The sequence below is a fragment of the Rhamphochromis sp. 'chilingali' genome, assembly GCF_963969265.1.
Source record: "Rhamphochromis sp. 'chilingali' genome assembly, chromosome: 15".
Lineage (NCBI taxonomy): Eukaryota > Metazoa > Chordata > Actinopteri > Cichliformes > Cichlidae > Rhamphochromis > Rhamphochromis sp. 'chilingali'.
The window spans coordinates 7,526,174-7,586,157 of record NC_137942.1 but is presented as its reverse complement, the minus strand read 5'-3'; the positions used below and the strand labels follow the sequence as shown (position 1 = coordinate 7,586,157).

Genomic DNA, 59,984 nt, shown 5'->3' with positions numbered 1-59,984 from the left:
GGATTGATATCTGGTGACTGTGGAGGCCATTTGAGTACAGTGATCTAATTTTCATGTTCAAGAAACCAGACTAAGATGATTTCAGCTTTGTGACATGACCACCATAATTTACATGGTGGTCATAAAGGAGTGGTCATGGCAGATCCATGTTTTCATGCTGTTTAGTATAAATTCTGATCCTATTTAAATGTTGGAGCAGAAACTCAAACTTAGACCAGGCCACATTTTGAAGTTTTCTGTTGTCCAGGTCTTGTGAGCTCGGCTGCTGTAGCCCACTGGCTTCAAGGTTCAGCGTGTTGTACATTCAGAGATGCTCTGCATTCTCTGTAAATCCTCGAGATGGCTGTTTGGGAAAATCCCAGCAGATCAGCAGTTTCTGAAATACTCAGACCAGCCAGACTGACACCAACAGCCATGCCATGTTCAAAATAACATATGACATTGTCTCCTCATTCCGATGCTCAGTTAGAACTTAAGCAGGCCTTGTTGACCATGCCTGATTGCTTCCATGTGATTGGCTGATAGATTAGATTTGCACTGATGAGTAGAAAACATGTTATTTTTATTGCACTATGACAGGCTTGCAAAACAGAAAGAAGTATAATTACTATAAGTCATTAATGGAGCAAAATCAACTGTGAGGACTATTTGTTGTTTGTGAAAAATGGATAGAATTTTCCCCAAAGCCCATATTTTCCCAAATCACGGTCAAAATACATATTTTTTTTTTACCCTTCTATTAAATTTAATAGGTAATAAAAATATATTTCCAAAACCGAATCTGTAAATCTTCCACCCCAGTGTGCCAACAAAAATGAAACGATGCCTTTGAAACTGGGTTTATCTAATATTGCCCATATAAGTGTTCCAGAGTGACACACATTTTATTTATAATGCCTCATTGCCATACTAAGGAAATACACTTGCAGTACAATAGCACATTCCACCCCCCACCCCCCCGTCCCCGCCCCCAATATATCTGAGACCCCACCAGCGTCTTCCGTTAATTGTGGATAAGCAGATTAAGAACATAAACTCATGGCAATACTAATTTGAATAAATAAATAAGTATTACCTCTAACATTCCCAGTGCTTTTTTATAAAAATATATTAAATGTTGTATTCAAATGATACCATAGCAGATAATTATCCTATTGATTATTCCATTATAAAACAGCAGAAATACGCCGAGCCTCTAACTGTGATATCTGAACGGCTGCACCACAAACAAAGACTACAAGTACAAACTGCCCTTTCCTTAGGCAGATGTTTATGGACCCGAGATGTGTGACCTGTCGGGTACGCGCACTACCAAAGACACGTACGCGCAACATCGCTGCTCCCCTCCTGCAAAGATGGGTCTCCAAGCTTACAGTCAGAGACTCCAGCTGTCACTCATCGATATCCGCGTTCAGCTAATGTCAGACTGCATGTGGAAAACGGCGAAGGCTCCGTTCCCGATAAATACGAGACAAGGACACCGCTGGATGGAGGTGGACCTCCAGTGATCAACAGATCAGCAACTCCACTGTTCACTCCCCCTGTGAGGACAAGAAGAGGAACCCGAAAGACAACGCTGGAGCCAAATGGCACATGTGAGCCGCTGACGTATTTATTAGCAAATTCTCGAGCCGGTCATAGTGATATGGACAAACTAGCGCTGAAGATTTGGTTTTAAAAAGCCGATACAGCTGTTATCAGAGCTGGTGTGGGTTCGGTTCTTGTCAAGATGACCAGACTATTGTTTAGCATCGCTGTAATGGAATGGGCCCGCAGGAATTTTGGCACCGGTTTTACGCAACAGACCACATAGTTGAATCGACGTAGCTCGACCGAAGACAGAATAGCGTGGCTGGCATGGACAAAGACTGCTTACACATCTCGTAGTGATGCTCTGAGACTAAATTGAAACCCAATAGTGAAACATCCTGCTGGTTCCTCCCGAGAAGTGGAGCTGATAATCAACGGCGGGATTCAAGTTTGGACCTCACCAAGTCCAAAACGACCTTTCCCTCCCAAAAAACGGATCATCTTATATCTTAAAGCATCCTCACAGACTCGCATAGCGGTAAGAATACGCCTGTCAATTGCTGTAATAGTGTTACAGTGTCCCTCCTTTGTTCCTAAAGGGGCTAATTTAACCCAGCGGGCACCCTGCTAAGGTTGCTTGGGGGGTCATAGACGCACCATTTGGCACCATAACGCACAGAAGACGGTTTCAGCTTTTCGTTTCATTTCTGTTGGACCGAATCTCCTCTGTTGTTTGGCATGTGTAACAGAGTGGTCAAGGCCAAGCTGTGAGCAACAAGAAATCAACTTCTTTGTACAAGTGTGCTTTGGGGAAGGAGCTGCAAACGACACGTCTAATTAATATAAACTGTCAATTCAGAGACACATATCCGCACAACAGAAAACAAATATAGGTTAAAAATCCACGCTGTGTATGCTTTGAGAAACAAAACCAAACCCATTTATTCTCAAATCATATCAGCATGTAGATGATGTAGAGGGCGGTGCAGGGATTCTCCTCAGGGTTTCGTTAAATCCCGCAGGAGCTTTTGAGATTAGTTGAATCGCATGCAGATTCTATAATGGCATTATTGGTAAAATCTTTGTTTTGTATAATTAATGAATTGATTTCACAAGTATTGGACGTATATGTATAGCTTTTAGGAGGTTTGCATTGATTTAAATTTATGAATAGAATTTTGGCAACATTTGAATTATTTAAATTAGACCAAAAATGTTATCTGCATCAGTAAAGCTCATTATAATTCAGGTTTATTTCTTATGAAATGTGCTTAAACTAAAAGAATATAACAATAAGGTTGTTCATACCATTCCAGATGTAAATAACTGTGTATTTAAAAAATATATATTTTAATATAAAAAAAATCAATTCAAATCAGAATATAAAGACAGCAAATTAAAAAATAAATAAATACCTAAAAGCACTCCCCAGGTTTTTGTGAGTGTCTTTATCCGTGGTGCTCCATACCTACATATATTCGCTGATTCAGGGATTATTTCATAAATCCAGAAGTCAATATATCAAAAGTAACATTCCCACCACTTAAAGCTGAGAAGCAGCCAGCACCCAGCATTATTCACCATGATGAGAAACCCTTTCATTGTGCTGGACGTCTTTGAATTATGCCACATTGGCTTCTCTGTCGAGCATTTGTCAATGCCATACGAGCAGTGTCTCACATATGAGCCTCCATAATGAGTTTCTCCCCCTGTGCTTCAGAAAAATCCTCGCTATATGTGCAGCTATTGTGATGGATTTGGGATATGGCCAGTGAAAGAGCTTAGGGCTAGTGAGTGATGCTTACTTTGCACATAACATATGGATGCTATGTATTTATTTTGAATTTATTCCTTGGTAGGATTCTAAGAGCAACATGTCAACCTCCATTTGCCCTCCATTCTTTGTTCTATATTTCCATCAAGTAAATGCAGTTTTGGCATTTCACAGCCTTGCAAACTATAGATTTAATTAACATTTTCTGCATGTGAAACTACTCTGCAAGGCAGTCCATCTGTGCTGTTGGATTCTCCCCCCACCTTTTTACCCTTGTACCCCACTGGAGACCATTATTTAACTCTCACTGTGCAATGGGGGTGGAACCTACGCCAGTATGGGAGGAAGGGAAGGGAAGTCCACCCCTGTGTACTCCAGCACTGCGAGAAAGATGAGGAGCACATTCTCTTTGGCAGCAAGAAAATGCCCCATCAGTTAGTATCATGATGAATGCGTTACTGTCCTCTTTTTATATTCAATACAATGCTTTTTTGCATTATTTCACCCCTGGGGACACTAAAGAAACTCATGACCTGGCAGATATAAGTGATAAATTGTGCATGGATGTTTACTAAATGACCAGAAGATGTCCCAGAAAAGTTGGAGATATGTTACATTAGGTGTCTGGTAAGTTGATTTATCCAATCGATCAAAGCAAAAAAAAGAGAAAAATGCAAAAAAAAAAAAAAGCAAAAAAATGAAGTAAGAAAGAAGAAAAGTGCTGAGCCTTTACAGTAATCCCCCCAAAAATGTAACTTTAAGTCAAGTCCAGAAGAGACAAACAAAAGAAAAGAAAAAGACCAAGCAGGCTATCCGCTCTGCTGAAAAAGCATGTGATGATTTCCAAATCGCAAGATCAAAGCTTGAAATTTAGAGTGTACACTACAGAATGTCACGTACCTGAAATGAAAGAAATGCACTAGTTATTGAGGACGTGTTAAGCTTAAGCTTTGATTATATATGCATTAAAATATGTATATTTGAATGTACCTGTACAAATATGTACATATGTAAGAAACATTTTACCTTTGTAGCTGGTGGACGTGGGGCTATATTCCTAAATACTTTAAAGCTGCACATTTTAAAAGCTCCATGTGTAAAAAATGAAAAAGTTAATACATGTTATTAGTCGGATTGTTTCAGTTGAATGAGTCTATTCCTGTTGTTTGGCTCAGGACCAAGCCACAGGATACAGTGTATTAAATGTTCATGTATAGATCTCATTATGGCTTACTATGAATGGTCAGTACTGCAGTATAATGTAGAATGCATTAGCATTGTCTTCTTTCAATTTACAGTTAAAATTTAGTATGATGCTCCTTAATTAAAATGAAGATGCATTCAAGTTTCTTGAGCCTTTGTAGGACTTTTGACGAAAACAATATTTTGCATAGTTTGAGGATCACAGCTCAATGGCGGAGAAGTCAATAATAATTTTTTTCGGATTCAAAATAAAATCTTTGATGCCAATATTACTACACAAGAGTGGAAATGTAAGAAAAGTTTATAGATGTCAGTTGGATGTTTGAATCATAAAGAAGTGAAATATGTTTGCTTCCGAAAGTCTACATACATCTTATTGTATGATTCATTATCTGTTTTGTAAAATTTCACAATGTATTTTTATTCTATGAAACAGGTTAAAAATTAGCAAAACATGTTTTCTTGTATTAAGTTATTTTGCATTAGTTTGATGCTCCTGCCCATTTTAGGTTTGACACCACAGTATTACATACTACAGTATTACATGTCTGTGAAGGTTCTCAGTCATCCAGGTCATCGTAGTCAAAGGAGCTTGCAAAGAAAAGCATCTGGACTTCTTTAAGTTACTTGAAGATGTTTCACTTCTCATCCGAGAAGCTTCTTCAGTTCTAAGGTCACTCCTCCAGATGGTTTGAAAGAGGAGTGAAAGAAGCCATCTATGTCCACTGTGAGCGACCATCTTTGAACAGAGGCGGTGGTTTATGACACCAACTGTCTGCCATCTATAATCCAGTTTTGAGTTCCCTCCCCAGACGCCTTAACGCCCACTCACATCCTGGGCCATCTGACCTCAGGAATTCACATGATAAGGTGGGGCCAGGTTTCACAATGAGCTCACCTGAAACCCTGGCTGATTGGGACCCACACCCAGATCATCAGGGGGTCCTTTTGTCCCTCTGTGGGGGGATACTCCCACTAGGCTTATATCTGGGACTCTCCACCATTTGACCTTAGAACTGAAGAAGCTTCTCGGATGAGAGGTGAAACGTCTTCAAGTAACTTATAGAAGTCCAGACGCTTTTCTTTGCAAGCTCCTTTGACTACAGTATTACAGTGTATTTTGTTAGGCACCCAAGATAACAGCAACAATGAAGCCCTGCAACTCTTCAAATGTAAATAATAGCAGTAAAGAATCATTAATACAAAGTAGTTTTAAAACCATGAAATTCCTCTTTTAGTTTCCACCGCTGAAAACTGCCTTAATCTCTAAAATATATTATGTGTATCAAATTATCTACCTTTGTGCTGTTATTCGAACGTTATTTTACGATAATCACTTGCAACTAAATCAGCCGTCTGCAATTACCATAATTGTCAGCTGAAATATCTGCGGGATGTGTTTAAGTCAATTACATGCTTTATGGCAGCTATCTTGAATAAATGAAGTAATTCACTTCCTGCTTTTTCCAGTTCTTTCCTTCAGAATGTGTGATGTGGAGCCAGTACAGTAAGAGCTAAATTTTATGCTTTCAGCCACTACTTCAAAAAAACCTATCCCTACTTGCATATTAGAAGCAGGTGTTGTGCAGCACAAAACCGTCAGTCATCAAAACATGCAATGTTACTGGAACCTCAAAGAAAACTGTTTGAGTGACGAGGGAGTGCAGTGTAGTAGATAAAGTGGGAAAAATGTAGAGATGTTGGGAGATTCTTCGCCACTGCAGCGTCTCCTAACTGGCTTTGCCCAACATGAAACATCAAGGTATTATGTCTATATCTTGTTTAGCAGACGTGAGCACACAGGCAGGCTTAATCCTCAGAGTGCAGCACACTGAGGGAAAAGTGTCTTTATGCCTGCCAACTAGTCTGGATTCCCTCTGCTTGACACTGTGTACTCTGCTCTGCAATTTCTGGTTGCCAGTTCCTGTAAATGACTTTAAAGTAAGAGCAGAAGGAAGGTGGCTTGCTCTCTTTGTAATTACCGAGCGTTTAGAATTTTAAGAAGTCACCAAATGCAAATGATAGTTAGAGCAGAATGTGCGTTTTGCTGCATTACTTCCATGTTTGCTCTATAAATGCACATTTGTACTTTGTTTATAACTTGGCTGTCTTTGGTAGTACAGTTGGGATCTAATTTACGGATTTGCATGATGTGGTGGAAATGTTTCTGCAATGAGCAAATGATTCTGGGAGAATAATTTCATTTAGAAGATTTAGTGAAAATATTGAAATTTGTTTCACAACACTGATATAAAAATAACTGGTAACTAACTGCATCTGGTCTCTTAAGATAACTTTGAAGATTTTAATATGTTTTGCAAATACTTTTCGTTAAGCTAAACTAAACAGATTTTGACCTTCACGTGCTTCCCAAATTAAGTAAGTTCAGTGGTGAGATTATTGTAGTTTGATGTGTGCATGTGAGTGCAGTTGAGCATGCTCTGTGTCCTGCGTGCCTGATATTTAAGGGGAGACCTTAAATATTGGGCATCAAAGAGTAGGGGAGGGTTGTGCATGCTCTCTGTGACTCAGGATGACTCCTCTGGAAAACGAGCCCTGGAGTCGGCCCTGACCCCTCGCAGTTGTGTCGGTGCACGTGTCGCCGTGATGCCACAGCAGATCTCCGAATCTTTAGCTAAAAACAGGCGATGGGGAGTGTCTGATTTTGTCTAACAAAGGGAATCCTGAACACCAGGATTTTTGTGTCATCCTAGTTGTATTGCTGCAGCATGTCGTAGTCGTGCAATACATGTGTGCAGATCGCAAAGTCCCTGCAATGCAGTAGTGCTGTGTACTTTGATTTAAAACTGCAGTATTGCGATATAATTCTATGACACACTCTTTCCCTGTAGAGTTTGATTAATATGTTGATTAGTAAACAGGAAATTAAGTAGCAACAATTTTCATAAGTGGGCATTAATTCTAACTGTAGAATAACAAACTTAATTTATAAAGCAATTTCCCAATAAAGCTGCAAAGTGCTTCACAGAAAGAAAGTAAACACTTACAAAAACAACAAATAGGAGCAAAAAATAATATTAAAATATATATGCCATAAATCAAACATCTATAAAGCCCTTTCAATAAAAGAATTTTTAAAGTAGAATCTTTCAGGGAAATAAAGTTGCCATTCTGCTCTTAATTGGCAGATTGAAAACCAGCAGAATACTTTTAAAGATCAAGATAAATGCCCAGGTGGATAAGAGGTTAGTAGGTCTATGATGTATTCGGGAGCAAGGCCATTCAATATTTAATGATTCTTTTCAAATTAATGCTTTAAAATAATGAGTAGGATTTTATGAAGCAAAAAGCCAGTTCCGGGATCTCCATTGTGAGGATTTTTGACTTTTTCCCATTAACCCTCTCAAGGCAGGCGTTGCAGATTTGCAACAGTTAAAAACTAACAACCTGATTACCCCACATACATATTTTATGAGTTTTTTTTACTCAGAAGTACCACTAAAGGACTTGGTTGTGCATTAGCAACAAAAGGTTTAATTTGAGCCTGAGAGGGTTAAAATATAACTTCCATTTTTTGAGTGGAATAACTAATGGAATAACTAATAATTAGTCACAGCACTAACTAGGTATGTCAACAGCTTTAGCTTGTTGGATTTTATAGTTTTTGAAAGTGAATTTTTCTGCCATTCAATGTGATGTAAATGCTAAGAAGGAAGTAAATTTATTCAGCTTTAATTGAAATAAATGGCACAGTTACATCCTTAATTACTAGCACCCATTCCAGTATGACATATTCAAAACAGACCACAGGTAAAATCATTTATACTGATGTGAAACAGAGAAAACGAGTAAATGCCTCCTTGCAGAAGGCACAATAGGGGACATTTATTGTAAGAGAAGAAGATATAGACAGACAGAGAGAACCCCCCGTGAGTGTGGATGAAATTGGATGTCACTTTCACCTACCCAGCACTCATGAAGACATACGGGCAGTCCAGCAAATGAAAACAGTCGTGAGGGACCTTCCCACTGGGAATATCACTATGACATACTGGGATCAGCTTAGACATACATACCATGAGCCTGGAAACATACATGCAGATGTACCGAGACCTGCATGTACAGAGATGTTTGCGCTTCAGTCAGTGTTGCACATGCATATTCAAACTGATATGTCCTGCTCACGAATCTGTGTATGCTGACACATTTACATATGAGCATAGCTGTCATAGCCCAGGCTGTGATTCGGGGTGACAGGTCTTATGCCACTTCCCTCGGGTCATCGGAGGGGCGGAGTCACAACGTGACAGGGATGGGGGCAGAGAGATGTCTTTCATTCACTGTCACTCACCAATGACACAACCTTTCCTGTGGTTTACTCACATTCCCGGGTTCAGCAGTGATGAGGTAACGTTTGAGCTTCTGCACTGTGTGCTCATGTGACTCATACCTGTTGTTTTGGTTTTGTCTGCGGTTGCTCATCTTAATCTCCTCTTGTTGGTAAACTTGTATTAATGTAAAGTGTCAGTCTGACAATCATCAGAAGTTCTTTAGTATCTCAAATTATATATATGTGAAGGCATCTTTAATATATCTGACCAAACTCTCTTGGGTTTCTTTGCTTCCGATTATTAGAAATCTAACAATTACTGTGCCTGTGTATACTCTTAGTTGATTCATTAAATTTTTCTTTCAAAATTTTGGAAAATACCCATTATAACATTTTAAAGGCTGAGGGAATGTACCCAAAACAAAGAATTTAAATTAATCATCATATGTTTAAATATACTTGAAAAAAATATTGAAAAGCTCGACATTCTTCTTCTTCTTTGGAAAAAAGACTGAAATAAGTTTTTTGCAATTACCATAGAAAAATGTTATATTGAGTGTGTTTTAAACATGTTTTAGTTTGATAGAATGCAGGTTAATTTTAAGGAACATTTCTTTATGAGAATGAAAAGCTTGTAATGTTTTATCTTAAATTTTGTTTCAAAAATTGCCATGGTTCCCCCTAAGAGTAGTCAGTAAAGAGTACAGGAAGTATTGTGGCCTGGGGGACCTCTGACATCCCTCACATTACTCTCCTGTCTGTTCTTTTTAACCTTTTTACTCCCCATTTGAAATATCATTGTCTTGGGTGTAATATTTTTAAGGACAGATGTCATCCATGATAAGAAGAAATGAACATTAAATTCAAATAAACTTAAAATAATGTTATTTTGAAAAATGTATTAAATACACTTCAATCCATTAATTAAAGTAAGTGGGATCGATATTGAAAGAGTAAATGAAAACAAATTTCTGTGGGTAATGGCAGATGAGAGACTTAGTTGAAAAGCACACATTGTCAATTTTGAAGATTAAAGAAGCACTGTAATAATAAAAGGACATTGCATCTACTTTTTCTTCTTCTTCTTAAAAACGCACAGTTTGGATTTTTTACTATGAGTGTTGTTGGGATTATACAAATTGACTATTTTTACAGCTTGAGACATTTAAATATGCAGATCTCGTGAAATTCTGAACAACATAAATTTGTTCAGAGGAAAAAATAATGAACTACAGGGAAACATTCAAGGCATGCTTTCTACAAGAATAAGCATCTCTTATGTAAATGTATAAGGATAGGATTAAAATGAATGTAGATAATAACAGGTAATGTAAAGGTTAAATTTAAGGACTGTTGATGTGACTTTTCTTCAGTAAAATTCTTTGCATGGCGTTTATACTGTTTCCTCTGCATGAAGTGATCTCATTTTTTTCCAAGACCAACATGAAAAACAGTCATTGATATGATAAACTATCATTGCACTCAGATGAACCCTAAATACTACCTCAGTGAATGAGTTTTTGCTATATCTAAAAATAGCCATGTACTATTTCAGTGTATAACTCATCTTCTTCATGTGCTTTGTTAAAATAAAATCTAAAAATCACACAAATGCATTTAATGTCCTTTATTTTATAAATAATACAAAATTATTTTGTGTACAATAGACAGTTTCCCATTCAATGAAAAAATACAAAATACCACAATGATTAAAATCATGTTTTTTTAATTAAATTTGGCAGAGCTGTATTTGAGGTTTCACAGAATGGGTTCAATGATGTCATCGTTATCAATTCTAATACATCAGCTCTAATCTACAGATTTGAATAAGTTCAAATTTATTCTAGTTTTCAGATGTCACTCTGACCTGGTGATGGAATTGTGGCCTCACAATGTTACAGCTGGATCTGACTAAATCTGGATGTGTTTCAGGTCAAAAGAAAAAGAAAAAAAAACGAGCCCTGGACAGTCACACAGGCCCAGAGACCGGTTGACAAAAACGGTGTATTTCAAACAGTTGCAATTGGTTGCTTGTAGTAACTGTAAAAAGTGATTGCTAAAGCTCCGTTCACACAGGTAAGCGATTCCCTGGTCACAAGGAAAAAGTGCTTATTCCACGAACAGTCGGCAAGTGGCTGCTGTACTGTTTATTGCTGGCAGTCACCAGTATGAAATTCCTATAAAGAGAAATATATCTCGCTGCATCCAAAATGTGCTTATGATTACTTTGGTTGCCAGCATACTCCCGCAAACTCCCATAGTTTTGTAGAAGGTTCTGACTTATGTGTAAACAGTCGCAAACTGCTCGACATGTGTTTGTGAAACTTAAAGAAGTGCAATGCAAAAAAGAAACTGAGAATGTTGACCTTCAAAATAAAAGTTGTGTCTTAATTCAAAAGAGACAGCTTTTCCTTTAAAGGCAAACATTCTCTGTCTCCAGTTTACATTTAACGGTGAATTTACATTGAAATTGTTTCACTACAGCTGAAAAATAGGTGAGGCACCCTTTGTTATTTTGGATAATTTGGGAAATCCTAAAAAAAACCCTCATTTTTGACCCAAAAGGTCACTGATATCAGATTTTGGAGGGCCATAATAATCAAAATCAAAGTTTTCATAGCAAACGCACATACGGTTACACTAGAAGCCTGTTTTTCAGCCATGTGATCACATAATGCTGTTAAACATTATCAGCACAGGTGCAGTGAAGGAGGGCACACATATTTTTTAATGAAACACACAGAGTTACCTTTATTATCTGAGCAAACACATGCAAGTCATCAGCAGAATGCCACTACAACTGTGGAGAGCATGTTAGGGGATCTGTGCCACAGAGCTGCACATGGCAAAAGGCATGCGCTGATGTGACCGTAAGCGCTCACGCCCGATTGGCTCAGCTGGGGCAGCCACGGCTGGGTGATGTCCCCCTCGCTCTCTGTCACAGGCGGAGCTAAACAGAGCAGCCAGGTTCACAGACCGCGGCCGAAACCCTGTCACTGCCTTGCCTGGCAGACTCTGCCACACTCTGAGAGGCACACACACACACACACACACACACACACACACACACACACACACACACACACACAAACACAGGCTAAAATGAGATGAAAGCTAGATGCAGGGCAGACTGCATGAAGTGCGATATGTAAGACGTTTTTTTTATTTTTTTGTTGCCTGCATGTGTAGTCTTAATGATTTATCCACAATAACCCTGTGAACATATTACTTCAATTTCATCCCACGCCTTCTTTTCACAATACCCCTGAAGGTCACCACCTCCATTACTGGGTCACAAAGCTCATAATCATTAGCTGCTGATAGACTCACTGAGGTGTCTCCAATCATCATTCATGAAATGCCTTTATTGATGCATTCTTACATTATAAAAACCTCCAGCTCCGTCTTTTTCTTTAACGTGTTTGAAACATAAACCAGAATAGTGTCCCTTTGATTTACTTTTAAAGGAATTTTGTTGAATTGAACAACTGCAGGGGGTTACACTAATAAAAAGATAGAAAGAGACAAGCTAACACTGGGTTATTTTTAGCCACTGTTCCATATACAACATGTTCCTCCTGACACAAAGATGCTCTGGGGTCATGTTCAGTGTTTATACAGCCTCCAATGGAGATGTCATACCTAAGACTAACTGGATTATTGGTTAAAACTCAGACAGAGGAAAGTAGGTTTTGAAAATATGCTGCAACCTGACTCCTGGCTTCCTCTAATACCTGTGAATATATATTCATAATGACTGGTGTTTTCTGCTAATCTTTTACAGACCATGTGGATCAGGTAAGTAATGATAGAAACTTTCTGTCCTGTCTTCTGTCCCGTTTCGTTAACCAGTTAAATCATGAGAAACTCTTCTTGATTTTTGGAGTATGTTTTATTGCTAGACTGTGATAGCACCACAGAACTTCTACTTACATTCAGATACTTTACAGTTGTGTGAGGAAAGCCCCACACACAACCTCTCAGCTTCTTCTTGTCTGCATCATTTTTGGGCACCAAAACACCGAGTCTTTTTTTCCTCCACTTTCTTGTTACATCACCCACACGTGACGTGTCTTCCAGGACATTCCTGTCCCGTCCTTTCCTCTCTGTGTCTTCTCCTGGAGTCATGTTTAAACAAAGTAACATTCATACATGAGTGGGTTTCTATGACTACGAGGCCCCAGGATTTTTTGAGCCGTAGACCACCATGGTGTGATGGGTATAGGAAAAAGCCCAAAGGCGAGCACAGATGCTCTCGTGCTACTAGTGTTGCCTTGATAATAGCCTTATGGGCTAAAATTTGAGACTCCACATCTAAAATGAAAGAAAAAAAAAAGGAAAAAGCTGATTCACTTGACAGAAGTGCTTAAGGCCTAACTTTAAATAGCTCATTGCAATTTCTGTTTCCTCTTCTTCTGTTTTTTTTTTTTTTTGTCCTTCTGTTGGACATAGGACTGTCTTTAACTCTTATGAAGCCTTAGGGCGGCCTGTTTAAATAAAGGGTAACTCAGGTGAAGATCATGTTTGTTCGAAATGATAATGATTTAGTAAATGCATGCGCAGACGGCAGGGAGAGCAACATCAGTTTCCTCGACTGGAACAGTGCAGTACTTTCTGGATTTTATCACAGCTCCTGTCTCCAGCTTGGTGTGGGAAAAGATGAGCAGTCTAGAACCAGCTGTCTGCTCAAACCTCCAGAAGTAGTTCCCCTTAAGGTTTGAAAAAACATAATCCTTTATGTATGTACACATTCTTATTTGTGTTGTCTTTAGACTTGTAATCCCCACAGTTTCAGATTTGGCACATTTTGCATTACCACGATAGCAGCAGACAGCATAGTTTAGGACTGCTGCAGACAAAACAAGCCATTTCCACCCTGAAGGGGTCCCTGCACTGAAGCCAGTTTGTATCTGTTATTAGAGATACACATTGTGACCTTCTACAAATGGCATTTCTAGAGGGGTGCAGAGTGTGGCACGTTCAGTTAAGAGGCTGAATAGTACTAATATGATTCAAGTAGATACAGCTTTGTTATGCTTTAATTATGTTCGATCAATTTTGATGGAAATACAGATGAGACGATTGCATCAGGACTATATGATTTTAGTGATAATATAACGCCATTCAAAACAGAGATTACCCTAAGCTACTTGTGCAAATGCTGACATTGCTATACAAAGCTTTGATGGTGTTTAAAGTTTCCATGACTATAACAGCTTATATAAAAACAGGCAATAATAGGTCACCTCTAAGTGACATTGGTGAGTTGGCATGATAGTGTTTTCCTATGGCTCCTTTAATGAGAAGCAGATTGAGCCAGATGTTGCATTAGCATTAACAATCATAATTAGCAGGTGGACATCTGAATGCACACAATCACACACACTCATATAAAGAGAAAAATCAGAAAATACACTGTGTTGTTACTGCCCATAATAAACAGCTATAAAAACTTATCTAGAGAGTATTGTCTATGTATGAGTAGAAATCAAAACAACTTTGGTCTGTAACCCTTCTTACGTTTTGCACTCATCTTTACTTTATCGCTTATTATACCAGGAGCCGTTCATAGCACTAACAAGAAGAGACTTGATTCTGTTTACTTTATTCTTGATGTAGATACAAACATTGGGTTGTGTGGTCTTCAGAGTGATGAAGGAGATTTCATTAGGCCTTTGGTGGTTGTATAAGCAGGGTGCCTAGTCTGTGAGGTACCCTGAAGGATTTGCCTTAGGCAATAATGTATTTATGGAGTTAATATTTTTGGCTTAAAAAATATATTTTTCTTGAGCCACTCCTTAATAAGACACTTCTTTTTATAGGTTTACATACACATGTAACCTCAAAAGACCAATTTCTGAGGGTATAAAAACTGTTACTCTATTATTTTCTCTGTCCTTTCCCCCTTTTCCTCTTGTTGGGTAATTGTCGTTCGATAGTATCCACACTGTAGCTGTGAATGCAGGCTTTTCTTCTTTTACTCCTGGGTTTTAGATCCAATATCAGTGAGAGCACGATCAATTATTTTGCACAACCAGACCTGTCAGTTAACATGGCAAGCCCGATTGCATCATTAAACTTGTATTGGAACAAGTGTAACTGCAGGCAAGAACATATTGCTGGAATAGGGCTCGTTTTGTTCCCCTTTCCTTTCAGTATGTTTCCTTCTCAGCTCTCCAATCCTCTTATGCCTTTTCAGTCTTTTCTCTTCTCCCCCCTTCTGCATCCATAAAGTGTTTTGTAGGAAATTTGATTGCCAAGTTCCGTTTACATTCACCCACCATCTGCTGAAATTGGCTGCAACTGTGAATCATTTCTTAATATTGGCAGCTTTGCATTGACTTGCCTCCTTATTTTTCCTCCATTTCATCTTTTCCCAATGTCTGGCATGCTTTGACCTATTAGTAGTGAGCAAAAACAACTGTCCAATCCGTAACTCTCAATAAAAGACAGCTCACAGGAAGAACACTTGAACCATAAGTGGTTGGACTGTAGAGATAAAAGTTTTTTACTGGGAGTATATGCTAGCAGATCACACATGAAGTATGAAACTGTCTGCTTTTGAAGTGGTGCAGTCAATATTTTTCCAGCGAGTGATTCAAAGAACTCATTGATATTCATATAACACATTAAAACTACAGTTTGTTGGTTTTTTTTTTACAACAAATCCATACTTAACTTTATTTTATTTATGTTATTTATGCTTAACATTTATATCATCGGTAGAGGATAGAGGATACAATTTGTGCTACTCTGTTACTATGTCACATGTAATATTACTTCCCTGAAAATACTATAAACCGCTGGGAAGCTTCATTTATCAAAAACATCACCTTTGAAACTCTTGATCTCATTTGTTTACATTTTTTAACAAAGCTAAAGTTGTACAATCAAGTACAACATTACAAGTACAACTATTATAAGATGCAGTTGAGTAGAAGTGGAAAGTAGAATCAAAAATGTAACTAAAGTTAACTCAAGGAAAGTAAAGAAAGCAATTACCAGAAGTACAGCCCTTCAGTAAATACTTTGGTATGCTTAAGTGCCACATCAGCATGCTAATATCCTTACACAATATTAATATGTGCCTGTTTAATGGCTTCTGCGTGCTATATGCCCACTATCTTAGATTACCAAATGTGCTAATGCTAAACAAACTAATCACAAAGTAGTGCCCTGTTATAAACCTTTGGTTAGAGTCATGTAGTTAAAACTCAATGTACTGAGTGAAATTGTAATCGGTTGTATATGGATGCTGCTATTGCATGTCATTAATTTTATCCGCTCCCTCCTATAGATTGCGCTCCTCTTTCCAGCTTCTTTCCCCCCTTTATCCTCAACCCAAGGTTTCAACTGTTCACGGTCTCTTTGTTTTAAAAGAGGTTTTCCTTCCCCACAGTCATAAAGTGCTCGCTCACACCTGACCGTTTTCTCTGGAGGTTCTTTGGCTTACATTATGAAGTGCTTTGAAATGACTATTATGAACTGGTACTGTATAAATAAAATGGAGTGTTACTTAATGTAACGCCATCATTAAGTCTTGAATGTGAAGGAGTGTCTGACAAATTTAGAGTTCTCGATCCTGTAGAGATTGAGATGCTTCAGATTGGATCATAGTGGCTTATTAAAAACCGACCAAGAGGCCAACATTGCCATAGCTACATCTGCACTGGTATCTTGGGAACAATTAAGGTCATTGCCACTCACCGTTACACATTTACCTCTTGGGTCTCACCTGTTAATTTGGTATTTACAGTGACCCGAGTGTCACTGTGTGGTGGCAGTTTGTGAAGGATTTTTTAGTTTGAACTCTATTTCAACTCTGTCTCTGAGTGTTATCCTTTGATAAACCTTGGCCCTTCCTTTACTCCTCAAGGAAAATACAGTGACAGTGGAGTGATCGCATCCATGGTGCAGTCAGATGAAAGTGAATGAAGGCTGATGAATGCTGTGACACTGACAGAGACTTGTTATCTAGATATTAAAGTATAATAACTTGAAAAATCCGTGTCCTCTGCCAGTCAGTTTCCCAGTGCTGGCCTGTTATATTTATGACTGATGTCTTCTGGATTTGTCAGATGAAACAGGAACAGGGTCAGAGTTTTGTGTTCAAATGTTTTGGCTGGCTGGTGCATCCTTGAGCAAGACACTTGACCTCTAACAGCTCCTAGCACAGGGTGAAGTATTGCCTCGAAGCAAACAAGTCATGAAGAGAGAAGATGCAGGGGGAAAGCAAGAGATCAGTATTCAGGGCTTACGAAAGTAATTCTAAGATTTATTATCAAATTTAATTATTAGAAAATTAAGATGAATTAAGGATTTCTGTTCAAAAGCTATTTTAAAACACTGAAGATGTTGGTAGTCATTCAGTATTCTGGCTGCACACCACAGGTGGCAAGATTATCGGTGTTAACTAAATAATTTATTCTAACAGAAGATTCAGTTGCAGATTATCAAGGGTCCGTGTCATTAACTTAACCCAAATAAAATCTTAATGAGAGCACTGGGAGCTCCTCTATGCATCGTGTGTGCACATGCTCCCATGCATGTTTGTGAATGCACTCACATTTATGCCACCGTGAACCCTGAATGCAGCGGGATCCCTCCTCCTTTCTCCACACAAACTGAGCCAAAATCATCATCTCGGCGTTCAGTCACTGTGATGGCAAGGATGTCTCTACTTATCTGCAGTAAACAAATTCAACCGTGGCTGGCAGTGGCATTTGGCCTCTGTGTGCTCTCCTTCCTGGCAGCATGTGTGAGTGGAGCTGCTGCAACTGGAGCAACAGAGGATCCTGAAGCCGACGGTTTCTCCTCTAACGTGTCTGATTTAAACAGTGCGGCGCCGCAGGCTGAAAGTCACATTTCATTAAACAATGCTAATTAATTTTTGCGGGAAGTCATGCGTGTTTCAAACTGATTGACTCATTGTCACACCCTAAATAGATGAAGCATTAACGGTCCACCACATGTGATGCTTTGAGTGTCAATTTCACGCCAGCTGTAGGGGTGGAAGTTATGGTCTTAATGTTTGTAAAGTCAAATTTTGGGTATTAAGAAAAGGGTAGCTTCATAGGGCCGCTGCTAATCAGTCACTCATTACTGTTGTTGCATTGTAATAATCCTCTGGGACCTGTTTGTGCTTTATGTTCCATTAACAGCGAGTCTGTCATCTGTATGGAGAGCGCTGACAGAGTTAGCTCTGACAGCAGGGGGGCGGATGAGCGCTGTTGGCAGGTATCAGGTCTGCTTTGGCTCGAGACAATGAGCTTCATGGTGAATCTGGGCTTCTGCACAGGAGCAGCCTAATGCTCTTAAGACTCCCTTCATCTCATTCCCTCTTTCCCGCTTTACCTTGCTTAACCCATATGTCTTTTCCCCATGCATTCCCACTATCATTCCTCTAAGGTCAGTGTAGCTGAGCTCAGGGACCCATTATTCATGGTCAGTCATAAGCCAGCTCTTTAATCATATGACAGAGTGCAAGAAATCAGTTTCATCAATAAGTGGAGAATTTGTGCTTTCTGTGTGTGTGCATGTTTGTGTGTGGTAATTGACCCTTGTGTTGCAGTTGGCATATCTTTTTGCACTGTGGTGGATTATTCCTGTCTCCCTGGGCTTGTTAGTGGTTTGTTTCACATCGGTTCCATGTCACACTGAAAGCACACAAAGCCCCGCGTGGATAAGAGCGCGATAGTGTGTCTGCTCTGGGTTCCATCGACACAAAAAAAAGAAGTTAAGAAAAAAAAGAAAAAGCCATAGCTAATTGACATTAAAACGGCATCATTTCAGCCTCATTTGTTCCTGAAAAACCTCAAGGCAATTTGTCTCCAGCAAAAAAAGTTAAGTTAATTGCTGCTTCTTTTATGCTTTTTGTGTGCATAGCTAAAGGCTTTGTTATCCCTCAACGATGCAACTTGTGGCTGACATCAAAATGAAACATTTTACAAAACAAGAAAGAGCTAGTGTGCCTCCATTTTCCTACTGCAGTGTCTGCTTTAAAAAAAAATATCATAGCGCAGCCATTACTATTAAAATGTTGCCTTGAATCACGGTCCTCTGTGATGGTACAGCACAGAAAAGAACGATGGAAGAATCCCCTCATGAAAACAACATTTGATTTTGACAACTTTACATTCCCCACTAATATACAATGGCAAATGTGTACTCACCAGCCACTTTATTAGGTATGCTGTTCAGTGGCTCGTTAATGCAAATATCTAATCAGCCAAGTAGACATGGCTAACAAGACCAGCTGAAGTTCAACTGAGCTTCAGAATGCCGCTTTCAGAGTCACTTACTTTGAAAGAAAATGGAGAAGGCATGGGTTTTGGTGCCTGATGGGCTTGTAAGAGTATTTTAGAAACTGCTGATCTAATAGGATTTTCCCACACAACCAGAGAATTACAGCGAATGGGCCGAGTGGGTGAAAACACCTTGTTGAGGCCAGAGATGAGAGGAGAATGGACAGTCTGCTTCGAGCTAATAGGAAAACAGTAGTAACTCAAATAAACACGTCTTACAACGAAAGAATAAGAAAGCATTTCTGACCTTGAAGTAAATGCACTATGGCAGCAGAAGACCACACCTAGTGCCACTTCTATTAGCTAAGAACAGCAAACTGAGGTTACAATTCACAAACACTCGCCAGAAGTGGTCAGCATATTTCTCGCACCTTATTGAATCTATGCCACTGAGAATCAAGGCAGTTCTAAAGGTAAAAGAGGGTCCAGCCCACTGCTAGCAAAATGTAGTTAGCAAAGTTTCCAGTGAGTGTACATTAGAGAGATAGAAACAAATGAACACACTGTTTCATACCACTCTCCACTTTTATTTGAAATCTTAATTTACCAACGCAGCAGAGAAAAAGGAAATATTGCCCTTGTGAAGCAGGTGGCATTTAAGGAGTCCCCTACATAGTTAGCATCTGGAAAAAACAACAGCTCTATACTCTTTTCTAAACTTCAATCACATTTGATTGAGTGAATGGTTTATAAGGATTAGGAGGTGGGCTGAATATTAGAATAAATAAGGATCCATAATGGGTCCAGAGGGAAAGTGTCTCAGTGAGCTTCAGCCACACCGTCCCTCTGTGCTAGCTGAAAGAGAAGGAGAAACAGTGTTTAGAGGAAGGGCTTTGAGTATTACCAAGCAGGTAAGTGAAGGAGAATTAATATGACATGTGGTGTTGTTCCAAAATTTAAGTTGTAATAACCTGATTTAATACTTTCTATATCTGTAACACGTTTGGCTGTCAGATTAATAAAAATCTCTAGCATGATGTATTTTTTCTTCTTAGCCAATCAGCTTGTGAAACCAATAAAAAAATAGAAAGAAACCTTATTACTAGCATAGAGTGGACTTGAAAAGAGAAGACTTGCTGGCTAATTCTCAACTTTGGAGTTGGAATCCCCTAAAGGAAAACAGGAGGTGGCAGGAGGTGAACTTAGATTTGTGATTGCTGTTGTTAAGTTGCGCAGAGCAAATGCAAGTGCAGCACAGATACCCAATAAATGTTGAAGAAGTCCAAATCATTTAGAATTGCACCTGGATTCTTGTGCTCTAATATTAAAGCTGATTCACCAAATTGATCGATTTGTTTTTATCTTATGGGATTACACACTACACTAAATGTCTTTTGCAAACATTCTTCAGACATAGTGAAACAAGCAAACTGGATATTTTTTGGGCTTTAGGAAACGGTGACATGTTTTTTTTTCTAATAATATATGATTTAAGGAAAAAGTGTTTTTTTTAAAGGAATTTATTTAAATAATTCATAGTTGAAGAGGCACATCACATGTAAAGTCAAATTTGGACTCTAGTGTGAATGCAGCTTTTTTCTAAACTTGTAGTATAATTAAATTGTCTATATAAGGGGCTGTTGGCTTCACGTGGCCTCAGACTAATGGAATAAGCCATTATGCAAATCAAGCAGTGTATCTGATATGTAGGAAGCGAGAGTCAGTCCTTATGGTTCTTGATGGATGATGAAGAGAAGGAAGTGGAAGAGGGGGGGATGGAGATGGCAAACAGCAGGAAGAGTGACTGTATTGGGATTTGTGGGGGTGGGCAGTGAGATAGAGCGGATTGTGGGGGAAGGAAACACTAGTCAGCCAAGTCCTTGCATTTCATTTATTATAATACCTCTATACTGTGAGCCAGCCTTTGAGTAAGCTTCATTTTTTTGCTGTCTGTGCATTGGCACTGACTGGGATGTTGCATGAGAGCGTTGTCTCTGCTCAGCTCTCAGTGCCATGAGCTGAAACAGGGGACTCCATTCATGCGCTCTGATTTTGTCTCATTAGCCTGTGGTTACCATAGTGGCTCCATAGTGTAGTAGCTTACAACGAGTGAAAGAGTCTCAGTTTGGATCTAGGAGGAGACATAAATCCCTTTGAGTTGCATCATCTCGCAAATCTGGCAAATCCAACATGCAGAGTTACCCACTGTGGCGGCCCCTTGTGAACACAGGTGGAACCTAAAGTATCTTAGACTGTGGGTGCCATATGTGCTGAGCTGCCTTTATGCATTTGTATGTTGTTTCTATAGAATAAGAGAATTTACATTGCTGGAAGTGTTTTCCAATTTATCATATTTGTAAACTGGACATATGTCAGCAACCATTATTTTTTAAGATGGCAGACAGATGATAGCAACGAATCAGGGAAGGCGGGAGGAGCTGGTGTACTCGTTTCAATTTCTGTCAAGATTTTGCCGCCCTCTGGTCAAGAGTTTTGAAATTGACCCTTGTGTTCCCCTTGTCCAAAAAGCCTACTTTAGCTCTTGATCCGGAAGAGTGGTTTTTGTTTTTCCTTTCACACTGATGTCAAATTACAAGCAGCAGAGAGGGAACAAGTGTGTTTGAAACACACCATCAGAGCTCTCCTCTGGTTCATCTCCATCACCATTCTGCTCTTTGTTCCTATCAGTCTTTCAGACAGCAGAATGGCCCCTACAGTATAGACCGAGGCTGAAAGCTGCAGCTGCTGCACACACTGAGCAGAGGCGAGGGACAGCACTCCCCCAGTTACTACACACACACACACACACACGGATGGAGGAGAGAGCTGCTCCTCCCTGTTTGTCTGATGTTTTGCTTTGCTTTAATAGCAAGACTGATGCCATTTAAAACTTTCGCTTCATTTCACTCAATGCAAATCCAGCTGCATTAGTGGGTTGCCAAAGTCCTTCACTGACATAGGACAGTACATGCAGTGGCTCTACACAGCCAGCTCAACCTAATTAGTCCTAATGTTAGTTAAAAAAAAGTACAGCTATGCAGAGACTTTTTTTTTGCATATGACTAAAATCTATATTTAAAAATACCTTTCTTGCCCCCAGAATTATATTACATAATTTTAAATACATCACATCTACCACGTCCTGAATAAAGAATCATTAGTGTGTGAAATTAGCAGGGATTTTTTTTCTTGCTGTTTGTTTTTCAACCAGACAAACAAAACTGAACATAAAAAACAAACAAAAAAAAGCTGTCTTCTAAGACCTTTTCCCCTATGTGCACATTTTGACAGTTGTTCAAGGTGACAAGTAATATTTATAATAGTTACTTTTAATAGAAATGATATCAACACTTAAATAAAAAAGAAAAAAACACTGACACTTAAAATGTTTGAGCAACTTTGCTGATTTTGTTAAAAGTTTAAAATGTTCTTATCATTGTCACACAACTTTGGATTTGAGGACCCAAATACAGACTACAGGGGAAAAAAGCCCCAAAAGTCAAAGTCTAAACATGAGGAGCCAAGGACGAAATGGAATACAAACTTGGGCCCAGCTCCAGAAGACAGGTTCAACAAAGCCTGAGTCTAATCCTTGGTGGAAAACTCTTAGTTTTCAGTTGCAGAAAAGCTGGAAAAATGAAGCCATCATCACTGGATTTCTGATAGCATTCACCATGACAATGAGTAAATGAAGAACAGCGGCTTCATTTTTATGAAGCTATGTGAATGATGCCATTTGGGCGATCGTGGCTCAAGAGTTGGGAGTTCGCCTTGTAATCGGAAGGTTGCCGGTTCGAGCCCCGACTCCGACAGTCTCGGTCGTTGTGTCCTTGTGCAAGACACTTCACCCATTGCCTACTGGTGGTGGTCAGAGGGCCCGGTGGCGCCAGTGTCCGCCAGCCTCGCCTCTGTCAGTGCGCCCCAGGGTGGCTATGGCTACAATGTAGCTGCTATCACCAATGGGTGGATGACTGGGCTTGTAAAGCGTTTTGGGGTCCTTAGGGACTAGTAAAGCGCTATACAAATACAGGCCATTTACCATTCATCATAAACACCAGGGGAGAAAAATGTAATTGTCATCTATGCAGTCATCCAAATTTACCTTTACAGGTAAAGGTGAAACCCGACCAAATTTTACTTTTGATCTTTAAGTTAAAACTATCCAGCTTCACCCTGACAAGGACAAAATGCAGGTCCTAAAGGACAAATATGAAATAATGAGATAAAAAAATAGATTACTTTGACATGCGATATTATTTAGATTCATTAAAATTCATTTAGTTTATTTTCAATAAAAACAATGGTTCAGACTTTGCACAAGATAATTTGATGACTATATTTGAATATATGAAAATATTTCAGCATAAAATCCAGTGACACAGACTGCCTGTATTCAAAAACCTCACTTTGAACTACATTTAGTCTCACATTACAACTTTCAACTAAAATATTCACAAAATCTCCAACTGATAAACAATGACAGGTATTTATTCACCATTGTGACTGATACTACTACTTCTTCTTCTTCTTCTTCTTCTTAAAATGCTGATGAATACACTAATCCATGCTAAATGTTTTAATGTAGAGAAACTAGCAGACAACCTGACAACTGCCTTACTGACCCGAGTCATGGAGATACAGACTTCATATTTTATTTTGCTATATTTTATTCAGCGATCATCATTTGTGCCCTTGCATAGATGACCAATTAGTAAAAAAAATGCTAATTATTAAACACAACCAATATCTAACCAGGGTTTCAGTGCTTGTGAAGGTGCTTGGACATCAGTTACACAAATGAAAAAGCAGGAGTGAAGGAGTCAAAGAGAAACTTTGTTGACCCTGGCACCTGACACAGTTCTTGTGGGGCAGGGATAGCTCTGTAGGTAGAGTGGTGGCCCCATGATCGGAAGGTCGGGGGTTCGACTCCACTGAACGGCTACCCTGAGGTACCCCTGAGCAAGGTACCGTCCCTACACACTGCTCCCCGGGCGCTGCACTGGTGGCTGCCCACTGCTTCACTGGGTGAATGGGTTAAATGCAGAGGAACTATTTCCCTATGGGGACTAACACGCACACTTTACTTTACTTTACTTTACACAGTTTAAGTTTAAAGTCTCTTTCTAGAACAAAAAAGCCAGAAATTTCTCTCATGTGTCAACAAACTCAGAGCTTTCACTAAACTTGCTTTCTGGAACAAAGCCTTGGGAAACACGCTGAGACAAAAAGTTGGACTGGACTATATATACAGAGATCACTGATTAGGGATTAGACAAAGGAGGGGAATGAGATGCAGAGGAATGCAAATAACAACAGTTAATCAGAAAACAAAATAATCAGAGAATCAAGGCAGGCTGTCACAAAGCATCTTTAACTCAGGACATAGAAGAAAACGAACCTTCAAGCATTTAAAATCTGGAGAAAAAACCCCGGACAAAACAAAAGAGAGTACCATAGACTTGAATATTAACACTTAATAAGGGAACACAAAGGGACGAACATGGGAACAAAAAGAAAGGAAGGCAGACAGAAACAGAAACACTCGGGCAACTGCTGCTACTGACAGTAACAGACATGAACCAAAACACAAGATAACACAAAAATGAAGAAACAAAGCTCAAGAAAGGGATAAGATATAAGGCAAGTTTAACATAGACAAATTTCTTAGTTTCTTAGTTGTCTTCACTAAACATAAAACCTCAGAGATAATGAACATTTCCACACGGGCAATCGGTTTTCTTTGTTTTCACTAGCCCAGCCTTTCTTCTTCAGGCTCTGCTTGCGCTCACATAGAAGGGACGTTTGATGTATTATTTGACTCTTCTTCTGCACAATGTTGACCAGTTGAATCCCCCCCCCCCCCCCCCCCCCCCTAACTCCAAGGCAGATGCATTATTGGAGGAATGTGTGACAGAGCTCTCTAAAAGAAAAGAAAAATATAGCAGTAAAAGGGAAGATTGCCATTGCAGATTGGACAAGAGATTAATGCTGCAGATCAAAAGAAGCATGCAGAGAAGTTAGAAAAAATTTATATGTTAACTCTAGATAATATGCAATATTTATTTTATTGTGTGTGTTCTTACTTAATTCTGACATGACAGCAGTACATGAATTCTCACTGTGTCATATACTAATAAACAGGAGGTTGAAATCACTTACGCTTGTTGTCAGATTCTTCTCAAATTAATCTTACTGATTGGTGATAAACAGTCTACATGTTATGTGTTTAGCATGTGTTACCATGGTAACACCGTAAAAAGACAGCCATATTTGTTGTTCTGGCTGTTAGCTTCATAGTATGCCTCTCCAGGCCCGGTAATACAGAGCAACTCCAACACACCCAGGATATCTTTCCACCGTCTGGTTTCACTTACCCTGACAGCAGCAGTTGGGTTCAGGATCATAAGCAGGTTATTATCACCTTGATAAATCTATCATGGGATTCCAAATCTAGCAATCAGTACACTTAAAAAAGTGTTAAAAAAGTGGTGCTGACTTTACAAAGAAACTATAGTACTGTGGAAAAGTCTTGAGCCAACCTTCACTTCTTTACATTTTGTTTAAAAAAATGAGATTCTAACAATTCTAACAAAGTCAGCATTTGGTACGACCACTTTTATTCTTCAGCTCAGACTGAATTCTCTTAGTAAGTCATTCTTGTCATTTCGTTAAGTAGTCCTCAGGAACAGTTCTCAGGGCTTCTTGAATGACATTCGAAGCTCTTCTTTGTTGGGTGTCTTTTTTTCCATTCTCTGTTAAGACGATCCCACACTGCTTCCATAATGTTGAGGTCTTGGTCTGTCCAGGTGTGCTTTTACCACATTGGCAGTATGTTTGGGATAACTGTCGCCGTTTCCAATCAATTAATTTCTGGATCTGGCATCATGAATCAAAAGCTGATGGTACGTTGGAACATTTTTGTATTCATAATTTCATCAATTTTGACAGTATCCCCAACACCACTGGCTAAAATCCAGCAGCAAACCATTCCAGAGCCATTGTGTTTTACAGGTAGACACTCACTGTTATACCTTTTCTCCTGACCTCTGTAGATATTGATGATGGTTTAAACCAGATATTTGAAATTTGGATTCATCACTCCGTAAGTCATCTTGGCACTGATTTTCAGTCAACATCAGCCTTTTCTCCCTGTTTCCCTTCATTAATAATAGCTATTTGACAGCCACTTTCCCACTGAGACCATTTTGGGGGACATTTTTCTCTGTTATTGGGTAGTGCAGCAGTGATAAATAAACAAGAAGGAAGGGGAGACATGCAGTGAAGTGCCACTGGTCAGACTTGAACATTTGCCTTATGGAATATGGTCGCCTGCTCACCCAGTGAGCTAAACTGGCTTTTTTCTTTCTTACTTTCTTTTTTTTTTGTCTGGTCATAGCTGAATTTTTTTCCTTTCTTAAGGGCATCACTCTCATACATGGTTTTTCAACAGTTTATTTTTTTAGGCTTGCCACTTCTTCTTTTGTCATCCACTGTACAGTTTCTTCCTATCTTTTAGACCCACACTACATGCCGTTCTGTGTATGTACTGTATGGGGTAGGTACAAAATTGGCTAGGTACAAGGAGTGGACTGTAAACAAGACATCAATCAGCCAATGTCCAGAGAACAACTTTGAAAGACCTTTAGAAAGATTGGAGAACTATTGCTCACACCACTTAAAAAAAAAAAAAGTCTGGCTTCTTGGATGCAAAATAAAGATATAATAAGGAAAAGATGGCGGGTTCAAGGCTTTTCTACAGTACTGCATACTACGGGGAAAGTATGAAGAAGTTAAACACAGGGGTTTTAAGAATTTTCACCAGTGGGCCTGAAAAAGATGGACCATATTAATAAAGTTTAACTTTAACCAGGAAGGAAAGTCAACAAAGATTCTGCATGGTTATATTTGAGATTTTGCATATTAGTCTATTTATATTGGCGTAATATATTATGCTTATTATGTGAACACAACTATGTTTAGAACTCCTTGTCAAAGACCAGTTTCCCCATGGGACAAAAAAGTTTATTTTTAGCTTATCTTAAAGTTCCCTCACTGTATCTGTATATTTACTACTAAGATATGTTCCAGGCAGGACCTTTTTCTTTTTTAAAGTAGCCTGTTGGGTAATATATTAAGCAAAAAGCCCGGCATACTTGACTCCAGACAATTCACCAGTCTAATGGGAGCTGAACCATTAAATTGCCTGTTAATTGGAATTTCAGCACTAACATTTAAGTATATATAATGTATTTAATATACCATGGCACAAAGAAAAAAACTGCCCGTGGCTTTCCTCAATGTATCTGAAGTGTCAGATTACTGTGTAGGTTCTGGCTTTCAGAAGGCTTTACGGTCACAGTATACCTATATTGCGTATTTAATGCAGAAGTACAAATCTCTTGTTAGCATTTATTAGAGGTAGTCCTACTCCACTTGGAAGCTGTGACTCTTTTGTGTCACATAAAGCCATAAAAATACATGCACACATATTACCATTTGCATTAATGTGCAGCATGTTTTTGCCATCCCGCAAATTAAATTCCTATTTTGCAGCAATAGTTTGGGAACCAGTGGTGTGGTATTTATAATGCACTTCTATGTTTTATCATATTTAAAGAACTGTTCTCTTCCTTTATCTATCTTCCCTCTGCCCAGCTTTTCAGCTCCTGCGGTATTAAAGATACGCTGCTGTAAAAGAAGTCATCTGTAATCCTACATGTGCTGTATGGCCCCTCTAAAGAAGGCTCATCAAGGTGAAACTCTTGTATGATTTTTTTAGACACTAAAAGCATGATAGCAGGTTTTTTGGGATGAGAGGGAAAAGCACACACTGTGCATCCAGGTGTGTGATATTTAGCAGCAGCAATCGCCTCAGGAGCAGAACCGTCAAACAAGTGAGCGCACTGTAATGAAAGACTAGCCACTTCCCTGGAGAATGTGAATAATGTGAATAGGAATAAATGACATACAGTACTTTGCAGGAAAATACACACACACACACACGCACACACACTTTTTCTGCCCTTAGAACCTGTCACCAGTGGGTAAGGTGCTCCGCATGCGCACACACAGGCAAGCACGCACACTGAATACATCCATGCCTGAAGACACAACAAGAAATAATAATTGTGAGTCAGCCTCACATATGCATACAGACACACACATACAGTATATACACAGACACCGCCAATAGCCAATCTGCTTTTTCCATAGGAACACATTTTGTTGTTACGGGAGACATTATTTCAAATTAACCACACATTTTATTCTCATTGAGTGGATATTTTACACACCTTTGATTCAATAATACAGACCCACAGATTCTTCCTCAGCTCCATCTGCCCTGCTCCTCTTCCTCAGTCCTTCTCTGACAGGTCTCTATATTTGCAGGTGAGCCCGAGGAGATGATAGCAGTGTGTTTTTGTGTGCGTGGGTGTTTTGGGGACTTGCTCTGCATGATTATGTATGATAACATACGCATGCTGAAGTATCCATTCAACTCAGGTTAACTCGTCTCCTCAACACTAATTACAGATGTTAATCTAATCTGCGGCCGATGAGTTAAATGAGGCTTTTTATGGCGAGGCATGAGATGAAGTGTGGCTCAGTGATGTACGTGTGATAGGAACACACAACCTAAACCTTTTAAGAATTTACTATCTCAAAAAAAAGCAGTTGTCTGTTTTACTCCAACTAATGGCTGCACCTATATGAGAGTCAAACAGCAAATATGAATTTCTGCACTTTTTGTCTCTTTTCTATGCCATTTGCAGCATAGATTATCTCTTCTAAAATTAAAAAAATGCTGTCACTGGTTTGCAAAATCTTGTTCACTGTCACTGGCATTAGCTTGCTTTATAACTAATGCATTTAGAGTAGATAAATGCACGCCCATCTAAAGCCTTATTATCCACACAGCTATAACTGTGTGATGATAGCATTATAAGATAAAATACGTTTATTTTAAGATGTTTAAATGCAGGGTTTTTATGGTTGAATTCTGCTAAAAGAAGATATATGAAAAGAAACGAGCAGCAACAAAATGCAGATCTAAGGAGCACATTCAGAGAATATGTGGTATTAGCCTGTCTCCCCTAAAGCCTTTCCACAGAGCAGAAAGCTTTTCTATTGTCTGCCACCGTGTTGCCTCTGACATGCAGCAGAGCTTTATCACATGTGCAAAGATTCCTGTTTACATACAGCAATTGAAGAGGCAAAATGGGAACCTGTTGATCTACAGATAAATGTTCCACCACTGAGCTGTACTCCCTCATGATTTGTACGTGCTTTATCTGTGAATTCAGCTCTGTTTGATAATGAATTGTATCCACAAAGCCCGAGTCAAGGAGGCAGCCTCTCTCTGAACTGCAAATATTTAACAGCCCAAATGTGTTTGTTCACTCGTGAGTCTCTGCATGTTTGTGTATGATAATGAACCTGCGCTTGTAGCATCCATCCTCCCTCTATTAATTAATTTGCTCCATGGCACAGATAAAAATCAACAATAGTTTATTATTTCCCAGGATTTTTGCTTTTTATCGTGGAGGAAAAAAGGCTTTTAAACATTTCCACACATAAGATGAAGATACATGAACCTTACAGAGAACTCATATACAACATGCTCTATAATAGCCAATAAAAGGATCAGAAGTCACCTGAATATGAATGTAATTTATATAATGATCTTTAAAAGAATACCTGACACTATTATTTTTTTTAGCTTGAGAGATACAGTATGAACAATAATTAATTTATTTCTTTTTTTGGACATGGGCATTCTGTACTCTGGATTATATAGCAGGCTGGTCAGTTCATTACTGTTTAATGCTATTTAGAGTGTGCATTCATTTATGGCATGCTTTCTTAGGCTCCAGTAGTTGCCTGGAAAAAATACATACAAAGACAAATCTGAGTGCCCCCTGTGTTTACTTTATATGCCCATAAGTCCATGAGCGCTGCTTACGGTAGACTGAGGTTCATTTAATATTACCTCCTGTAGAGAGGCTGGAATGCCCTGAATGCAACAAGCAGGGGAAATTATTGTCGCAGAGCGAGAACTACTGGCATTGTTATACAGGACAGGAGATTGTATAACAACTCAGCCACAGGTGCCAAACTGGATCCTATCAACTTCTTAAAATCTGCAGTTTTCTGTTCTAATTTCATTTATTCACTGGAAGGGTTTTTCACAGAGGAAATAGATTTTGCAGATGATCAAATTAAACAGATGACTATAATGATCAAGCATTTTCAGACAAAACTGATGAAGCCCAGCTGAGTGACCCCACCCCCTTTTTTAAACTTGTGTTTAAACATTCATGCGTGATAATGTCACATTATGTGTGATAATGTCATAGTTAGAAAAGGGCATTTTGATCCATAGTCTGACGCTTTATCTTTGTGCTGTTCCTCCTTGTTCTTCTAATTTAGGGTTCACTTATAGTTCAATCCATGAATAATGTAGAAAATTAAATTTCCCTTTGCTCTCTCTGATGTATTTAATGTTTCTATAGTGGTGGCTGCCTATGTATCCAGCTCATTTCCTACAAATCTAAAAAAAAGAGTACTTCCTATGATAAGGGTGATTTCAGAAAGGCATGAAATGATTTTTCGCTACAAAGGCAGCATTGATTGACTGGTGATAAAGATTCTTAAAGGAACACTGCAGCCTCTATAAGCACCCATGATTTTAATTAATATAGGATTTTTTTTAAATACAAATGATCTGTTCTGCTAGTCATAACTCTAACCCTTTGCACTGCAGATGTGCCATACAGTATATGCATTGCCAAACTTCATTACAATAACATATGCTACGTCATCATTTACTTTGCAGCTTTCGGATCGTGTGATGTTGTTACCATTTTTTCATACTACCACTGTAGTGCAAAAAGGGGGCACCCAGATTTGAACTGGGGACCTCTTGATCTGCAGTCAATTGCTCTACCACTGAGCTATACCCCCTTGGTGTTAGCCCAGGAAATGACCTGTATATAAAGGCAAATGTAGATCAAACAAATGACGGGTTTTTACATGTTCTTCATTTGTAAACAAATAAAAGTTGTTTACATCCATGTAATGAACCCACTGACCTGCTGTACTTCCTGATTGGTTCAGTGGGATGGTTGCATCCACTTAAACTTTGGTTGTGAATATATAAAACCTATTAATCCCTGTGAAGGGAGACGAAAGTGGTAGCTAAAGTTAAACTGGAGCAGTATAAACTACTCAGACCACAAGAATGTCTCTTGCTCCCTGATTAATGTTAATCAGGTGAAGAAACTCTGCAATAGCACTAGAATGGACACAGAAGGCAGCAAGTAACCCAATAAGAAGAGGGGCTGGTTTGGTATTTATTGTAGAAATAGATTGCAGCTGAAGTGAAGTGTAGAGTCACTGGAGATGCCGAGATTTGAACAGCAAACCATTAAATTTAAAGGGAAATATTTTGTTTAATACCACCTTCTGCACAAGACATGCAAACATGCTTTCTGATACAAACTGCTAAGCCAACCCAAACATTAAAAAATGATACTTGCTTCTGAGTTTCTTTCTACATGCTGGCCCCATAAGATACATGGCCTTTAAAAGTAAAATGAAATATATATAAGATATCAAAGATTAAATATCTTTAAGTATCCCTATCTTTTCACAATTTTCCTTACCTACACGTGAGACTAATGTAGTAAAACAGAGAAAATAAGATCCCGCCACATTTATTGACAATGCATAAGATTAGAATTTAGGGAATTTTAAGGTTCTCCGTTTGCATTTTATTCTAAAAATCTAAACATGAATTAGAAACTCAAAGAAACTCGATCACTGAAGCACACACAAGCAGTCAGACCAGCCTCTCCTCTTTTTATTAGAACGTCAGAAAAAAAATGACAATTTATTCCTTGTTTGGTATTTTTTGTTTGTTTGTTTACATAAATAAAAACATTTCCACTACTAATTGATGTGGAAACGGCATTAACGTGAAAAAAAAAATAACTAAAATGAAATGTCAAACTTTCAAAATTTCTTTGAGGATCATCTCCTTAAATGTTTCCCTCCTGTTTAAACATCTGTGTGTCAGTGTGTCATCTCAAATTTCTGTTTGTTGATTCATATGTTTACAGCAATAGCCTGCATCCACTCTGTGAGGTGTTCAACCCACCATTGAAGAGCTTAATTTGACGGCTGGCATTTGAAAAATTGTGGTACTTTAATTTGGTAAAATTACGACAGTCTTGAGAAAGTTTACCATCAGGAAGTCATCGATCAAATTTAACTTTCTTGTTTAAACTTGGAAATTCCACACTGCATATGCAAATGGGTCCAAAACACTCCACACATCTTGTACAATTTTTTCATAAAGCTAAACTTTTTGATGAAACCCATATTTTAAGATGACTCGGCTGTCTTGGGCTTCATGCATATTAATAGCTACTCATCATTCTACGGCTCTGAAAGAGAGTTCTTTAATGGCCCGGGTGGAAGTATGTTGCAAATATACCGACAAGAAGCCAAATGACAACTTTGTCGCTTAAGCCTCTTCTTTAAGTGCTTCACTGTTTACATGGACGATACACAGTAAAATGAGCCAAATTAGTTTGGTTTATGCAAGCCGAGTGAGGGATTATGGGTGTTAAGCGGTCCCAATCTCCTCAATCCATCTATGAGCAGCCTGTGTTATGACGTGCTCATATATACACATTTTCTGAAGGCTGCTCATATGCGCTCAGAATATAAAATGCACACAGAAGACTTAGAAGAACCCAGTGTTGATGACTTGCCTCAAATGCTAAGCAGTGAAACTGTTGATTGTTTGCTTTGGTGCTGTATGGAAAATGAAAGGCTTTTCCTTTGCAGTATGACAAGATCTGCATGTTATCTAGCAGCACGCATGACTACTGCATATATATGCAAGCATATGCATGTGTGACACAGATGTTTGCAGTTCAAAAAAAAGGCATGTTATTATGGATGGTTTTTGCACATGCTATTGGTGTTAACAAATTCTGGTTTCTAGTTTACTCTTATTTGAGTAATTGTATAGTGTGCTTCACATAGGGTGCAAATGGAATTGCATTAAGGATCTCTTGATTTGATTTGTGTACTCACCTTACAGTATAATGTGTCATGCTGAGAGACGTTGTTGTCAATGTGGTGCTATTTAATAAGTAAATACTGAAATTAAAACGAAAAACTGTGGACAAGGGAAGCAGTTAAAGACAGTCAAAGTTTGTGGCCTTCACAGAGGGCAACCAGAGTTGAACTGGGGATATGTTGAGCTGCAGTCATATGCTGTAACCCACAGCTAAACCCCTCTGCGTGGCAAACTAGCACTGACAGTAACATGGAGTATGTCCATTTCATGTCAGCAGGGAAAAGAATGAAACCATCTCTCCCCCTCAATGTCTGTGTAATCACACAAACACAGATGGTCTTTCACAGAATGACTTACTGTGTATTACTTGAATGCTAAAGTTTGTCACATAGTCTGATTAGAAGTAGCTGTAAATCACGATAAGCGTGCTTAAAAAACTATCACAAATTTGACTTAGCTCCAGTTAAGGACTTGGGTGTTCATTCCCATCATTACTCTGAACTTCAGCATCAGCACCATCATTAAAAACAACTCAAATGAATTGACATCAAAGGAAAGAATGTTCCGAGAGTTACTGCCAACATTAAAAAAGACTCACACATAGGAAGGAAACTTGGCAAAAAAACATTTTTAACCAAAGCTGTGGCTTTTGAGCGACATGATATGAATTTAAAGAAGAATTATACTCTGTGCTTTCTCAGCGTATGATCTGTGAAATTGGTCCGCTCAAAGGAGAGCGATAAGAAAAGAGGCTGCGATAGCGTGCAGTCCTAATTTGAGCAACCACCACTGGTGAGTGGATTTGGACAATATCAGACGAACATCTTTTATTGTTCGTAGCGTGCATGATTATGACTCATGAGGAAGCGAGGGGAGGGGAAAGAGGGAAGGAGTGAGGAGGGCATGTGGACGCTGGAAGAGATGGAGGATTATGATTGAGTCTTCATGCTTCTGAAAGCACCAACTAAAGTCCATAAACGTTGGCAATAAATGTTCATGTTTTATGTTTCCGAACCTTCAATCGAGAGTACACTTTGTTCTTTCATTGTTGCCCATATGATGTTGGGAAGGGATGGTGTGAGTGTGTGTGTAGTTATCCACTGACAATAACTGACTAAACCTTTGGGTCTGAAAAGTGAACACAAGTGAAGTGAAAAGCCTGTATGTGGGAACACTGGGAACTTCATTTAGTGTACCCACTTCATTAGATACTCTTTATCTTCTTGTTAATGCAAATATCCAATCAGCTGATCATATGTTGTAAACATAGTCAAAACCTGCTGAAGTTCAAACCAAGCATCAGAATTAGGAGGAGATGTGATTTAAGTGTCTTACTAGGAAGGCAACAGTAACTCAAATAAACACTACTGACAAGCAAAGTATTGAGTATTGTATAGTATACATACTAAATTGAGTATTGTTTAAATAGCACAGCCTACCTGAATGTTATTGCTGATCATGTCCATCCTGTGAACATAACAATGAGTTTATTGTGATCAAATGACCCACACAGTAACAAGATCTCCATCCAGCACTGTGGAATATCATGGAATAAGAGATTTGCATCGTGGATGTGCAGCCGACATATCGGAAGGATCTGCATCGTGTTTTATTTCAATATTAGGCCAGTTTTGAAGACAAAAGGGGGTCCTAACTGGTGCTAGCAACATATAGTGAATATAAAAAATAGTTTAGTGTGCGTCTACATTAGTTGTCCATGTCTATGGGTTAGTTTATGCTGGGGGAAAAAAATCGAACAAACAAAAACCCCACAAAGAAACAAAAGAACAAGTTCATGTAAAATTATTGTTTTGATTGTTGCCTTTATTTTTATTTTTTTATTGATTATATTCATAGTTTAGTAAGTGTTATGTTTTCTTCTCTTTTCTTCTGTCCTGGTGAAATCTGCAGCATTTAACATTCAGTTTTTATGGTGCTTTATAAACAGAGCGTTACTTCTGTTTTCGTCTTTTTCGTCTTCTCCTTCTTCTTCTAAATATAGAGCAAATGAAGCATGTTATAAGTCTGTAGAAGAGGGAATTAGTGTAAGTGTGAGACATGCTTACCTCTTTTGCCTCTCCTTTGCCTTTGTTCTGAAAGGTCACATAGAATAAACATGTAAAGCCTGTTTTAGTAGCTGTAGCAGCAAGTAGTACTTATGGCTTAAGGGTATAGTCAGTACTGTCACAGTTACTAATTATATGAGATTGGACATCCAAACCAGGCAGCACGGTGGCACGGTGGTTAGCACTGTTGCCGCACAGCAAGAAGGTCCCGAGTTCAATTCCAACATCAGGCCGGGGTCTTTCTGTGTGGAGTTTGTATGTTCTCCCCGTGTTTGCGTGGGTTCTCTCCGGGTACTCCGGCTTCCTCCCACCGTCCAAAGACATGCAACTTGTGGGGATAGGTTAATTGGATAATCCAAATTGCCACTAGGTGTGAATGTGCGAGTGAATGTGAGTGTGAATGGTTGTCTGTCCCTATGTGTTAGCCCTGCGACAGACTGGCGACCTGTCCAGGGTGTACCCTGCCTCTCGCCCAATGACAGCTGGGATAGGCTTCAGCATCCCCCGCGACCCTGAAAAGGACAAGCGAATGGATGGATGGATGGACATCCAAACCTCCCATGTCATGAACAGCTGACAGTGAACTGGCTAAACAACAACAGCTGGTTAAGCTGTTTTGCATTATTGTACTAACCAAAATAAAAATTTCCCCCTGATAAAGAGTTTAATTACATCCTCACAATGTATGAGACTTTATTTACCATGTGTCCGAGTGCAACAATGTTAGACCCACTTCAAAGAAAGTTTGAATAACAACAACTAACAGCAGCTAACTCCAGATGCTAACAGCAGTGGCAAAAGCAGTAGCGCTTATTGACATTGACAAGTTCAGGATATCTTCAACAGCTCATCTCAGTATCGCTGTCATCACATAGAAGTTAGCTTCACTAACTCTTCCACTTGTATTAGTGTCCTTTTACAAAGTTTTACTGCCTCTTCCTGATTAAATAGACATGGATTCATATTGACAGCTGAATTAAACGGTGGATTGACATCCGCTGTAGCTTGGATTATGCACTTGAATTGGGAGGGTTAAGAAAAAAGAATTCAGTTGACAGCAGTGAGGTTTCACATACTGTAACCTTCAATATAGAGATTAAATATCCTGTAGATATACAAACACATTAGTCATTTCAACATTCAGCTTTGTTTTTCTCAGTTCAGTTAAAGCAGACAGCACAACTTGTGGCCCTTAAACAATGCTGCAAAAGCACAAAGAGCTCTAATTACAAACCTACCTTTAGATTTGCTGAAATCCTCCTCATGTCCTGCTTCTCTCCAGTGGCTAGAGGTCTCACAAAATCAGTGAGTTGAGAATTATTTACCTCCAAAAGCCCTCCTATGTTTTGACTGTCTGTCAGTCCTAGACCTCCCCCCCTCCTTTACCCCTCCAAGGGGTATTAACCCCCCCCACCACCACCACCACCTCTTCCTCATCATCACCACACATACAAACACACCCCCACCCCCAACCATGACCCAGTTTGGAGGGGATGAGGGGGGTAAGTGAGGACCATTGTGTGAGTACCACAGGGAGAGAGGCAAGATGCTCTGCCTCTCTCATTCCTCTCCCTTTCAGGAAGGACTCACACTTGGTTAAGCACACACACTGAGACTCTTCATAAGAGAACGTCCAGAAAGCCGAGTGTTTTGTTGTGAGGTTTTTGTTGTCGAAATGCCGCTTTTGATTTTAGGTTAGGTTTGTTTGATGTCAGGCGAGGTTAAGAGCCTGTAAAGGAGACTATAAGTGAGACGAGGAGATAGAGATGAGCGGGCCTCATGTTGAGAGACAAAGGACACAGTACCTGGCATCCGGGAGAGAAGGAGTAGAGTGAGTATGCTGCTTCATCACTTTACTTTGCTCCTTGTGTTGTTTTTTATAAAATTTCCAAGTATTTTTTTAATCTGAAACGATGTCAGGTTGCCTGACCAAAGATCCAGTATTTCCAAAACGAGACAGCAGATGAATGACTTCCTGAACTTGTTTGTAATCTTCTGGAGAACTTACATTACTATTTCTAACAGCGTAAGGCACAGATGCAGGTGGAGAGGCTGCTCCTGCCTCAGAGATTCTTCCTGTAACATATGGAACTAGTTTTCCGTTGTGTTCCTTCCCTTCGGAAACTATTAATGAGGGATTTTTTCTTTTTTTGCCACAAACGCAGAGAGGCATGCTTCTTGAAAACCCGCCTCTTATATGTAAAATGAAAAGGACTTAATTTAAGCAACGAGCTCCTCATTTTGAGATCTCCTTATAGGCCGGGGTCCATGACCATTTTTCTTTTTTTTAAAAACTGTCAGCAGTTTCTGTTTTTATCTCTCACTACTGAGATTGATTTGAATTCCTTTATCTTTTCTGCTGCACGTTTTATGAACCAGAGGCCCAAATCGGGGTGCAGTGCCTACTTAACTCTTTGGAATTCATAGTTTATTTGTGTTTCATGGCTGCCCACATTGATCACTCTGCAAGTAAGTTTGATGTCTGTTTGTATGTGTGTGTCTGTGTAGAAACATGAACCATAGAATCTGAAAATAGATGTTAATTATAGTGTTCAAAACCATTTGTCATTGAACCTAATGCTAAGTCACTCTTGATGTGCATGATTTTAATCACTTGAGAGAATTTTTTAAACAGAGTTACTGCTCAGGAAAAACAGAAGATAGTCAGAAAATGTTGGTAAGAATTTCCTTTTTAGCTATGCTGGATTTTTGGATGATTTGAAACACAGTACAGAAAATCCCTTTTCTACTTAATCCACACATTTGCCAGCTGTCAGTCCTCTACTGAAGCTGTAGACATTAAGATTTATTGTAATTATTATATCATGATATAGTTGTTATCTTTTAGTCAAACTGCAGATTCACAAAGCAGAAGCAGAAGCTAATGACCTTGTTGTGACTTAAATTTGGTGGTTTTATGTTCGGGTCTTATTGCTACAAAACAGCCATGATTAAACCCAAATATGACGATCCAGGGGGTTATCATGGACAGATGTCTGGCCAGCTACTGCGTGAGCAGATTAGTTTGATCTGTGCCGTCTGCGTAGGACAAGTTGGGACTGTGAAGGGCAACGGTGAAGCCTGAAGATGCCACTGGCAGAACAGAGGGAGAGGGCACTACGGTGCTGACCCCCACACAAGGACAGGCAGAGGAGTTCTGACTCTAGAAGATGCTCTTGGTTTTTCCTCTGATAACTCTGAGGCTTCCTTTTTAATGTTAACAGAACAATCAGCATTTATGGTGAATTGTGGAATAAGACATGTCACTCTCTTGGTATGATATAAAATGCAATAGCAGAAAAGACTAATGACAGGCTACAACACATACACAACTGACTTCACTGTGCCTGAATTCCCATTGCAACGCAAATTAATTATTAGCTGCAGTGTTCATTCTTTGGAAAGAAATATGTCTTTTTTGTGATTAAGCTTTCCAAGGACAGCATATTAAATTTCTGAACACACTACAGCATTTAGAGCACGGGCAGCTTGGAACTCAAGCACTGGAACTCCGCTGATTAAATTCCTGTTAATATAAAAATTGAAAATGTGACTTTATGACAAGCAAGCAGTGCAATTAACTCTTCTCCCAGTGGAATAGTTCTTTTTCTCTTGCTGGTTTGCCTGCCTGTCAGCCACGATATTCTGCTTTAGCAATAATTGCTGAATGTTTATTTTCACTATATGACTTTGTAGATGTGATTTTTATTTGGTGAAAGAAGATAACCCATCAGCTCAACTCTATAAGTACTAAGTACTAGTATTGTACTTGTCTTGTTGGATTTAGTAAGTACTAAATGCAACAAAACCTTGACACGGGGCATTGTTGAAGACAAGTAATATAAATAAAATATAAATAAAATACAGAGGACAAAAAGGGAAGCAGACATAAAGTTTAGGTAGCATTGTTTTCACAACACGTTGCTCACCTAAAACTGCTGCAAAAACAAAATATAATACAGGTTGAAATTATTTAACCTTTTACATTAACATGCTGTGATTGTCAATGTGATAACGCTTCTGGTTAGATACTGAAAAGAAAGAGAAACTTTGTCTGCCACTAACATCTACAGATAGGTCCCAGAAGGCAGTAAAAGTTCAAATGAGGAGTGTTTTAAAGGCAGCAGTCCAACAGCAGATCAGCAGGATCAGGAGCCAAATCAGCGTCGACTGAATAAAACGCTGACAGTGATATTTTTTTTCTTTACAATCACTTTAAAAACACTAAGAGAGATCTAATTGATGATTAGCAGACTAAGAAAATTAATTCCCTGTGGGAAAACAGTCTGTACTTTAATGGCTGTGGACTGACTGATCAATGACCACTACTGTAATTGTACAGGTTTGCTGGTCTGTGAATGAGTACAGTCGGAGTAAAGTGCAATATGTTAATTATGGAAAATGTTCCCAAAAAAATCAATGCAATCGCAATATGCATTTCTAAATATGGTGACCAGTAATAGAGTCATGCATTTATACAAACAGAAACAAATGTATAAATATACGCATTAGTGTGCTTCACTTGATTAAAGTTCAACCAAACGCTAATAAATCTATTAGCTTTACATGCGATCATTAGAGGTTTTTCTTTTCTCTGTTTTACAGTACATTTATTATTCAAACTGCCCTGAAACGTAGCAAAAAACCATTAGACATTCAGTCCTTCTTGTCAGGGTAGTACATAAAGTATAAAATAAACCTATGCAAAACATGATATATATGTAATTTAAGTACAGCGTTCAATATTTAAATGCACAACTTGCTCCAAAAATACTCCAAGTTAGTGTGTGCCAAGTCACAGGCAGGAAACTGAGGGGGCCTTTGAACTTGTAAGTGTGTCTGCTTGTCTGTCGGTCTACATACTATATCTGGATATGAGTCTCTGTGGATCCTGCAGGAGAAGAGTTAGTGACTGAGGGGATCCCTGCGGTGACGCTCACTGTAACTGTCTGTTTGATTCAGTACGTAAGGGCTGTGATGTGGAGTTTTCAACCCCCGAGAAGTGATCGTGTTAACTTCTGACCTTGTACTTCAGCGTGGCTCCGATATATCAAAGAGAGACTGATATATCTGTGTTTGTTGACCTGTGATTACACAGCCATGACCTTTTCGCAGATGGCTGTGGAGCCATTGATCCTGACTGTGATTCACTTTCAAAGCTCATTAGTTGAAAATTGCTGTGTTTACACTGGAGGGGATTTCCTTGTGACTCTTACCATTTTTAACTTTTGAACTAGAGTCTGCTGTGCTTTTTGACGTTTTCTTGTGTGACATGATTTCCACCAATTTGCTGTTCATTCTTCATATCAAAATTTTTGACAGAAAGTCTGCCTGTTGTGTCTGCACGGTGCTATTCGGGAGGCTGACTCACCTCGGTAACTTAATGCACAGAGTCAGCTTCTTACCCCTAACTGCCCCACTAGCTCCTGAAGACGTAAATTGGATGAGAAAGCAAAATGCCAGGTTATATGCAACTAAGGTAGCAGGAGGATTAAAAACAGGCAGCTATGTGCCTGGATCAGAGCATCTCTCCTGGTCAGGGTGAAGCTTTTCAATTCCTGGTGCAAAAATTACCTAAGGACTTAACACGGGTGAACAAGGGCCCATCAAAGGACATAGTGAAGTTCCTCTATTACTTGTGGATTTTCAATGATTGTTTTAACCTAAGCCTTAAGCTAAATGCATAAAAGGGTTGTCATGCATGTTTTACAAACCTACAGAACATTTTTTTAATCTTTTTTTGTATCTATAATTGAAAACTATGGTGGGTTAACTATATTATCAGTATGTTTGGATAAAAGGGTGCAGTATTGCTTTATCAGCTATAATGCTTAACCAGTAACACAATTTTTAACAGATGAATAACATAGCGAAGTAGAAAAACAGCTGCAGAAACCAAAATTGTTTTATATATCAGTCTGTGCTCTGATATAGATGTACTCACCTCTGCTCTGGAATTTGGGTATTTCACCACCTGAGTCAGTAGGAGTTAACTCTGTTTTAGAGCCAATTGAGGAAGTGCAGTTTTGGGCTTCATTCGCTAAATTTCTTTAACCACATGATTAGAATAGACCAAATAGAGCTTATATCAGATATCGGGGAAAAAAAGATTTGCAAATACAAGCCAGTAAATTAAATAATAAATAAAGCAAGCTTGCAGTTCAAGTGTCTGGGATCTGTAAAATTCAAAATAAATCAGCTCCATGACTAAACAAGTCAAAGTAGTGCTGGACCATAATGCATATTACTCTCAGGAGCTGTAAAGTGACCGCATATCAAAAATTACTGTGTGAATAACACCCCAAATCAGCAGTACCTGTTAGGTGAAGAGGTCACAGCAGAAAAGGTAAAAAATATAGCAAAAGGTCCGATGTGAAAATACCAGTACCATAAAATAAGAAGTAGAAAAGTAAAGAAAGTAGACAGAGAGAAAAGATAGAGTAAGATAGATAGAATAGCCTTATTTATTCAAACTTTCACCTCTGTGGTTGCTTTTTTGTCTGTGGAACTGGATATTATTAGCTAAAGGACAACTGTGCAGAAGAATTATGTAAAGAAATGCTGTGATGTAATGCAGGAACAGTCAGACAGAGCTCCACGATGAAAGGACACTGTTATGACTCTTTGTGCTTATGGCAACCTCTTGCTCCGCTCCGGCCATGTGCTGCTTACTCATATTTGTTGCTCACATACTCTTAGAGTTGGCGCTCTTTCAAGGACTTCAATGCTTACTCTAACTGCAAAAACACTCTCAGAAGGAGCTGTTGTGCACTCACGTGTTGGTAATACGCACACCGGAGCGTACTCACACAGAGGATTCCTGACATTTACCTCCTGTGTCTCAGGCATGCCCTTATATGGTCAGAATGATCAATACTTACGACATGTTTTATCACAAGCCTTCTTCCAAACATTCCCGCCCTCTTGACTCCTACTGGAGACACAAAGCAGAGGGCTGGGAGCTCATGCGTCTCTGCTATAGCTACATTTTCTCTCTTAATGTAGCTCATTTGAACTAAGCTCTCAACCTGCTTGGTAAGGATATCGTCCCTGGAAGCCCTTTAAAGCCCAAACTAAGCTCGTATTCATGCCTGGATTTTCCTCTCAGTCAAGCTGACAATAAGCCATGCGCTACTGTGGCTTCATAAGGGGGAAAGTTCTGTGGAGGTGCCACACTCATCCCCCAAAGCCACCCTCAGGGACAGCAGTGTTTGGGTTCAGCTCCACTGCCTGAGATAATGTGGGTCTGCTGTCTGAAATCCCGCTCCAGTGGCTTGTGCCTGGCCACCTGCTGGTTCTGCTGGTGAGGATGGACAGCCTGGAGCCCAGACCTAACCTACATAGGCAACATGTCTCTATCCCTGAACTGCACATGCACACATGCAGCAGAGTAGAGTTCAATTCCATTTACCTCCCAACCAGAACAAACCAGTGAAGTTAATACAATCCTGAAAACTGCACCTCATACAGAAGAAGGCTCACTAAGAGGATTTATTTCTTCTGAAAGAGATAGGCTGTTAAATAACGTGTGTGTGTATTTGGTGATAGCAAATTCCCTATTTGGATTATTTCAGCTCCTTCTCAGTGCTGTTTGATGGTATTTTTTTTAATACTGAGATCCTCTTTCCACCCTGTTTGGTCTGCTAATTCTCTAAAAAGCCCAAAGTTGACAGCAACCTCACTGTGGCACTGAGCTAAAATCAGTGGGCTTGCATTTGAAATGTATAGAGCAACAGATCAAATTAAGAACTTAGTGACTCCGTGAGATCAGAGGGGAACATTCATTTTAATTAAGGCAATTATTATGTCACACCCTTAACCATCTTGCTGCTAAACTTGCAGGGCTAATGCTATTTCTGCATGAATTAAAGTCTTATTAATATTTGGACAAAAGTGACTAAATGCTTTGATCGTGTTTTGAAATGTTGGTGATACTCGTGTGGAGGCATTTACTGTCAGCTCACTGTACCTTCCTTGTTTCACTCTTGTCTTGACACTTTTTCTCTTTCTTTACTTTCTCCAGAGTCTGTGAACAGGTGAGAGAGGGACACTGTCTGCCCCACTGTCCAGCGACACCATGAGCTGGAGCTTCCTCACGCGGCTGCTGGAGGAGATCCACAACCACTCCACCTTCGTGGGGAAGCTGTGGCTCACCGTGCTCATCGTCTTCCGCATTGTTCTTACTGCCGTTGGGGGAGAGTCCATCTACTACGACGAACAGAGCAAGTTTGTTTGCAACTCAGGCCAGCCAGGCTGTGAGAATGTCTGCTATGATGCCTTCGCCCCTCTGTCTCACGTCCGCTTTTGGGTCTTCCAGATTATCTTGGTGGCAATGCCTTCTCTCATGTACATGGGCTATGCTGTCAACAGAATTGCACGATTAGATGAAGCCAAAGGAGGAGCTGGATCTGTTGCTGTTAGGACAGGAGGAGGGGGCTACACGCACAGAAAACCTAGGAAAATGTGCTTTGGAGCAAGACAGCACCGAGGCATTGAGGAGACAGAGGAAGACCAGGAGGATGATCCAATGATCTATGAGGTGCCGGAGATCGAGCCCCCAAAAAGGCCACGGGACCCACTGCAGCCCACACCCAGACCCAAAATCCGACATGATGGGCGTAAGCGAATCCGAGATGAAGGGCTAATGCGGGTCTATGTTTTGCAGCTGGTGACTCGTACGGTGTTGGAGGCTGGTTTCCTTACAGGCCAGTATTTGCTGTATGGTTTCCGTGTGATGCCCATATTTGTGTGCTCAGGGAAACCTTGTCCACACAGTGTTGATTGCTTTGTGTCGAGGCCTACAGAGAAGACCATTTTCCTGCGCATCATGTATGGTGTCACTGTCCTTTGCCTCACACTCAATGTTTGGGAAATGCTCCATTTGGGCATTGGTTCCATTTGTGACATTCTTCGCCGTCGCCGCTGCCCACCTCAGGAGGATGAGTACCAGCTGGGCCTGTTGGGTACCAGTGGGGGTGTGGAGGGCTCAGTAGGGGCAGCAGGTCCTGAGGCAGGTTCTGAGGGAGGCGTAGGAGGAGATGGTGCTGCCGATTATGTTGGCTACCCCTTCTCGTGGAACACCCCGTCAGCTCCACCTGGTTACAACATTGTTGTGAAGCCAGAACAGATGCCCTACACAGATCTTAGCAACGCTAAGATGGCATGCAAACAGAACAGGGCTAACATTGCCCAGGAGGAGCAGCAGCAGTTTGGCAGCAATGAGGACAATTTCCCCACTGGAGGAGAGGCCCGTGTAGCCCTGAACAAAGACATGATCCAGCAGGCTCATGAGCAACTGGAGGCAGCTATCCAGGCCTACAGTCAGCAGCACCGGGCAGAGGAGCAGCTTGGGGACAACCAGGATGACAAGCCCCAAAGTAACATTATCCAGGCCCAACCTCAGCCACAACCCCAGCCTCAGAAAGAGCGCAAGCATAGATTTAAGCATGGGAAAGGCGGGAGCAGTGGAGGTGGAAGCAGCAGCAACAGTAGCAGCAGCAAATCAGGAGAGGGCAAGCCCTCTGTATGGATTTAACCCCAGAAACAGTGACCCGTATTGAAAACATGTAAATATTGGAGACTGGATGATGAGCTGTTGCAATGTTACTTGGATATTTAAACACCATTATGCCTTACAGAATCCTGCAAGCTGGAGAAGATGCGTGTTTGCGTATAATGGTGTGTAAAGAAAAAAGAGAGAGAAAAAAACATGTGATATTGCAGCTGACAAATTGTTTTGTCTGGGTAATCACTGTTTAACTTGAAACATCACACCAACACAAACTATGTTAGGCTACAGTCTGTCGTTTACATGTGTCGTTCTTCTCAAGTCCCAAAGCAGATTATTGACCTCTGTTTTCTTCCCGTTCACCCTTTCAGGAGAATCCCAGGATCATAATGTGTTCTCTTGCAAAATTAGACTGATTCCAAATTTCGATGATCACAATGTAAATGCAATAAAATGATGCATGATTCCATGGTGCCGCCCAAAGGATTGGCTTTATAGTGCAGTGAGAAGATCAGCTTCCTGAAGGTTGTGTCCTGTCACTCATGTTCCATGTCTGCTTCATTAATAATGTTATATTGCTGTGACTTTGCATTTGACCGTGTGTTTGTAAATGTTTGTTGTGTATTTTTTGATAACAGTAGTACACCAGCTGCTACAGAAACCTATGAGTACAGCTGGTGGATTTTTATCCAGTCTACATCTGAAATTATCTGTGAAAAAATAAATAATAAGGTGCAGAAGCAATCCAGATTTTATAGTTTATTCTTAAATATCTCATTTTCTCCTTATGGCTTTTCATGGCTCAGTACCATCGTTCCTCTATCTGCCTTGTGTTTGGCTGCCCCCTGGTGGTGTCTTCAATGGGGCTTGATACTGAGGAGAAGATACCAGTTGCCAATGCTACCTGCATCCAGCAACACCTTAACCAGCTGTAGTGTTCCTTTTCTATTGACAATACTTGTGTCACTTATGTCTTCCCAGTGCTACAAGTCCAGTGTTAGATGCACAAGGCTGCAATATTACAACATTGTAATGGAAAAGGTTTAAAGCCATTACTATAACACAGTGAGACCAAACACTGTCTGTGTGATGCAAGTTGTCAGTGCCAAGATTTTATGCTAGGCTGCCACGAAGCCTGGTTGTTTGTAGCTTTGGAATACTGTGGCCATGCTACTCCACTTGTGGAAATATGCCTATGTGAGACCAACCCTTTTGTAAAAGTCATTTTTCTTTTTTTTTCCTTCTTTTTTTGTACAACAGTATGTCTTGCATTTTTTCATATGGGATTTAAAATGATAAAACTTCAAAATGGAGTCAAATTTTATGTTCCAGACAGTGTTTTATATGAAAACACTCTGTTTTTCAATTAAAGTTTTGTTTTGTTTTGTAAAATAAATAAACAAAAAACAAGATCTTTTGAAAATGAATTAGCTGTATGAATATTTATGTTTATTGTGATTTAAATTGCCTTCTAATTGTAAAGAAAATGTTAAATAGGACATAGTATATTTTTATAATATGTTAACTACAGTGACTTAAAGAAGTAAAGAAAAAACAGTCTTTTCCTTGTATGTTGCCGTATCAGTATTTAATGTATGTAAAAAAAAAACCTCTGGGCTGTATTTTAATAAACAGTGTCACTCCTTTTTCAACACTGGTCTGAGATCTGCTGAACACCGTTGTGGGTCATTGAATCCAAGTGCCAAGTAATTCAAATAATTCGAGCTCCACAGTAGCTTCCCAAACAAGCTGTATGAAGGCAGGAGGAAAAACAATTAAAAAAGAAAGTAAATAAAGCTGATTTAATACATTTCATGTTAAAAGTCTACAATTCTCTCAGTAAACATTAAATGAGTTAAACAAAGCATCACTTGCGAAGCAGTGGTTGAACACATAGCTTTCTAAATATGGAATACAGTGCAGCAGAGTGCTTGAAAAACCTTTTTGGATTGTTCACCACTGGGCTCCACATGTCTATTCATCAAGCCCAGCCATCATTAGACAGACATAAGTCACCCGAAGCAATCCAACCAGCCTTACCCAAAGCAGTGATTGGCTTGTCTGAAGCGACCCTAATCCCAAAGAGCCATAGGTGATTTACTGAGAATTTGCCGGTCCCTGTCAGTCTTTTCCCTACAAGGCATATCAACCCTCATTACATTCTTCTCCAGTAAGCAAAGTTTCTCCACTGCTGCTGTTTTTTTGAGAGAAGGCAATAAGATCCAGCAGGGACCACAAGAGGGCGACATCCTGTTAAATAAATGACATCTTCAGGAGTGAATGAGAGCGAGTAAAGGCCAATCTGTTAGAGTGCCACGAGGGTACTCAGCGACCCCATCTGCTTAGATCTTGATGACTGCCAGCTTGTGTTTATATATTCAAAACATCTCCAAGTTGTATTGTTGAGAAACTGAGAAATTTGGCCAGCTATCCAGGTCAAAAGAACTACCCTGTGGCACATTTGTGTGTTTGGCATGACCTGTTTTCTATTCTGTGCTGAGTGACTGGAGAAAAAAAATAGAATACTAAAACAGAAAGTGTTCACAAATGGAGTTTATGCCCCTATGTATTCTGTCCTTGTTATCTACAGTAACATCCACTATTAACCAAACATCTCCAAAATCTTATAACAAGGGCTTTTTTTCTTAGAAAAATACAAGAAAAAAAAAAGTTAAGATAAACTAAGATGCCCTATCTGATACACAATAGTGTGAATATGTGTTTTAGCTTTGTGGCAGTGGATTTACAAGACAATAGAAAAAATTCTCAATACAAAAGTGTTTAATCCTCCAGCTCTCGCTGCATGTCTGTGTAGAATTCTTACATAAACGATTATGTTTGTACAAGTACTTCAGAAGCTACTTATCACAATTTTTGCACAACTATTTATAAGCATAGTGAGGTCAATAATTGTATCTGACTTTTTAACCCCTGAGCTACCAAGCCGCTTAAATAACTACATTATATTCCTCATACTGTTTCTATATCTGTGATAGATATTCTATTATATGTTAAATTAAATAATTATGGTCTTCCATTATTTTTTATATCACTGAAGATTGATAAAAATCAATCTTGATAGTCATGATAAAAATCTCTGACTTTTATCATGACTTTGGTCACTTTTAGTCATTATTCTGCTGCAGTAAATCTTGCTACTTTACTTTCTACTCTATGTATATATATATATATATATATATAAAAAACACCCAGCACGCCCCTGCGGGCGGTTTATCCTTCAAGCTCGGGTCCTCTACCAGAGGCCTGGGAGCTTGAGGGTCCTGCGCAGTATCTTAGCTGTTCCCAGGACTGCGCTCTTCTGGACAGAGATCTCCGATGTTGTTCCTGGGATCTGCTGGAGCCACTCGCCTAGCTTGGGAGTCACCGCACCTAGTGCTCCGATTACCACGGGGACCACCATTACCTTCACCCTCCACATCCTCTCGAGCTCTTCTCTGAGCCCTTGGTATTTCTCCAGCTTCTCGTGTTCCTTCTTCCTGATATTGCTGTCATTCGGAACCGCTACATCGATCACTACGGCCGTCTTCTTCTGTTTGTCTACCACCACTATGTCCGGTTGGTTAGCCACCACCATTTTGTCCGTCTGTATCTGGAAGTCCCACAGGATCTTAGCTCGGTCATTCTCCACCACCCTTGGGGGCATCTCCCATTTTGACCTCGGGACTTCCAGGTTATACTCGGCACAGATGTTCCTGTACACTATGCCGGCCACTTGGTTATGGCGTTCCATGTATGCCTTGCCTGCTAGCATCTTGCACCCTGCTGTTATGTGCTGGATTGTCTCTGGGGCATCTTTACACAGCCTGCACCTGGGGTCTTGCCTGGTGTGATAGACCCCAGCCTCTATGGATCTTGTGCTCAGAGCTTGTTCTTGTGCTGCCATGATTAGTGCCTCTGTGCTGTCTTTCAGTCCAGCTTTGTCCAGCCACTGGTAGGATTTCTGGATATCAGCCACCTCCTCTATCTGCCGGTGGTACATACCGTGCAGGGGCCTGTCCTTCCATGATGGTTCCTCGTCTCCCTCCTCTTTCTTGGGTTTCTGCTGCCTGAGGTATTCACTGAGCACTCGGTCAGTTGGGGCCATCTTCCTAATGTATTCTTGGATGTTCGTTGTCTCATCCTGGACTGTGGTGCTGACACTCACCAGTCCCCGGCCCCCTTCCTTCCGCTTAGCGTACAGCCTCAGGGTGCTGGATTTGGGGTGAAACCCTCCATGCATGGTAAGGAGCTTTCTTGTCTTTATGTCAGTGGCTTCTATCTCCTCCTTTGGCCAGCCTATTACCCCAGCAGGGTACCTGATCACGGGCAGGGCGTACGTGTTGATGGCCCGGATCTTGTTCTTACCATTCAGCTGACTCCTCAGGACTTGCCTGACCCTCTGCAGGTACTTGGTGGTTGCAGCTTTTCTAGCGGCCTCTTCATGGTTCCCATTTGCCTGCGGGATCCCAAGTACTTGTAACTGTCCTCTATGTCTGCAATGTTGCCTTCTGGTAGTTCAATCCCCTCAGTTCTGACTACCTTCCCTCTCTTTGTTACCATCCGACTACACTTCTCCAGTCCGAACGACATTCCAATGTCATTGCTGTATATCCTGGTAGTGTGGATCAGTGAATCGATGTCTCGTTCACTCTTGGCATACAGCTTGATGTCATCCATGTACAGGAGGTGGCTGACAACTGCTCCGTTCTGTAGTCGGTATCCGTAGCCAGTCTTGTTAATGATCTCACTGAGGGGGTTCAGGCCTATGCAGAACAGCAGTGGGGACAGAGCATCTCCTTGGTAGATCCCGCACTTGATGGTGACTTGTGCTATGGGCTTGGAGTTGGCCTCTAGTGTTGTACGCCACATCCCCATTGAGTTCCTGATGAAGGCTCTTAGGGTCCCATTGATCTTGTACAATTCTAGGCATTCCAGTATCCAGCTGTGGGGCATTGAGTCATAGGCCTTCTTGTAATCAATCCAGGCAGTGCACAGGTTGGTCAGTCTGGTCTTGCAGTCTCGGCTGATTGTTCTGTCTACCAGTAGCTGGTGTTTTGCGCCTCTGGTATTCTTGCCAATTCCTTTCTGTGTCCCGCTCATGTATTGACCCATGTGCCTGTTCATCTTAGCCGATATGATGCCTGACAGGAGCTTCCATGTAGTACTGAGGCAGGTTATTGGTCGGTAGTTGGAGGGGACCGGTCCCTTCTTGGGGTCCTTGGGGATCAGGACCGTCCGGCCTTCAGTTAGCCATTCCGGGTGTCTCTCGTTAACTAGCAGCTGGTTCATTTGTGCTGCCAGACGCTCATGGAGTGCAGTCAGCTTCTTCAGCCAGTAGGCGTGAACCATGTCGGGCCCTGGTGCTGTCCAACTCTTCATACTGGAGACCCTTTCTTGGATATCTGCCACTGTGATGGTTACTGGACCCTGTTCAGGGAGGTCGCTGTGGTCAGCCCTCAGATCCTCTAGCCACTGAGCATTGCCGTTATGGGTTGCATCCTTCTCCCATATGCTCTTCCAGTATTGCTCCGTCTCCAGCCTTGGTGGTGCTGTTCTCTTATTGTTCCCTTGCCACTGAGAGTACACCTTTGCTGGTTCTGTGGAGAACAGCTGGTTTATTCTCCTGCCTTCTATCTCTCTGGTGTACCTCCTCAAGCGGCTGGCCAAGGCTGTGAGTCTTTGCTTGGCAGTTTCCAAGGCCTCAGGTATGGACAGCTTGCTGTATTTCTTAGGCACCTTATTTGTCGCACCTTTCTGCAACTCCGTTAGTTGGCTAACCTCCCTCCGTGCTACTTTGATCTTGCCCTCTAGCCTCCTTCTCCATCATCACCCCCACCCGAGATTGGGTACATAGCCCCAAGTGCGATAGGAGAAGGATCGTTGAGTGCGAGAGGAACTGACCTGAAAAATAGGATCATGGCCAAGCTTGAAACCTGGATCCCGCGTAGCCGGTTACCAAGATTACGTGAAGTTCCCTCAGAAGGTCTGCTAGATGATGTTAATGCAGCACTACGGGCAATACCTACAACCACGATTACCGACACTAACAAGCTGATCTACAATACGGCAACAGTGATCAGTGAGATGCTTGGCTACAAGTTGAACAGCGACAAGGGGCAGTATATATATATATATATATATATATATATATATATATATATATATATATATATATATATATATATATATATATATATATATATATATATATATATAATCCAAATACATATAGATTGCTTTAAAAAACCTCCTATTATATCTTGTCACATCACTGTGCCAATTCATGTTAATGAAAAATAGTAGCAGTATGAAGCATTTTAACAATTAAAATGATTAACGATATATATCAGTATAAATCTGGGATCATAAATAATCCCACTTGGTCACTTGAGGGTTAAAAAGTTTCAGCAAACTAAATTAACTTGAATGACAGTGGCTGGATTGGCAGTACTGGCAAAATGATGAGGTGCGGGTATTTATACTCAAACATTTTATGACATAATGTAGTGAGAGAAAGATTTTGCAGTTAAAGACAATAGAAATTCCAGGAAACATAAACACACCTTGTGATTTTCAAGAAACTTTAAGGCTGAAAGACTCTCATCACAGTTGGAAGATTTTGGTCTCAGTTGAATTATCAAAGAAGAAGAAAGAGGTATGTGGGAACTTTTCTGGAAAACCATAACTGGTCTTGTCAGCATCTGGGGGAGGAGCAATGTTCGCACATTTAAAAAAATATTTTTTTTTAAATGGCTGTTTCGGATTAAATGTTTTGTGATTGTTCACAAAAACAGCTGTGTTGTTCCCTTAGATGTTTCCTCTAGTTAATTGTGTAGGTTGTGACAAATGAAAGAAAATGTGCTGAAAAACTCAGATTCTCATTTGAGTGTTTTTCTATGCCTTTTTGTAAAATATATATTTCTTTGAGTGCCATTGTTGTGTCCCTTTTTTCATATTCTTCAGCGAATGCATTTGATTTGCATGTGAAAGGGCCTATTTTACTATAAAAAAATAAATCAAAAGATACATTACATAAAGTCTCTGCATCTTTTGTTTTGGGTTCACAGCCAGTAAAATGGTTTCCCTGTCCTGACACACTGAGTGTTGTCCTCTTCCTGTTGTCAACACAAGATTTGTGTTTGATTTTGATTGGTGAAAAGCAGGAGGCCCCCACCATCCTATCAGGAGAATTACAGTCACACAAGTTGATATCACCGGCAGGAACAACCGACGAGATTGAAGAGATGTCATTTCAGTTTGTGTCACCCCTGACATTTTGTTTGTCGCTTTGGTTTGTCGTTCACTTGGTGAGTTTGTGAGGAGAGAACATGTGAGTCTTTGAGGCCTAGTGTTTCCTCCAAATAGCCCCTGACTCAAAAAGCTTTTATATAAAAATGAATATATCCTCACTCTCTTTTTTCATCAAGTTCAGAGTCTAGAGAATACACAACAAAAAATGGAAAGTAGACAGTGCATTTTTGTTATTTGCTGATATAAAAAGGGTCCCTGGAGAGAGTAGCCTGGGGGAACAAGTGGAGTGCTGCAGCTGGGTGTTCAAACAAGGTCACTGCTACTATGACTGGAATCCCACGAGCAATGTCTGGGATAGGAACTTGTGGCAGCGGGCTATTTTGTCTATAAAGAAACAAACATTAGAGCCCCTAATTGGCTAGATGCAGTGACCCTATTTGTATGTCATTTTAAAGAAATTTTACACAGTTTCTCTAAGCGGGCATGGGGCTGCCCTAGTAGCCTACTTTTGGAATTTGTTTTACAAAGTCTATGAATTCACAACCACATGTTTGAATGTGTGCTTCATTTACAAGAAGGGAAGAAGAATGTGCAGTAAAATATAGGCCATCAATATCACAACTGGACAAAAATATGATCAAATATTAATTCTAATAATAAATTAAGAACACAATGTACCCATCTTCTCCCAGCAGAATAAGAAAACATGTACAAAAAGCTCAAATAATCTCAACATGCCACAACTCACTATACGCAATGGCCTCCACAGTCACCAGATCTCAATCAGATAAGCTTTTGGATATGGTGGAATAAAACATTTACATCATGGATGTGCAGTTGATGAATCTCCATCACATCAATATTGAACACAATATTTGAGGAATGTTTCCAGCACTTTGTTGAAAGGTACTTCTGAAGTGAACAAAGGAGCTGTACTGTTTATATGATTATAATTACACATCACTAATCAAAATTAAAATCTGGAAAGCTGCACAGCACCTCACGATGAAACCTATAAAAAGAAATGATTCATGTTTCCTTTATTACCTACCTGGGGGATATAGCTATCTATCTATAGATAACATAGACAAAAGTCATACGTCAGAAGTGACCAAAGCAGGTGGGTCATTACAGTATATGAGAGATTTAAAAGTGAAATACTGTACATTATATATACAGTGGAGAATTTGCTAAATTTGCTGTCCAGTTTTGGGTGCTATGGGAAAGGGCATGATCTGTAACTCAGGAACAATAGGATGTAGCAAGCGGTTTGGAGATGAAGGAAATAACTGTGCACTCACTTAAATATGAGTGAGGGTTTAATATTTGATGTTATTTAAATGTTTTTGTATTTTTTTACTTCAAGTTTCTGATGGAAAGGATCAAGATAACATTCAAGTCATCTTTAAGCTGACAGAGTAACTATGCTCAAACAGCACTGCCAATCCCACGGTCAAAGTGCTGTGTTTTTGAGCAGGTGTATGTTTTTATAATGAAGTATGTAAAAATAATTTCAAGTTAAAATTTGGAAAATTGGAAACAACAATAACTTAAATAATAATTTAACCACTTGATTTAATGTATGCTGGTTTTACCCGACAGTAAATGTTAAATAAAATGGTTAAATAACTTAATACATTCTTAAAAGTCTTTTAATTCTTTTTTTAAATGAAAAAAGTTAATTTATGGTCCATTTCTAACTTTTGAAGTAAAGCACTGTGTGTGTGATCATTTCAAAGGTTGTGGACACAAGTAATGATTAATGGTTTGAGTTAAAAGTATATAAAACAGTGAAATAAAATAAATAATCTGCTCACTTGGAAAAGATGTTGCTGTCCTGCCAAAAACACACGTTTCTATTGCTAAATTAAAATACATCTTGCTTGCTTGGAAGTGCAAACAGTGTGGTATTTCTGGTTACAGTGGTTATGGACTGCATTTTTTTTAGCCGTGCGTGTCAGTGCAAATGAACCCACATCAAGATACCATCGGCCATCCTGACAAACTGAACCAACTGCATATAAATGTCTTTTCTTTTGCTTAAATTTCCATTGCCTTTGTTTGTATTGGCAGAATTTAGAAAATGATACCAGTCTATAGTGATTCTATTTATCACATTATAGTTTGCATCCAAACATCATGTCACATTTGGCCTCTGAGCTGAGTCTGTACAACATACTTGTGTTTTTGCTCCCTACCAAGAATTAACACCACAGTTCTTGACTGTTGCTCATTTTTGTTCATTTTTATTCTGACAGCTTGGTCCTTCAAGCTGGATCTCAACATCTCCCCCACTCGCCTCGGGAACATGACTGAAACAGTGCATGGGGGAGTCTGGGGCTCCTTAAGATAAAAGACCTCCACCCCAGTGGTTTTAAAAATGCTGTTTCAGGATGTAAAAAGCAGGACGTGATATATGCTGAGGTGTAACCTCTGAGGGAAATCTAAATATTTTGCAATGGATTTTAACTGCTATTTGTTTGTCCGGCTTGATTTGGTGATGGGCAATTTAAAGATTCTTCTCTTCTGAATGTCAAGGTAATCATGCAGAAGGAAAAGCCTCCATGAGGTTGTCTCCTCCATGGAATGTTTCATTACAAGATATAGTTAAATGTGCAAGTTATCCTCTGACTGTTCTTTATGATGTACCCATGGCTAAGACATAAATAATTTACCTTTACTCTGTCTTCTTGGAAGGCTTTCTGACATTAATAGGAGGAAAGTGGTTGTGCCAATACATCAGAAATTCCTTCATATCTGATAATCTGTGCTGGTTCTCCCAGTAGAGCTATTTTTTTTAAAGTTCATCCATCCATTATCTTCCACTTATCCTTATCAGAGCAGCAGAGGCCAGGAGCTTATCACAGCTACATATGAGCCGGGGCAAACCCTGGACAGGTCACCAATGTGACACAGGGCTAACACAGAAAGCCACTGCAACCTTCTTGCTGTGAGGCAACAGTGCTAACCATCGTGCCACCACGTTGACTGCAAATAACAGATTAGTTGTATGAGGTTAAAATGTAGTGGCACATTGTTGCAGCAAACAGTCACCTCACAACAAGAAGGTTCTGTTTTTGAGTTCACTGGTAATTGGGGCCTTTTCATCTGAAGTTTGCATGTTCTTGCTCTGCCCCTGTGGGTTCTCGCCCAGGTACTCTGACTTCCATCCACAGTTCAATGACAGACCGTTTAGGAAATTACATTAAATCACATTCTAATCTCAAATCTCAGCAGGTTTTCAGTCTGTTAATGGCTTCACGACTCTAAATCATCAAATCATAATACTTTTTCTGTCAGTTTAGACAAGAGAATCCCACCACAGCCTTCTTACATGCTTTGCGTGATATTTATTAGGCTGAATGTAATTTTCCCTCCCATATTGTGCTTTTCATTAAAAAACATATACACACACTCACATTCAAAAACATTCAATTTTTTTTTTATTTAACACACCAAGAATGACCAAGTTTTGTAATTTTACATTATATTACCAAAAATATTTCCTCACCAACATAAATAATTAAATCCAGGCCACTGCCCCTTCCAGGAAAACAGTACTTGTCTGTCCGCACTGTGCCAAGTCTCAGGTGGAAACATTTGGACATTTGAATTTGTTCCTCCCAAGGCCACAGAAATGGTATTGCTTCTGTTCTCTCGTCTGTCCCCAAGAACTAGTTGTCACCTGTTTTACAATCACCCAAGTGAAGCCTGAGCACGCCTTGATTGTGCATCTGCAACATCTGGTCAAATTCAGCTGGCATTTTATGGAAATACTTATTAACTTGTCTGTCATCATAGTAGTGGTTAGTCAGAGTCATGCCCATTTGATGCTTTCAGTAATCTGCAGTACCAGTAGAGGTAGATATTTTATGAAATCATGGGAAAGCTTTTAAAGAGACATCATTAAAACTTTTACATATAAATACATATTAGCTTAATCATTTCTGGCTATGGTTACAAGCGACTTCTTGCCTTTAAATATGGTAAATGGACTGATTCTTATATAGCCACATTCACCCAATCACACCCATTCTCTCAAGCACTTTTTCTATACTGAGTGCTTTTCTAACTTCATTCACACACATTCATACTCCAGTGGATGCATCGGAGAGCAACTTGGGGTTAGTATCTTGCCCAAGGATACTTGACATGCAGACTGGAGGAGCCAAGGGTCAAACCACCAACCTGACATGCATGAACTTCTGCATGCATGTCAAGTTCATACAAGAGAGAGGCAAAGCATGATAATGGATAAGAATTAACTGCAATTTTAGTGGGTGCAGAAAACATGTACAAGTCCCACATGCAAGGTTATTCTCTTTTATTGCACAGAGTACATAGCAGTAAGTCTTTTTTAAAAGGGTTGTATTCTATGTGTTAGCTAAAGTTGAATCAATATTGACAATTAATGCTGAGTTTACCTTGTGCCTTATATGAGTGGTCAATGGAGCTCCAATACCAGGATTCATCATGGAGCAAAGCCTCCATTTTAATCTAGTTGACCAAGAATATGAATATGTGTGGACCCTGATGAGGGAAGAATTAATTTTAATTACCTCATCATATACATCATCATCATAGACAGCATAAAGATTTGTGATACATTTGATTTTCAAATCGAATTATTCAGCTGTAACATGACAAACTGTACAAAATGAAGGTGACAGAAAATCAAGATAAAAATATGGGAAAACAGATACAATGCAGTTTGAAACGTTTATTTTTTTCAGTAATTATTCTGTAAAATTTTAACGGACTGATGGGATGTAACGATCTAAATCTGGATCCATGATCCTTATCCGTTCTGGATACATCTTGCAGTGCAAGTCGGCCCATACATCATTTGATGGTCCATTGTCATACCTGTGATACCTGCAGGTATCACATGTTCTGAGTAGAGCCACTGAGACTGATTTAGGTTTTCAGTGGAAAATATGTTGAGGTTCAGAATCAGAATTTCAGAAACTTAAAATGTTGTTTGACATAATTTAAAACTGAATCTCAATCTGTGAACTAATTTCAACATGAAATGTTCAGAACACGACCACGCTCTGTGCAGGCTGCATTTAAAAAGTATGTTTGAATTTAATTTAATTCCGTTTTAAAATCATTTCAACCTTAACTTCACTCAAATATTCACATCATCTCCAAACCCCAACCATCAGAGACATCTTTCCATTAGTGTGAACAGTTAAAACACAACAAATAAGTGATCAGTAATCATCAAACTTTACATGGATGTTGTGTTTTTGTTTTGTTTATTGTGATTACAACAGTAACTTACAGTAAGTGTTTCCAGTGCAGGGAAGCTGGCAGACAGTGTGACAGCTGCTTTACAGTCCACATGGAGTGATAAGTATGAATGAGGAAATGAGGGTTCATAAACTCACTAATCTTGATTACTGGAATGATGGTTTGACTACAATAAGATAGTCAGATCGACAAACATACTGACTCTAAAAAGTAATTCATCAGGCCTTTTACCACCACTTGATTAAATCCATGGCTGCAACATAAAAATTCTAATTTATTGATTAAGATAGACCTTCTAAGTTGCAAACTTTATTTTTTTGGGTTGTGTTGAATTAATAATGTTGGTAATTACATTGAATTAATTTTATATGTAATTTGAAATTAAATCCCAATGTTAGTGGGTTCAAAATAAAATTCAAGTTGTAATTACTTAAAGAAATTTAATACATAACTTATTTTTTTCCACTGTAACTTCTGATTTCAAATTCCCTCCCCTACTGACTTAACTAGCCCGGGCAAATTCACACATGTTGCGTTGCATGGTGCAAGCTTTTGTAAAAGACACATCAAGGTAAGTAACATTTCATTTACAAATAACAGTTCTACCAAAGCAAAACATTTGTGCTAGTCACCTGTAGTGGATTTGTGTATGATGTGATGCTCATACAGATAAGGAAATACTTTGCACTACCACATGTAGCTAATGCTAGCCATTCTAAACTTTAGCACAGCAGAGGATAAGACTTATAAAGTTTCATTTGACAAAAGTCTTCAGCTAGAGAGTGCAACTGTGGCTGGGAAAAGCATGGTTAAAGTTTTGCTACACAGTGCAATCTAATTTCGATCATAGGCTGATTTTGTTTTTCTTTTTACCAAAATTAGAAGCCTTTAAACTGTGAATAGTTTTGTCAGAGGGATAAAAAGAAGATAAAAAAGAAGCCTCTAGGTCCTAGAGGCTTCTTTTTTTCCATCTGGGGTAGCCTTAGATCACATCTATCCTCTTTAAATAATGTATTAGAGCATTCATTAATGCAGTATAGCTAATAGTCTGCGAGGTTTAATTCTTCTCTTTCTGTGGTCTACAGATAAAGGAGGAGTTCAAGAGAATAACCACTGTAAGCCTTGAATAGCTACACTTGACCATTGCACCCCAAAACTGATGGATGTCATTTTATCAAGGGGAGGAGCTAAGGGAGTGAGAATCAGGCAGATCAAGGACATGCTTCTTGAGGTAGGACAACTATTTAGACTTTGGGTAGCTTTGAAATGCACTTTGTTGGCAGTCAGCCATGTATTTTATACTCATACTTTATTTTTTCTTAAATAGCACAATACAATTGAAACACGCAGAGAAGTAGCCATCTGCTGCCTTATCACTTTCCTTGGAGAGAAGGAAGAGATCCTTTTCATGGAGTTCGGTATAAGTAATTCAGCATTGTGTGTGTGTGTGTGTGTGTGTGTGTGTGTGTGTGTGTGTGTGTGTGTGTGTGTGTGTGTGTGTGTGTGTGTGTGTGTGTGTGTGTGTGTGTGTGTGTGTGTTCCATTGATCATCTGAATTCATTAAGTTTCAGTAAGTATAAAAGTCTAATCTATAATTCACTAACCTATTAATTCCTTAACTTAAGGTTGGCCTTAAGTTAACGCCGAAGAACTTAAGGCCAACCTTGAAAGGCGGGTGATGAAAACTGCCATCATCAGTGACCGGTACACCCCTGGATCTAACCATAAGACTGCAACCATTGTGGTGGAGGAAACAAAAATCATGGAGGGCCAGAATTTCCCAAGGTGCTGTGTTTTGCTCATGGGCATAATATATGCTCTCAATCTGAGCTAATGCAAGGATCTGAAATATACTTTTGAAGTTGTTCAGAAGCTGTTCCTTGACCTTGATGGAACCATCATTATGTTAAAGATGTTGACTCTTTTTCAAAAATTGTTAACTGTTTTGAATCCTGTATGTGTAACATTGATCTTAAAGGTGTTTGCTGCATTGTGTAATAGAAAGATGCAAGATCTTGTAAAGTTTGGTAGGCATTGAAAGTTAACATTTACTGAACACTTGCATGGAAGTATTACTGTAACAAAATGTTTTCTAAGTAGATTTTTTTTTACCAATTGAACACATTTGTTTCTGTGGTGTTAAATACATAAAGGCATATACTATAACTTGGCTGAGATGGTATAAATCTAAATTTCTGGTTTATTTTCACTTTTTAAATACAAAGTGTTGAAATGCCTACAGTTAAAAAATAAAGTTTTTTGATAAAAAAAAATGTTGAATGAATTCCTTTCTTAAAAGCTATTACAATAAAAAAATAAGAGAAAGCTAAAATGATGATAATAATGATGAAAATCAGCAACTTAATATTTTAAATAATGAACTTTAAAAAATAGTTTTTGTAATTGCTGTAATTAATTACATAACACTTAAAAATCATTTTTAAATAATGTGGAAAAAGTAATTGGAGGAAGAAAATTTTTACGAGTAAACAACTTAAAAATATGTTTTTAAGATACCAAATATTACATAAATGGTAATTAAAATCACCTTTGATTATGGAGGAAAAGTTAATTCCCCTAACTCAATATAGTTTGTTGGTTCAATCTAATTTCAACATAAGTTATCGTAACTCAAAAAGAGTAATGGAAACTGTTGCGTTAATTTTTTTTTGTTGAGCTTAAACAATAGTTTTTAGAGTGCACTGCCAGTATGTCAAGACAAATATCCACACCTACTGTAAGGAGATAGTAGTCAGTGATTGTTAGAGA

At 39.4% G+C, this 59,984-nt stretch overlaps 1 protein-coding gene across 3 annotated transcripts; it reads left to right on the top strand.

Annotated features, from left to right (window-relative positions):
* The first annotated feature begins 1,338 nt into the window (after positions 1–1,338).
* On the top strand, positions 1,339–46,343 carry gjc1 (gap junction protein gamma 1). Of its 3 annotated transcripts, XM_080904352.1 has the most exons (3): positions 1,339–2,068; positions 27,698–27,795; positions 43,224–46,343. In XM_080904352.1, the coding sequence occupies exon 3, from the start codon at positions 43,278–43,280 to the stop codon at positions 44,733–44,735; it is 1,458 nt and encodes a 485-aa protein (XP_080760478.1). In that variant the 5' UTR covers positions 1,339–2,068; positions 27,698–27,795; positions 43,224–43,277; the 3' UTR covers positions 44,736–46,343. The 3 variants fall into 3 exon arrangements, with proteins under 3 accessions (XP_080760478.1, XP_080760477.1, XP_080760479.1); XM_080904351.1 differs by lacking the exon at positions 27,698–27,795; XM_080904353.1 differs by lacking the exons at positions 1,339–2,068; positions 27,698–27,795 and adding an exon at positions 36,972–37,031.
* The last annotated feature ends 13,641 nt before the right edge of the window (positions 46,344–59,984 follow it).

What these genes read in the sequence shown, in the direction of transcription:
- gjc1 (XM_080904351.1), top strand. Translation starts at nt 43,278, where the DNA reads ATGAGCTGGAGCTTCCTCACGCGGCTGCTGGAGGAGATCCACAACCAC.